The 52,181-nt window shown below is 35.4% G+C and overlaps 3 protein-coding genes across 6 annotated transcripts; 2 read left to right on the top strand and 1 right to left on the bottom strand.

Annotated features, from left to right (window-relative positions):
* The first annotated feature begins 3,837 nt into the window (after positions 1-3,837).
* On the top strand, positions 3,838-13,674 carry LOC115765579 (dedicator of cytokinesis protein 6). Of its 2 annotated transcripts, XM_030709227.1 has the most exons (14): positions 3,838-3,941; positions 4,079-4,163; positions 4,226-4,395; positions 4,449-6,016; positions 6,080-6,955; positions 7,010-7,602; positions 7,665-8,861; positions 9,313-10,044; positions 10,148-10,279; positions 10,336-10,516; positions 11,313-11,489; positions 13,031-13,403; positions 13,463-13,501; positions 13,596-13,674. In XM_030709227.1, the coding sequence occupies exons 1-14, from the start codon at positions 3,901-3,903 to the stop codon at positions 13,615-13,617; spliced, it is 6,186 nt and encodes a 2,061-aa protein (XP_030565087.1). In that variant the 5' UTR covers positions 3,838-3,900; the 3' UTR covers positions 13,618-13,674. The 2 variants fall into 2 exon arrangements, with proteins under 2 accessions (XP_030565087.1, XP_030565088.1); XM_030709228.1 differs by lacking the exon at positions 13,596-13,674 and having other exon boundaries at positions 13,463-13,545.
* Positions 13,675-14,034: 360 nt separating this feature from the next.
* On the bottom strand, positions 14,035-17,749 carry LOC115765581 (ATR-interacting protein mus304). The gene is made up of 4 exons (XM_030709229.1): positions 16,743-17,749; positions 15,159-16,692; positions 14,925-15,104; positions 14,035-14,292 (listed from the first exon to the last, which is right to left on the bottom strand). The coding sequence occupies exons 1-4, from the start codon at positions 17,325-17,327 to the stop codon at positions 14,054-14,056; spliced, it is 2,538 nt and encodes an 845-aa protein (XP_030565089.1). The 5' UTR covers positions 17,328-17,749; the 3' UTR covers positions 14,035-14,053.
* Positions 17,750-17,924: 175 nt separating this feature from the next.
* On the top strand, positions 17,925-28,683 carry LOC115765478 (protein lethal(2) giant larvae). 3 transcript variants are annotated; one of them, XM_030709060.1, is made up of 10 exons: positions 17,927-18,256; positions 19,230-19,363; positions 22,384-23,162; positions 23,218-24,403; positions 24,459-24,564; positions 24,620-25,262; positions 25,331-25,791; positions 26,159-26,267; positions 26,321-26,438; positions 28,423-28,683. In XM_030709060.1, the coding sequence occupies exons 2-10, from the start codon at positions 19,280-19,282 to the stop codon at positions 28,588-28,590; spliced, it is 3,654 nt and encodes a 1,217-aa protein (XP_030564920.1). In that variant the 5' UTR covers positions 17,927-18,256; positions 19,230-19,279; the 3' UTR covers positions 28,591-28,683. The 3 variants fall into 3 exon arrangements, with proteins under 3 accessions (XP_030564922.1, XP_030564921.1, XP_030564920.1); XM_030709061.1 differs by lacking the exon at positions 26,321-26,438 and having other exon boundaries at positions 17,926-18,256; positions 26,159-26,266; positions 28,423-28,549; XM_030709062.1 differs by lacking the exons at positions 26,159-26,267; positions 26,321-26,438; positions 28,423-28,683 and adding an exon at positions 25,988-26,149 and having other exon boundaries at positions 17,925-18,256.
* The last annotated feature ends 23,498 nt before the right edge of the window (positions 28,684-52,181 follow it).

The following is a 52,181-nucleotide window of genomic DNA, read 5'->3' as shown; positions in this document are numbered from 1 at the left end:
TGGTAATACAACAAAATATTCAATGATAAAGAACGCAATGTCTATGCTTACTGCTGTACAAACAAATAAAATCGGTCTATAATTTCGATCAAATACTTTTTTAAATTGACTACTTCCGATATTACAAAAGTAATTCAAATTGTATTGAGATTAGTATGGATATTTGGTGTAAAACGCTTTATACATTTCGGATTGGCCGGTAGTTTTTACCAAGCATCTATACAATCATGCACCTCTGCCCCTTCAGCGCAATCCTATCAATTTTTTCATTAGTAAAGTTATAATAAACCAGAAGCAACGGCCACATTTTTCCGGTTGACTTGTTACCTATACAAAAAAATTGCCCGTCGTCGCCAGGCTCAAATGAATAATGTTGAAAATGCAAGTAGTACCGAAATTGTTTGTAAAATATACAAAACCGTTTTAATGGGTACCGTGTTGGCTACGCATGCTCCCTACGCCCGTCCCGGTGCGATGCATTAAGTGTAAATATATTACAAGTGAAAGTATAGAAATGAAATAAAAAATAAAATTATCACTGCCATGTCCCTTTCTCGTGTAATGGAATAAGTATGTAACTTTTATATAAAGAACAGGGTATCTCAAAGTAGAATACCCGTTGAACAAGCATATACTCCTTTAAAAAATAGTTGGCGCCAGACGAGCAAAAATCTGCGGTAAGAAGAAAACTGCTGCACTTTGTATTCTTAATGAATTTGTATATACATAGACACATACATGAACAATGAACATATATAAGGTGTACGAAAGTTTGTGTAACAAACGATACACGACGATCCGAGCAACAGATTTTCAGAATGTCACCAAGTGGACTTTGTTCGCAGCCTATATTATTGGCAATGTAATTCTGGCGACTAACTGGGCGGCTTAGTTGTCTCTAAATGCAGTCACATCTGTCGTTTACGAGTTTGCATCAAATGAAAATTAAATCAATGGCCAAAAGCATCTATTATCTGGCACAAAAGTTCAATTGCAAGTTCATTTTTGTAAATCCAATTGCCATTTTGTATGAAAAATTCGTGAAGAATGTTTGATAACATGCTATGAAAAAAAAAAAACATTTTTAATAAAACTTTCGACTTATGCACATTATTAATTGGGTGAGGGCAATTATCAGTTCGACAGCTAAAGTAATAAGTATAGTAGGAATTCACAATGATTTGTACACAAGTATTTGTATACCCTGAGCCCATTTAAAATGATTATAAAGGGTATAAAGGATTTCTGCAAATGTATGTATGTAACAGCCATAAAGTATATATCTTATTGATCAGTATCAAAAACTGAGTCACCTAGCCTTGTCTGTCTGTAAGATTTGATATGCAGCTTTCTGAATTCAATATTATGGGAATTTCGACTAAGAATAATGCTGCCAGATTTATATTCTTAATTAAACAAAAGGCGCAACCTTGAACAAAAAGCCAAACTTCGTGAAATTTCGGATTCGTTTAGACCGAGTTATGGGGGTGTGCAATTTTAATCTATGTTTATATAGGATATTTAAGGGTTACATTTTTACATACATTTTCACCAACAATAATAGTGCCAGACTTAGATGGAAAATTTATTTAGATGTCGAGCACCAAAAAATTCTTAAACACTGAAAGAAAGGCTATTTTCGGTACGCCGAAGATTTAATACTCTTGCAGACCCAACCTTTTCATAATGCTCATAATGCTTTGCCCGTATCTAAGAACCACAGTTAAAATAGTTAAAGCCGATGTAAATAAAATAAGATAAATATAGGGAACGTAGTGAAACTTATAAATGCCGAGTTTGGTCAAGATATATTGATAAACAAAAAGTTTTCTGTAAAACAACTTAAGTTTCGACCGATCGTTCTTATGACAGCTATATGATATAGTGGTCCAATCCACCCAGTTACGACATATGCGTGAAAAAAGGAGGGACTTATGAAATGTTTTATGACGATAGCTTTAAAACTGAGAGACTAGTTCGCATAGAACGGACGGACAGAGAGACGTGGCTGTATCGAATCGGATGTTGGTTCTGTTCAAGAAGGAAAATTTACTTATTTTTGTTTAATGAATTCATTTAATATTTGTATTACTGCTAAAGCGACCACGCTCTTAGTGCGACCGACATTTGATGTTGATAGAAGAGGGTCACCGATTTTAAATTTTTTAGTTAAAAATTGTACTAATACAAATGGTCTGTTTTAAACAATTTCAATATTTCCGAAATTAACCAATTAGTGTTTTAGACTTGTAAAAATCGGATAACTAATATACTTAATTTCAAGCATTATATAATTCTTTTTCGACCTTATCTTCCTTGTGGCGGCGATCGTTTCCTCACCGATAAACACAAGTGATATGAACTCTTCAAAAATGAAGCCACATGGCAGTTTATTTTAATTTGCATGCGTTTCCGGCAAAACGGCTGTGGCTGGGCCATAAGTTTTCACTTTCACCCACAGCTGGCAGCTGCTGCGGAGATTTTTTTAAATATGGAACACACTGTACATATTTCCATTTCCTACAAGCTTCAACATGCTATGATCACCACATTAGAAGCTTGGGTGTCAGGGAGACAGTTCTGGTTTTGGTTTGTGGGTGTTGAAAAAATAATGGGGTGGGTCATATATATATACATATAAAAATATATACGTTGGATAGTGCATAGTAGAAAAGAACTGTCATCGTTTTGTCAGCAAGCTATTTCGTGAGTGAATGCATATGTACTTAAAAGTAAATTCAAATAGGTCTATTACCCCTAGTTAGCCGCAAGCCAATAATCATACAAAAGTTATTTGAACTAAAATTAAAATCTTAAACAGTGCAATCATACTGCCTCTTCGTATGTTCTTGTACGACTTTGAATTGTTTGTAGGCTCATATAATTTTTTAATAAATCTGTATACATATACTTCCAAGTAGAAAATTGAGACAATTTTAATGCATTCGTAAACAATTAAAATTACAAATTAATTGTGTCTTAATCTGTTTTTATGTGCTGTTGAAATATATGGTCGTCGCGCTTTGGTCGCGGCCGCCTTGCTGCACAGCATTTTTCTGCCTTTTCTCTCACGCTGATGAGTTCGTCGACAAATTATGACGAACTGTGGATAATAATTTCACTCGTATGCATATTCACACTGCCATGCAGACGACCAGCAGTGTCACCCTCACAATTGTTTATACGCTTTTTAACCCAGGGTTGTGCCTTATTGGCCGTTAACGCTGGAGCGCTTGGACTGCATCCATAAATTGTCATATCTTGAGTAAATGCAATCAGCCTTTATTATTATTTTACTTATTAAAAAGACTCTGATAATTGTAAACGAATTGCATAGAATAAATCAGTTGGATGGGCATTATTATTAATGACGCGCTCTGAACTCTTTAAATCTTCTTTGGTCAGTTAGGACACAAGCTAGTCGGCATGGGCATGTGACCGCAATCCCTTTAGTGTTGAATGATAAAATATTGAACAGATATTAAAAAATATATGTATATATTCTATTCATTTTTTTTACTATTACACTTCATTATTTAAAAATACTGAAATACGTAACAAGTTGATTAACTTGCTACCTTATACAAATCAAATGTTAAACTCAGACTATTGAATTAATATTTATTTTAAAGTGCTTTGAAATATCATGGAACAACATAACAAATACACAATAAAAAAACTGTTGAGATACTTAAGAATCAAAGTAGGTTGGGATTAATTTTGAAAAACTACCACACCACAGCCAGGCACAATATAATAATCAGCTAGCCACCACAATTTATCGGTCAGCTATCGGGTAGTGCACTCTCAGCACTACAGTTTCTTTCATTTTGCCCATTGTTTGATTTTCACTTTGGGAAGTAATATTTTAGTTATATTTGTATAAATTAGTGTGCAAAAATGTCGACAGCACAGAGGTCGTTTGTACAAAAAGTCTCAAAGTACGTAAAAAAAAGTAGTAGATTAAAGCTGAATTTGTAACAACCGCGCCCTCTTAATACATTAGTCGGCACAAAAATCATTCCATAGTTGTTGGTCCCTTTTATAGAAGCAATTTATATACCTGCTTTTTCAACAGGCAACCGGCGGCAGATGTGCGCAAAAACATTACTATGCATATGAAGTCTAAGCCCACCAACTGCAGCTCAGTGTGTTCATCTACGGTAATTTTGTTGCTCTTTTTATTCGATTGCATACAATTTACTTACAGTTAATTATCATTTAGCTCTCTCTCACTGAACCTCTTGATTATGAAGAATTCCTTATTCAAAACATTAATATTATTAACCGAGATCCATTAAAGCACATTTTGGATTTTCCTCAAGGAGATGTGTCAGTTAAAACAATTCCGAGAAAGATTCGCACTGTCGATCACATTATACCTAAAGGAAATATGTAAGCAATGCCCATTTAAGTGGTATTTTTGTTATTTAGAATCTATTTTGCAGCTCTGACTTACCAAAGCACGTGCAGGAAAGCATTCATTGTTACACGCGTCCTTGGAAAGTTGTAGAATATGCACAACGCCACTACTCAAGCTCGTGTTGTGCACGAGAGCGTATTGATCGCGAAACTATTAGCCCTTCGGCTTACCAGCAAGAGTTCGAGATTGATAAAGACTTTTCCTCCTTTGACGAATCATTCACCGATAAGAGCGAAAGCTGCACACCTAGTTCCAGACAATCTATAGCCAGCTTAGCTTCGGTTAGTTCTTGTACCGATACGCTAACTCCTCGCAGTTCTTGGGCAAGTTTTGATTTAAGGCGCTCTGTTAATGACCCTCTTATTCCAAATTTATTGGATAATGTACCGCCAGAACAAATTGATCAATTAAATGACACGCGGCGGCAGGAGGATCGTCAGGATGCATTCTTTTCCCTTTATCCGGATATTGAAACTGAAGAAGTTGTTGAGCGCAGGTTGCCCGCTGAAGTTCCAGTAGAACATATTGGTCATCGCATACAAGTTAAATGTCTGCAATTAAAGTTGGAGTTAGAAGTAGAGCCTATATTCGCATCAATGGCCATTTACGATGCAAAAGAGCGACTAAAAGTATCTGAAAATTTTTACTTTGATATGAATTCGGACAATCTGAAACTTATGTTATCAACCCATGTTCGGTGTGCCGATGTTAGCACGCAAAGTCGCTCCGCTATATTTGAAATTTCTTATCCAAGTAATGATTTATTTCTTGTTATACGACTGGAAAAAGTTCTACAGGGTGACATTAATAATTCTGTGGAGCCTTACCTTAAAGAGGACAAAGACAAGTACCGAGAAAAAGTAAAGTCAAATGCAATGGATTATTGTGAGCGCTTGGGAAAATATCGCATGCCTTTCGCTTGGACTGCTATATACCTAACAAACGTCTTTAATGGGGACAACTTTGAAAATAAGGACTCTTGCGTTGGTGAGAGAGACTCATCGAACAGCAGTGGCAGTGCTATTTTGGGTTCTGCCGCAAGCTCAAATAGCTTAGATCGTAAGTCTTCAACTAGTAGTTTTGATCAGCTGCGCCGAAAAGCTAACGATATGAGCGGTACGCTAACAAGGCGGGGCTCACTTGAACGCAAAGAAAAACGCCGCTCTTGGTCACCAGATGACTTCGCCAACGTTGTTGAAAGTTTTCGTCCAATTACTTTAACTGTGCCAAGTTTTTTCAAGCAAGAGGCAGATAAAATGAAAGATGAGGACTTATATAAAATTTTACCCGAGCTTAAAAGGCCAAGTACAGTCATAAAAAAATATAAATGTATTCCGGGATCCATAAAATTGGAAATATCACCTTGTGTTGAAGATGTTACGAATGCGTTAACTCCGGAATTGGCTAAAATCGAGCCACATAATGGCGACAAACCATACCCAGTTAAAGAAATATTGGAATTTCCCCCTCTACCCATTTATAATCCCCACTATATATATCGTAATCTACTATTTGTGTCTCCCAAAGAGTTAAATTTTTCGTCACGCGCCGGCTCGGCTCGTAACATTGCCATTCGTGTACAGTTGATGGCAGGTAAGAAAATGATATGAAATTAAAACAATCACATCATTTTTTTTTTTTTTAATAATTACATAGGAGAAACACAAAATGATGCAGTCAATGCCATCTTTGGTAAATCGTCGTGTCCGGAATTTACGACTGAAGCATTTACATGCGTCAATTACCATAACAAGTGTCCATCATTCTATGACGAGATTAAGATTGCTCTGCCCGCTTCCATCAAACAGCACCACCATTTATTGTTCACTATCTACCACGTTTCATGCCAAAAAAAGCCACATGATTTGCAACTATCAGTGGAAACTCCCATCGGCTACACTTGGTTACCACTTCTGGAGGATGGAAAACTAAAAGTTGGGGAATTCAATTTGCCTGTTATGGTGGAAACACCCCCGGAGAACTACTCATTTATCCCACCAAATGTTCATCTTCCTGGAATAAAATGGCTCGACAATCATCGCGCTGTATTTTCCATTAACGTGGATGCTGTGACTTCAGTTCACACTTTGGATGCACACCTAGATCGATTTTTTTTGATCTGCGAATACTTGGACACCCGAAACATTCCTTCCCATATTGGCGAGTGTAATATGGAAGCCGAGTTGAAAAGGTGCCTACTGGACATAGATCATGCCAGTCGTGAATCACTTGTTAGACATCTGCCTCTTGTGTTGGACAAGCTAATTGAATTATTGGTAACTACACATAAAGTAGGAGGCCAAATTATGTCTTTGGGTTCGACTGTGTTCGAGGTGCTTTGCTTAGTTTCAGCACAGCTTTCCATACTAAGCGACATTGACCAATATGGACGCCAGAGCTTGTTTTCCACTTATGTGCAGTTCCAATGCAAAATACCGCGCCCCCTCAATACTGAACACATCACTACCAATGAGTTCTTATCGAAGGAAACCTGTAGCATTTATGATAATGATTCAAACACTCATACTGCTGGTAAGTTACCAAAAATTATTATAAAGTACTCTTATTAAGTTTACTTTCTTATAGCTCTTGAAGTTGGCCCACATCCAAGTGTGGGACTAGAATCGAATGTCAGTCATGTACGTTTGCTACACGAAGAGCTCGTCTTGCAATACACACTGTCTAGTGGGAGAGTGGCAGATATTGCTATGAGTAATTCATGGTTTCTCTTTGAGCTTATTATCAAATCTATGATAGAACACTTAGATAATTCAGGTACCCTGAATGCTCCACGTAAACAGCGGTTTTCACACCAGTTTAACGAAGACGTAGCCTCGCTTGTCGCAGTTGTAACTAACAAAGTAAATGAATACCATAGCACGGACCCAAGATTAGCTCAGTCATTGAATGCAAGTTTAAGCTTTTTGATTTTCGATCTACTGAGCATTATGGATCGTGGATTTGTCTTTGGTTTAATTAAAATATACTCGAAGCTTATAACATCAAGAAATGCGATAGTACCTGATTTGATGAACTATAAACTCGACTTTCACCGAATTGTATGCAGTCACGAACACTTTGTAGCGTTAAATTTTCCTTTCGGTACTTCTTACACGACCATCTCAGCGCCTTGCAGCCCAACTCCCAGCACTACATCTAACACTAGTCAGACTTCATATGTACGTATTATAACTATTCAAATTTCGGTTTACATTTTACGACTTTACATTTCTTTGCTCAGGGATCCATTGAACGTGCGTTGCACGCCGACCTTAGTACTGAATTTCGTCAACAGCATTTTCTCATCGGCCTTGTGTTAAGCGATTTGGCCACTGTCATGGAAGTGCCTAATCCTCAAGTGCACGGAAAAGCAATTAACTGCATACGAAATCTTTTAAGTTCACATGACTCACGGTACGATGCGGAAGTACGCTCGCGAGTAGCTTCACTCTATATACCGCTGCTTTCGATAGTCATGGATACTTTTTCACAACTATATCAATATCTATCAGATGCTCAAGATCATGATCGCTTGCAGCAGATAGGTCAACTTGAAGATTATCAAGGACCTCACCAGACTATAGCCACGGCCACTATAAGCCCTGAAGTAGCATATGCTATCTCTGGTAGTCGTGTATACTCCTACATGGCGGAACAATCGAAAAACAAGGTTCCCTTGAACGCAGAGAATACGCGTCACTTGCTGGCTTGTTTCCTTTGGGTGCTGAAAAATTTGGAACGCACGGTACTCTATCGCTGGCTACTCGGCTTAAGCCCGCATCGTGTGCACCAAATGCTGCAAGTACTTAATACATGTTTAAAAGCTTTTGAATATTCGGGTCAAAAACGGATGCCTACCCTAAAACGGGCTAATACTCATAGCTTTCGTAAAACAGCGCCAACTGATGTTAAAGAAAAATTAGAAGAATGCATTAGAGGAACAAATTCGGCACGTTATGATTTGATTAATCGTCGCAAAGATCGAAATTCAACTGAAAAACTTCGCTGGCGTAAGGAGCACATGCCATACCGTTCGCAGTACAGTGAAACAGTTACCAAAAGCGAACCAGAGCTCGAATTAAGTCATTTTATTGAGGGTTCTCTTTCTACTGAAATTGCACTTATCATTCTAGATTCCTTAGAAATAGTAGTTCATGTGGCTACCAACCTACATCATAATCTTCTAGGGACAGTACTAAAAGTCCTCCTGCATAGTTTATCTCGCAATCAATCGACCCTGGCATTGCAAAATTTATTTGCTTCTCAACGTGCATTGATCTTTAAATTCCCAAATCTTCTGTTTGAAGAAGAAACCGATATATGCGCAGATTTATGCCTCTTACTGTTAAAGCATTGCGCATCACAATTACCAGGCATTCGTTCACAGGCAGCTGCATCGTTGTACCTGCTAATGAGACAAAACTTTGAAATCGGAAATGTAAGTATATAAATAATAATTAAATCAATTAATGTATAACTATTTGCCAAGGCTAAGTGACTAACTAACTGACTTGACTGATTGGTGATCAAAATACAGACCAATCCTAAAATTTGTACAGTAGTTACGTTTACGTTTAGACGGAGGTGTGGAAAATACAATCTGTCCGTTCGGCTTCAATACTCTACGTTAAAAATGTTAGAAAATAGGTAGAAAAAAGTATTGCTTTTTTTTTGTTTTATATCGGGATAATTCAGATTCCTTTTCAATGACCTATTTCAAATCACATTTTAAATGTGCTTAAATGGGATAAGTTTAATTCTCATATGGGCGAAAAATAAGTTAAGTATAGTAGTTGCTGAGACATAGAGAAACATACTTGGCCCAGACAAAGCGGTTAAATACCTGTTTATACTTATAAACATATATGTAACAACATCTCCCATTTTAGAACTTCGCACGCGTCAAAATGCAGGTAACTATGTCACTAAGCTCTCTTGTGGGGACTAGTGCATCTTTTAGCGAACAGTCGCTTCGTCGTGCGTTAAAAACAATTTTAGTCTACGCCGAGTCCGATGCAGACTTGCAAGAAACTTCTTTTCCAGAACAAGTGCAAGATTTACTGTTCAATCTGCATATGATCCTCTCTGATACTGTAAAAATGAAAGAATACCAGGAGGACCCAGAAATGTTACTTGACCTAATGAACCGCATAGCAAAAGGCTATCAAAACAATCCAGACTTACGGCTAACATGGCTAGAAAACATGGCTAAAAAGCACCGTGAACGCGCTAATCACACTGAGGCGGCTATGTGTTATATACATGGGGCTGCCCTAGTTTCAGAATATCTTAGTATGCTGGAATCCCAAACACATTTGCCTGTCGGTGCGGTAAGTTTTCAGCGCATTTCACCAAATACGTTTATGGAGTCTGCGGTATCGGATGATGTTCTTAGTCCAGGTGAAGACGGCATATGTCTGGGCAACCACTTTACTGAGACGGGATTAAAAGCATTGCTCGAAGAGGCTTCTAATTCTTTTCAAGTCGCAGGAATGTATGAAGCTATGAACGAAGTATATAAAATATTAATTCCAATCTGTGAGGCGAACCGTGAATTTCACAAGCTTGGCAAAATGCATGGTAAGCTGCAAGAAGCCTTTAATCGAATTGCACAGCTTCAGGTAAGTGCGAAATACAAATCTCTGCAAGTCTGATATACAAAATTTAAATCAGAACTAAATCGTCGATCAAATCATACACTGCTACATTTTTACTTTTTTATAGGGTAAAAGGGTGTTTGGAACATATTTTCGCGTTGGTTTCTATGGTGCCAAATTTGGAGATCTGGACCAGCAAGAATTTATTTACAAAGAACCCACATTAACGAAGTTGCCAGAAATATTTAGCCGACTTCAGGTACTCTGATATTGCTATGATGACATTTTATAAATTTTAATCATTTTCTCATTCAGAACTTCTATGCGGATAGATTTGGTCCTGAATCGGTGCATATTATTAAGGACTCAAATAATTTTGATACAAACACATTGGATCCAGAAAAGGCGTATATACAAATCACTTATGTCGAACCCTACTTCGAAACCTATGAAATGCGTCATCGCGAGACTTACTTTGAGCGAAATTTTAATATAAGTATGTCATTTTTATCTTTTTTTTTTTTTTTTTTTTTTTTTTTATTCTCTGCTGTCGGGAATAATAATTTACAAATCCAAAAACATACATGCTTGTTTTCGGACAAAGCAATCCGCTTTCTTGATTAAGAATCGTCCGTTTGTCTGTATCCGTAAGCAACTGTTAATTTTATGTTTGAAACTGTGTTTTTGTATGCAATATTGGTGAAGTGGGTATGTTTTCTTTTCGAATGTACGCAAAGGCAATATGGTAGACCAATTGTTGAGCAACATCAGCACCCTAGTTGATTAGACCATAATTGTCTGCTTACACTGATGTAAGTATTACATAAAAACAAACCCTACTACTTTCAAGCACATAAACTCCTTTTTTAATCTAGGTTTTACCTTCCCTACAACCCCCTCTCAATTCCCAATTTTACCAAAATTATAAAACGCAGTTTGAGATTTTTTGATTTGGAATATTCACAAACATCATCTTATACGACCTACAAACATAAAACCATAAGGTAACAAAAACAGAAGCTTCCAAACTGTGGGGCTCCCTAAAATAAAACATGCTCGCTTTGGGTGTATGAATGTATTTTACCAAGAATGTATACTGACGGAATTTATAATCATACCACTTAATTGCCGTTTTTCCCTTAGAATGTTTAAGATTTGGAACACTTTTCTCTAAAAGCGGAAAAGCTTATGGAAAATCATATGAGCAATGTAATCGATAATTAATATTACAAACAGTTAACCACTTCCCTTAGGTTAAATCTAATTGATCTATTTTATACTTTTTCCCTTAGAACGTTTTATATTTGCAACACCTTTCACTAAAAGCGGAAAAGCTCATGGAGAATTACATGAGCAATGTAAACGAAAAACAATATTAACAACAGCTAACCACTTCCCTTACGTCAAAACTCGTATCCAAGTAATCAGTAGAGCGCAATTTCAATTGGAGCCGATTGAAGTGGCAATAGGTAAGTAATTTTAAATAAGTTAACCTATATAGTAGAGTGGCTTCATCTTTTTGAAAAAAATATTTTTCATGGGCTTAAACAAAGAAATATATTTATATATATATATATAAATGAGTGTGTATATGTGTGGGTGTGTGTGCTAGTGTGTACATTTATGTATGTATGTATGTATGCATGCATGTTTGTTTTTAATACCTAACGCAGACCGAGCTTATTTGATGCAAATTTAAATAAAACGAATTGTTACAAAGTGCTCTCCTCCTCGATTCTCAAGAATTCAATTAGGCTCTGCAGCTTTTCATGCTTAGCTAGTAGTGTCGTATTTTTGGTGTTATTTTTTGGTGCTTTTTGTGTTGTTTTTCTTGCTGTTTTTTTTATATGTATGTATTTACAAATTTGTCGTTTATTTGTATGTGTGTACATATATGTATGTATGTACAAATATGCACACGCGTACATACATATAAACGACATATGTATTTTATGTGTATGTATGTCGTTTGCATGTATGTATGTCGTTTGCATGTATGTATGTCGTTTGCATGTATGTGTGTGCGTGTGTACATATATGCAGGTATGTGCGTGTACAACTTGGTCGCTTATATGTGAGTATGTCCGTGTGTATTTATATGTATGTATGTACAAATATGTACACACGACATAGATACATATAAACAACATATGTATGTATATCTGTATATTATGCATCTACATATGTGTGCATGTATGTGTGTGCGTGTGTACACATATGTATGTATGTGTGTACACATATGTATGTATGTGTCTACACATATGGTATGTATGTGTGTACACATATGGTATGTATGTGTGTACACATATGGTATGTATGTGTGTACACATATGGTATGTATGTGTGTACACATATGGTATGTATGTGTGTACACATATGGTATGTATGTATATTCATATTTATGTATGTATATATGTGTGCATGAATGTAAGTAGCCGGACATGTGTTCATACATGTACGCATGCATGCATGTTTGCATATGTACAAAACAAACATGCACACATGTATGTACAAACAGGCACACATTTATATATGCAAACTTAAGACCTACCCAAAAAAATCTTTCAATTGCATTTTTTACCGAGGAAGCTGGATTCTGCGAAAAGTGTGAAACACGTCGCAAATGATTTTTCGTATAGATCCTTGGCAATGAATTTAAACACGAAAAGTCACCCACAAAATCTTTGACTCCCATAAAAACGTTTTTAACGATTTTTCAACACATGCGAGTGGTATTTCCCCGTCTAAACGTGTACCTTCACATAAGGTAACTACAGTGAAAATTTTACCTTTCTAGCTTTTACGGTTCGGGTTGTGCATTGATCACCAATCAGTCAGTCATTTAGTAAGTCAGGACAATAAGTTGTATATATTGAGATATAGAATGTGCTTTAAGAACAATAAGAAATAAACCTTATTGAAAATATTTCAAATGGAATACGAAGCTCTCCACCAAGAAAAGGCTTAAATCAATTATTATTAATATTTCTTTTAATATATCTTATGGTAGAGGACATCCAAAAGAAAACACTGGAATTGGCTGCAGCTACCAATCAAGAGCCAGCCGACCCAAAAATATTGCAAATGGTTTTACAGGGCTGCATTGGTACTACTGTCAACCAAGGTCCAATGGAAATGGCTAGTGTATTTCTGTCAAACTTATCCGACGGCGCAACCATACCAACGAAGCACCAAAATAAATTACGATTGTGTTTTCGCGAATTTTCAAAACGGTGTGCGGATGCTTTAAAAAAGAATAGAAACCTGATATTATCGGATCAAAAGGATTATCAGCGGGAACTTGAACGTAACTATGAGCGCTTTGTGGAACGTCTAACGCCGCTTATCACACTAACTTCAGTACAAACACAAGGTGTTATAAAGTAAGTTGAAATTAAACTACAAAATTAAATCAAATTGAATTATGGTTTACTATTTGCAGAACCAATGCTTATCAAAATAAAAGCACACCATTAAAATGGTAATTTATACGCTCCAAATTAATTTATATTGATTACAGTGAAAATAGTTTTATCTTTAATAACCCAATTTTTACAAATTTTTTACATGCCTAGTGTATCGGATTATTTTAAGTAAGTTTTTATGCACACAATATCCAAAGCGCTTTAAATTCAACACAATTACATCTATACATAATATATTAATAATATAATATTTTATAAATACATTCTTCTGATATTTCGAAATTATTATCATATTATTCATTAAGAACATCCCCATAATCGTAATCATAATCACAATCCTACGCCATGAATACTACTGATAATCGTTTAAATATAAATATAACATAAATATACATAATAATTTATTTATTATATTGTCTCAAAAAATGTTACCAAATATTGGTATACTGAATCTATTTAGAAGGTTTTTTAAGAATTTTTATATGAAACGCGAATACAATCAATATGATTTTTTTTCGAATTTCGATATAGTTTTGATTGAACTAATTTTTATAAATAAAATTATAAGTATATACAAGTACATAAGTATAGGAAAAATTATAATTAACTTATTTTAAATTATAAGCTATTTTTTTCACGCCGTTGAAGAAGTCACTAGTATTATATGAGAAAAGAGTTTCAGAATATAATGGAACACTCGTATGAACATATTTTGGTACATTTTCATCTGCATTGCTCACAATTCGTGTCCACTCGGCCATGTCGTCATTTGGATTTGTATGGTTTGCTTCTTGGTGCAAAGGCTTTAACATGAACTGCAAGTCCTGCAATTGTTTCAAAAATCGTACTGAAAATATAAAAAGTTAAATGAAATATAGCACTTATACAAGTAGAAACTTGAATTATACTGCAAATATTATAAAAACGTAAATTATAAGATAGCAATCTCTATATATGTATTTAACTATTTGTCAAATTTATTTAAGAAGTGTGTCGCACTTTTTGCAAAATCCATCCCTCCGTGGTTAAAATAGGAATCAAAGAATTGGTAGGTGATGTTTCGGGTTCAATTTAATTTCTAAGAATCTTTATAAAAATTCACACTTTTATAAGAATCCACGAATTCTTGGTGCGATTCAAACAGTTTCGACCGATTTGCATCAACATAATTCCAAAGCACTTCATAAAAAAAGTGAATTATATCCCCTAGTATATTTATATCATTAGAGTGCTTAGAGATTTCCCAATATTAAAACTGATCCTTAAGTTTGTTTTGCTTATCAGTACAGAAAACTATTAATTTGAAGCGCATTATTTTAACAGTTCAATAATGTCATCATGATTATGAATTTATAATTAATAAGATGATGTCGTAGATTTTTGCACAGATAGATAAGAATTTACTGAACTGGTTTAAGGATTTTTGTTTAATTGGCTTATGAATGCAGAGTATTCTATTGTGTACTAAATTATACTTACAATGTACATCCTCGAAATTCAACAGCCGCGCCTGACTCTTCCACCATTTACACAATAAATATAGATAATGTTTTGTTGTTTCTTCAGAGTCTCGGAAAATGCAGGTGAGGTAATATTCACGAAAGATAAGTGTAAATAAATGCAATGAAATCTGTGAGATTTCTCCAACTTGTAAGATATCTGCATAAACGTTTACAATATATAGTGCACTTGGTACAGTTATTATTCACTAACCTGACTTTTTGTCTTGAAGCATCCACTGATACATCATTTGATAAACGATCGTAACAACGCTTAGACAAATTTTTACATAACATTCGCATTGAATTTCTTGTGGCACCTTATCCTGCATTGGAATTGACTTAGTCTTGGACAAGTTCGTTGGGTTATGCGCTGAACCATTAAAAGTTGCTGTAGTATTACTAATTGTTACATCAGAGTTCAATCCGACGACTTTAGAAAACATGTCCTCGTCTTCCTTTTCGTCATCAGTAAATGAGGGAAATAAAACCATTTTCAGTATGAATTCAGGTGTTGCTGTGAAGCATTGGTAAACAAAGCGCACATGATTCCCGCAAATCGAAAGCAAAAGCTTGAAGTGACTAGGTTGGAGTGGCAGATCGCTGCAAAAGCAAACCTCGAGCAGTCCTGCGTAGACCTGTATTAAACACGACTTGGGACCAAAACGGTAAAATGAACGAACGCGATCTGATACAAAGCAATTACTTGGACTATTAACACACATTCTTGCCATAAGTTGGTTGTTTCGTGCGCATAATAACATGCATGCACTAAGATCACGGAAAACCCATGGGCTTGGGCGGGTGAAAACCAATTGTTTTAGTAAATTAAAGAGTAATTCAAGTTGGAATCCATATGTATCTTCCTTTACTTGGTTAACATGGCTTAACAAACTGTGGAGAAACGCTGCAGTGGCTTCAAGAACACCAAAATGACCTAACACCTCAAATGAGTAACTTAAATTGGTAATCGCCTCAATTATTATCTGTAATACCCAGTATTTACCATACTGTTTTGTTAGCAATGTTTGCGGTATGCTGCTTTGTTTTTGGCAGATTATCGCCAACGTGCCAATATAGCGACGCATAAGGACTGCTTGTTCCATGTCGTATAAAGCGCTCGACTGAATCAATGACAAGCGCATAGTTGTACATTGATCTGATTGTAGATCAAAATGATGATAGGGATAAAGCATACAGTTTTGTGGTATCTCCAAGCTTTGGGTATAGGACCAAAACTCTGTTAAGACTCTACCCACAGACATAAATATGCGGCCTGTGATAGTTTCGACATATTGAGGCTCAGACTGCATTTGAGCGTAATCAAGAAGCAGTTGCTTCAACTCGACTTCAAAAAACGTACGTTGCTTTTTTTTACCGCGTGTTTCTTTCGTGTACTCGTAGATTTGTGCTTTAGTCTTCGTGGAACTTTGTTTTGCAAAAGGACTACCGATAGATAAATTTTCTATTCGAAGTGAACTCCTACATTCGTCAGCATCGGTGACTATCGACTCTGAATTTTCTTTGAATATGTTTCGTTCGCTATTTGTAGCATTCCTAATTTTAAGCTTGGAGAACTCTACATTTGTAATTTTCAATTCTGCGTCTTTGGCTATCATTTGCTTTAATGCTTTTCCAAATTTTTCGTTGTACTCCTTTTCTCCTTCAGCAGCCATTGTAAGCTTATCCATCTTGCTAGCTTGAAGCAGTTTACGTGCTTGTCGAAGTTCGTTACGGAGTAGACCCACCTTTGAATTATGTATTAGTTAAAGTTTAAAATTATATTATATTTACTCACCTCGCCATCCTTAGCGCTGGCTTGGTTGTTGCTCTCCGACAGGTCTTTCTGCAATTTTTCATTCTCCTTTTTAAGTAAATCAACACGTTCCATTAAAAATTTGAGTTGGCGCTCTTGTGCCAATTGACGTCTAGTTTCCGTTGCCAGATTTGAGGAACCGTCCGTCCATTTGCTTGCAGTACCAGTTTCAACCTCTGCTAAAACTGTTTTTTGCCCACGTCCAGCATCGGGTAAGAAAACAAAAGTTTCATCAGTCCCAAAAATTTCTTCCACATTCAAGCTCGAGGGGAGATCGATCCCTAGCAGCTCATTTGCAAATATTTCCTGGGTACTCGTACTGCCATGAGCTTCAGCCACAAAATCATTAAAGGCAACTTCGCTCTCTCTACTTCGCACACGATCAGTTTGCCTCTGCTTTTCCTCTGCTTGTTGGGTAGCTAACAAAACGTCATCGTCATCGTCACTCGCCCAGAATTCATATATTCTAGAAGTGTTCGCGCTGATCCGCCCGCGATTAACGCTTACGTCCAATTTAATCTTTTTAGCATGCCCAAACTTATCATTTGGGCCGAGCCGCTTAGCCATTTTTAAAGGTTTATAAAAATACAATCGTATATGATCGCTCTTGAATGAAGAAATTAAAAATTGCTTCTCACTGAACTAAGCAGTAAGTTTGTTTTGTTTTGGCCGACGAAATGATCATAATTAAAATAATGGTTTGTATTTATATCCACTGGGAGAGCAATGTTATAATAGTTTCTACGAATAAATGAAAATAGTTATCGGAAACTCAATTATTAGTGTTAACCAAAAAGCAACAAATGAACATCGGATTCAACAATATGAGCGAACTGATTTATCTTTCGAAATTATTGGACTTTAAGAACAAAAGAATGTGCCCACTAAATAAGCATCATTTATTCGACAATTTAAAATCTTCCAAATTAATTTTGATACCGAAAAAATATTTATAAAATTTGCTCAAATTTGCACATGATATTACTTTAAATCGATTCAGAAAGGTGTAAGAGTCTTAACAGTAGACTAACATTATCGATTAGATTAATTAATTCATTTGCGATAATGAATCGACATTCGACTTAATTTACAGTCAGCTGTCCAGCCCTGGTGGCATATCGATATTTTCGTTTCTTTTCGATGCCTACACAGTTGAATAGAGGATTCGGTATGAACGCGTCGACCACTATTTTTCGAAGCGCCGAAATAAAGTTAAGACAGTTCCAAACGCGTTAAATAAGTTTTAAATAATCCGCTTAAAATATAATTGAGTTTATTTAGGGTAACTGTGCCACAGAAAACATTTTTTAGGCCAGTTCGCAAGTGCACAGACTCGAATGTGACAAAAATATATGAAAACAGGAGCTATACGGCCGCCACCGCGCAACTGCAAATGTATTAGTGGTAGCGACTCTACAGGCGCAATTTAAAGTAAAGAAAAATAAATATATATTCCTGTACATAGCAGTGTTTATGCAAAATTGTGATTTAAAAAAGTACGTTTAATTATTTATTCACCAATATATCTATGACTCAGCCGAAGTAGCGTTCATAAGTATGTAGACATATGTGTTCTCTCGCAGAAGTACCTAATAATTTCCGTGAAATTTGCGTGTCTCTTGTATTCTAAAGAAAATGAAGAAAAAATTGTACTTCAATGTTCCTGTTTTTTTTTTAGATCGTGTAATACAATTTACTAAAATTCTGTAAGCATTTGATAGAACAATGGTATATTTTCAATAACTTTATAAACATTTTTTAAACAATTAATGCTAATTTATGTTCGGGCGTCGCCTAACAAACGGCAACAAAAACAAGAGTGCTTTTATTAGTGTATTTGAATGCGAGATGGCTTCTTGACACGCACACTATACAAACTGGCTAGTAATAAACTAATACTTTCATAAATATACGTATGTATAAGTTTATGTTATACAAAGAAGTTTTCTTTTATTCGTCTATTGTGCTCAGTAGGGAGTTCATTAACATTATTTATTGAATCGTTGTAAGAGTCATTCATTTACTCAGTTAAAGCCATATTAATACACTCTTGTCAAAAATACTCATGACGCTGGAAAAATGATCTCACCATAGGTTTTCTAATTTTGTGATATGCTTCTATGCAGTAGATTTTACAATTATTTTCTATGTACACAAATAGCTACAGACAGCTCCTTTACGCCTACATGAAATATCAGGCTTACGTTTTTAAACTGAGCACAACTTGTTTAACAAGTTAGGTAAGTCGAGGTCATGCTGCGATTTGAGGTACCATTTTCTTTTGCTATATATGTACTATTTACAACGTTTTTTCTATCTTCCCAGGCTTATAAGTTCTTTATGCAAAAATTAAAAAATTGCTATAAGTTTCATCAGTCATTAATTAATTTTTATTGATCCAATTATTTTAAATAAACTTTTCATTAGCTCTTAACATTATTTATATATATACATTTTTGCATTTTGCAGACTCGTAAATTGACAAACCTTAATCCACAAAAAAAAAAAAAAAAACAATTATGTTGAAGTTTATACGAGGAAAGGGTCAACAGCCAACAGCTGAACGACAGCGACTACAGAAGGAGCTCTTTGCATATCGTAAGGTATGTATTTACATATATATTTCTGTCTTAAGTAAAGCTGTAGGATATTCGCTAAATTCAAGAAGTGACTCCTTATGTGACGAAAATAGAAATGGATAAGTTGTACTATCTGCAACCGACATTTAAATCCGAAAATAAAATCCAGAATATCAACTTAATTTATATAATTTAGCAATTGAGATTTTATTATTTATCAAAGATACCGTCAATATTGATCTGCCTTACTTGCAGTTTTTAGTAAGATATGATATGAGAGCATACCGTAAGTATGAGTACATATTAGAAGAAATGTCAGCAATCACCGGCCATGTATTTCATGCGGAATTGGCTTTAATACATAGGTTATGAAATTGTTGCAAAGAAATTTGTAACGCATACACAGCCAGCTTCTTGACCTCGTAAAATAAATATATGATAATGTCGACTATACTCTTGACTAAACTATATCATTAAACTTCTATATAAACAATTTTTTTTTTTTTTTTAAAGCTTTTGATAAAACTCGACAATAACAAGTTTATTTATGCTCTTTTCTTCTAACATACGCGGAACGAGCTTATCCTTATATTCAAAATATATATATATATCTTATCCCATTTTCAAAACATCTATTAAAATCGGTTTGATATATAATTTTAAAAGAATTTGAGCAACAAACACCAAATCCGGTATATTTTCCTAAGCTGTCATATATTTCACACAGTTTATGACTTTCGAGCTTTTTAGATACAGCTTGAACATATATACTTATAAGTTTATATTATTTTATTTAACAGTTGGTAACGAGGAACTTAACTGTGCATTAAAAAAACGATAAGAAAACCGTACAGAAACTTGCCTTAAGAATATGCTGAAAAATGCACGTGCCGTTCAATGCCAACACCATCACCTAGTCGTAGCTGGTTGCGACGTTTAATTCAATGACATCACCAAGACTACGTCACCTTGTTGCGTTACAGTTTTGAAACAATATTTGAGCAGTAATAACATATACATTGCATATGGATTTGTAGTTCTATGTGTAAAACCGATATCGACAATTGGTCTCAATATGAGTAACCGACTAACAGATTCGAATTACTTGAAAATTATATCACATATCTTCCGTATTTCTAAATGAAAGATCATATTTCTTTATCGGTGCTTTTACCACTCTTAAATGAATCCCCATTTAATTATATAAGTTAAGAAAGAATGAAATATGACTTCAAAAGTTACGAAGCGCAGTGTTTTATATATTGATAATCAGCTAAAAGTATAAATTCTTTAAAATAACTTTTACTTCTTTATTGTTAACCCCATTAAACTTCCAGCCGTATTAGCATATTATGCTAGTATAATTATAAATTTTAGAATGAAACATAAATAATTTCAGAGCACTTTACAAGACTATATGTTACAATATATATTTTCAAGACTCAAATATTATCTTTTATCACCAAAACCAATACAAAAAGTTATACTCATCAGCCCAAAATAATAATTTTGTGTTCATAACGCAAGTCTGGCAAAAAAAAAAAAGCAAGCAGTCGGCATAGCCGGTACAAAGTAGATAAGATAAACTTAGTTTGTTTTATGTACAAACCGAACAAATGGGTTGGTCGAAAGAAATATTTATGTATTCTATATAAAGAGGGAAATATATCGGGTATAGTTTGTTGGTACTGATAGGCGTAGTATGTCTTGCTGATAAGATTTCAAAACACAGTCACCGCGATTGTGTAAAATGCTGCACCTGTAATGGGGTCGAAACTTTATTAAATTCTTTTACTCCATTATACCATGTAAAATTAAAATGAGTAAGAAATGCGGTATAATGTTTTGTTCACAGAAAGAATGGAGAATCTTCTATTCGAAAGTGGGTATATTTTTGATCAAGCAGACGCGGTGAGTCGAGTAGCCATGTCTATCTGTTAGAGCTAGAGTTCAAGACTTAAAAACCCATATGTCAGCTGCTTCATTTTAACAACGTCGATAAATTTGTATTTTCAAAAAAAGATTTTGAATACATTTGGGAATCTCTAAGAGTTGGAGACACAAATGCAGGGAAAATGTTTTCTTATAGAATGCGAGGATAACAAATATTAAACTTTTTTGTTTTCTTTCTCCGTTCTGATTGAATTTAAAAGAAAAACAAATTTTTATATATGTTGATATGTATATAGCCTTGCGCTTTTTACATACACACATTTTAAATCCACCCTGATGCCCTGTCCATTTTATTATGATTCAAGAATAACAAGTAAGAGGTTCTAGTCAGGAGCTCCCGACTAGGGAATACCCTGAACCCTCTTCTTCCAACATCAAATGCATATATATATATATTCCATTTTAGAAGCTATATGTCAAGAATGGTGACTCTAGCTCTTATTATTTACCGAAATTGCCCAAAAAACAGGATATCGATATCGATTTTTATCGATTGCTTGGAAACGGAGTAAGTTATCGATTATCGGAAACAAACTCGATCTGCGCAGGAACTAGGAGCACCTACATCACCGACAAAAGAAGAAGCACGGCCGCTGTCTAATTTGCTCAGCTTGCGGCGTTAAGCTTGTGTGCGCAAAGTATAGAAGTAACTTCGGGTGTATTTTACTGCAGCTCGAAACTGTGCATAGGGTATATTGCTAGCTTGAATTAATAGTTATCGTTATTATAATTCAACAGCTATCGTTACATTTTTTGGTTAAATATATACTCTTTAAATACTTAATACTAATGAAACAATTTGTAAGCTCAAAACTTATTTTGGTCAAGTTTATTTTCCTAGTCTGATTGTAAGTTACAATCCTATCAAGCTGAATCATTAAACCTTATACAACAATATAAAATGTCCTAAATTTGTAAATATAGAACACTCATTGGGAGTGTAAGTTGTCAAGGTCTTTTAAGTTGTTGTCCCTTCAATATTAAGCTGTGACCAAATAAAATATATATTTTAGAGAATTACCCCTTATCTAAAGTATTTCGTCTATTTGTCGATGTTTATTCATTTTGTTTAATACGTTATTCATTTGCAGACAGCACAACATGGTTTTCCACACAAGCCCTCTGCGTTGGCGTATGATCCAGTATCAAAGCTTATGGCTATTGGAACACAAACCGGTGCTATAAAAGTATTCGGTCAACCAGGCGTAGAGCTATATGCCCAACATACATTAGTCAATAACTCGACGTCTGAATTAAACGTTCAACTACTTGAATGGGTTTATGGGAGTGGTCGTCTTCTCTCGTTAACTGCAGCAAACCAACTAATATTGTGGGAGCCTGTTGGTATTACATTAGTGCCAATTAAAACACTTCCTTTTGATGGAAAATTGAAAAAAGTATCCTCATTATGCTGCTCGCTAAGAAAAGATCTTGTATGGATAGGGACCGAAGGTGGCAACATATATCAGTTCGATCTAAAATCTTTTACCATACGTGAACCCGTTATTTATCATGATGTGGTGTTAGAACAAGTGCCACCGACTTACAAGCTCAATCCAGGAGCTATTGAGTCAATATGCCAGCTGCCAAACGCACTTAATAAACTGCTTATTGCTTACAATCGTGGACTCTGTGTATTATGGGATATAGACACGTCGTCTGTAGAGCGTGCCTACATCGCACCCGGGCACGGTCAAAGTGTTGGACTGTATGTCAATAACACTGGCACAGAATTCACTTGGTATCACGCAGACGGCTCTTATGCTAGTTGGCTGATCGCAAGTGGGGAGCCACCTCAAAATGTAAACTATGTTCCCTATGGGCCAGATCCATGCAAAAGTATTAATCGGCTTTATAAGGGCAAGCGGAGGTAAGTTCTTGGTTTATTTAAAGTTGACTGTTTCAACAAACATTTTTCGTTTTAGTGTCAATGATGTAATCATTTTTTCTGGAGGAATGCCGCGTTCGGCCTACGGTGATCACAACTGTGTTTCGGTGCATTCCAGCGATGGCAAAAAAATCTGCCTTGATTTTACGTCCAAAGTAATTGATTTCTTTGTAACATACAAGGAAGAAAGCGAGGATTTGCAAGTGCTTGTTGTATTGCTTGAAGAAGAGTTTTGCGCCTATGATCTCACTGATGCAAAAGTTCCAGCTGTTAAAGCTCCTTATCTGCACTCGGTACATGCCTCAGCAGTCACATGTAATTACCTAGCCTCTCAAGTCACGCAGACAGTGTATAAGCATATTTTACGCGCTGGTGATGAACAGGATATAGAGTTCAGTAGTATTGATTGGCCCGTAACAGGTGGTGTGCTACCAGAAGGAGTCGCACAGTGCGATGAAAATGAGACAACAATGGAGTACGAAATACTTTTAACTGGTCATGAAGACGGTTCCGTTAAGTTCTGGGATTGCTCTGGAGTTCTCTTAAAACCGATATATAATTTTAAGACAGCAAATATTTTTGGTCATGAAAATCACGATGAAGCAGCTGCAATTGAATGCAATGAACTTGATGAGAGTGAACCACCTTTTCGAAAAGCCGGTCTATTTGATCCATATTCCGACGATCCTCGCTTAGCAGTAAAAAAAATTGCACTGTGTCCCAAAACAGGTCATTTAATTGTGGGTGGCACTGCTGGACAAATTGTCATAGCAGATTTTGACGGAGACTCCATAGAGCACGTTACGTTAAAGCTTAGTTCCATGAACTTGGTTAGCGATCGCGATGGTTTTGTGTGGAAAGGTCATGATCAACTAAACGTTCGTCCAAATTTATTAGAAGAAGATGCTTTGCCAATTAGTGAAAATGGCGTCAACATAACAGGGGTGTTACAAGTACTTCCACCAGCTAGCATTACGTGTCTAGCGTTAGAAGCTAACTGGGGATTAGTCTCCGGAGGTACTGCGCACGGCTTAGTGTTGTTTGACTTTAAAAACTTTGTGCCAGTTTTTCACCGCTGTACATTAAATCCAAACGATTTGACTGGTGCCGGCGAGCAGCTTTCTCGACGTAAATCGTTTAAGAAATCGCTTCGCGAATCATTCCGAAAACTGCGCAAAGGAAGATCAACTCGTAACAATCCCAACAATCAGGTTCCAACTACAGTAAGTCCCAATGTTTAAATTGTTACCAATAATTACATAATATCGTTTAATACAGTTGGAAGCGCGACCTGTTGAAAGACAAATAGAGGCGCGATGCACAGACGATGGTATGAGTTCTATGGTGCGATGCTTGCTCTTTGCTAAAACCTATATAACCAACGGTGTGTATAATAATATTTTTGAATGCTTTGAACGAGTCTTATCATTTCTCTGCAGTTAATATAACCTCCCCCACCTTGTGGTCTGCAACGAACGCCAGCACCGTTTCGGTGTTTCTTTTACATTTGCCACCCGCACAAACTGCAGCAACAACTGGCCCACCTGCTAGTGGTAATGCCACGCCGCAGTCTCCACGACGTATTTCTGCACAACTGGCCAAGGAAATTCAGCTAAAGCATCGTGCGCCTGTTATAGGCATTTCTATTTTTGACCAAAGTGGCTGTCCTGTTGACCAGCTTAATTATGGCGAAAATGGTACACCGCCGCATCGTGTCTTGATTGCTTCTGAAGAACAGTTTAAGGTTTTCTCACTACCACAATTAAAGCCTATAAACAAATATAAGCTTACGGCTCATGAAGGAGCCCGTATACGTCGCATCCATTTTGGCTCATTTAGCTGTCGCGTCTCACATGAGCTTTTGCAAAGTCTTACCGGAAGCAGCCCTACAAAATCTACGAGATCAAATGATGGTGGCGATGGAGCGGCAAATACAAGTCTAGCATCGGCAGCTTGCAATAGTGAAATTTATCATGAGATGGCATTGATTTGTTTGACCAACATGGGGGACATCATGGTTTTATCAGTGCCAGAGCTAAAGCGCCAATTAAATGCAGCTGCAGTGAGGCGTGAAGATATCAAGTTCGTATGATATATATATGAGCCTTAGTGTTACCGCTTTTACATATTTAATCATTCGTCTCTTGTAGTGGTATTTCATCGCTTTGCTTTACCAATAGCGGCGAGGCATTGTATATGATGTCGTCTTCAGAATTGCAACGGATTGCTTTGGCCACCTTCCGGGTCGTACAGCCAACTGGAATGGTTCCGGTAGAACCTTTCGAGAGCGAAGGCAACGTATCCACAATGCCCACAAATGATGACGATAATAGCGATAAAGAAGTCGATTCAAACGATGATAGTGTCGAAAACGGTATCAGTGCAACCATACCCCACCCACCAATTGCCAAGCAACGCGCCAAGCCGCTAGAGCTTAGCATTGAAAACAATATCTCTCCACTTACTAATGGTTTAAACAGCGGTAATTCACCTAATCGAGCCAATGAGACAATCACCAGCTCTATAGGTGATATAACTGTCGACTCTGTGCGTGATCACTTAAATTCCACTACCACAACGCTATGTTCAACAACTACAGAGGAAACTGTCGGTAAGTAAATACCTTCGTGTGAACCATTTATAATCTCCATATGTTCTTAATATTAATTACTCTCCATATTTTTCAATGTTCTGTACAACACCCCGTGCCTTACTCATATACTCTTTTTGTCATTATCCAATAATAATCCTTTTATTACGTTCATTTTTACTGCATATGTTACTTACTTATTTACCTTTGTTTCTAGGTTAACGGCAGTAAAATTCGCAAACATAGTAAACATTATTTAACGACTTTAGTTTTAATGGCACAAGACAATAAACTACCTTTTGCATGACCTTTGTAATATGATCCAAATTACATACTTTTACATTGTTATAAACGCATTGATTAACATTTTCTTAATATGATTTGATAGGTCGGCTGTCAGTGCTTAGCACGCAAACAAACCAAGCCACCGCCAGCGTTAATATAAAGGATATACCTAATATAAATATACCCAATTTATTCGATTTGGCGTCAAAAGGGTATGTAAATGACCGCGCTACCGTTGCAATTTTATCTTATTATATTTTTTCAGTAATACCACGGAAACGAGCACTAGCTCTGTTGTCATAAAGTCTGTCATAACGAGTATATCACATGAAAACACAAACGGGGAAAACGAAACTTTAAAGACTCAAACTACAGCGCATGAGGAAAGTCAATTTTAGACAGATTTATAAAAACACCCTCGTAAGACACTTTAAAAAACGTTAAAACAAAAAAACTTCACGTTCGAAGACAAAACATATATATACAAATTTGCATTATATTTTAATACAAATATTACTTACATAACACTAAAATATGACAGGGCGCAACTGGACAAGCTGTCGATTTTAATTGAACACATATATGTCGCATTTTAAAAAATGTAAAGAATTTTCATATCACTTCTCTATTAAATTTTGTTATTAAAATATGTTATCTATAAGCTAGTGAACAGACGAAACGCCTAAATTGTGTACACCTATTTAAAAAACATTAATATTTTTTTATATTAGAATGACAATATTTTCAATAGCTGAAAATCTTTAGTGCATAAGCGTATACCATAACCATATATATATATATTTATATATACGACACATAGTACAATACAAAACACATTTGCCTTATATTATGAAAATCTTTATTACGGATTTTATCAAAGTATTACAAATTTAAAAGTATAATTACAAATGCTTTTGTACGTTCCACCGATTCCCTGTCCCAATATATATGTACCCTTAAAAAATGTTGGCGGTTAGCAAAATAATTGTTGTTTTTTAATGTCTATAACAATGATATACATTAGCTTTTATAAATTTCAGTGCTTTTGCCACCATACATTTTTTAAATAACCGTTAGCTACATATGTAAAAAATTCAACACAAGTGTTGCATTTATTTTTAAATATACAATCAACTTAATCAATACCCAACTATCTAGGAAATCAAACAACAAGTATTTAATTGTAAATAGGCGAAACACTGAAAGATTCTCATTGTCGCTCTCAGTACAGTTTTCATAAAATATTTCGGATTGAGGAAGACAGTCTATAGTCGGATGCGTAGGTTTGCCTGCCTGTACATCAATGCGAGATTGCGCCACAATTTAACTCGTGCAATTGGCACGCATTTTGCTCAGCCTTTTTGTTTTATGTTCACGAATCTAGAACGCCTAAAGATGGTTCAATACTTAAAATTTAATTTAATGTTTTAAAATCGGTTTTGTGCACAATTTTAACATCTTTTTCATTCAACATACAAGAAAATAAAAAAAAAATTGTTCACATGCGGTTACGATAGTTCGTGCGATTGACGCCATCGATACACATTTTATAAAATAACATGGCTGTTATGCTGGTATTTTATGTTGGTTTTTATCGACTTTTTTACCATTGCTTAAAATACTGATTTTCCGGGCATGTTCCTTAAATTGAACTTAAAAATTCGTGGAATAGAATGCCTAACGATGGTTCATTTATTAAAATGTGATTTAATGTTTCAAAATCGGTTTTGCGTAGAATTTTTAATCCTTTTTGTTGAATATACAGGTAAATAAAAAATGTGTTTGTCCGCATGCGGCAACAATAGTTAATGTGAATTGACGCCATCGATATACATTTTATTAAATAACAGAGCTGTTATGATGCGAATGGTTAATCGATAAGACTGCAATAGAGTGAATACATAATAGACAGAAATAATGTAATGGTCAATGTAAAGGGAATATTATTATGGTATCACTTAATGTATTTTATTAGAACGTTATGCTGATATTTTATGTTGCACACTATCGATTCTTTTAACATTGCTTAAAATACTGATTTTCCGGGCATGTTCCATAAATTGAACTTTAAAATTCGTGGAATTTACTTGGACAAAGACATTGAATTATATGTATTTTGTCACTGTCCTATTTTATGTGCAGTATTATAAAATACAAAGAGATTAATGAATTTCCTGGTTGTGCAAGTTGAATTATAAAGATAATCGTGTGACGGGAGTGTGCTAACGAGCTTGAAAAAAATATTGCTTCAATAAAATTAAAAAAAAAATATATAGGCTTGCTGACTAAATAAATCTAAAATGGAACTAATGGGAAAAATTTACTGAAATTTTATATGTGCTTGTTTTTTTTCCTTTATATTGACAGAGCACATACAGATACCGTACATCCAGGTGGAAGCGAGTGGGTGAAAGGAATATGAGTGAACACACAGGAGGAATTGGTTCCCACTTGGCCATGGTGCAGCAACATATTTCAAGCATACCCGCTCCATATCCATATATAGGCAGCCAAGCTTTGTCCGGATTTATTTAGGATAGATGTTTACAAATTCCAGTCTACAAAATTTGAAGCTTAATATAATCACAAAATTTTTATATGGTATAGTTAAGGGTTTTATCCCGATATTATATAGCAAGTGTAATTATGTTTGTCTCATTTCATCTTTGTTATTGATTGTGATTAATTGAGCATAACACCTTTAGACTGAAAGCGACGACAGCATTACTACTATTTGGCATGCCATAAGCCGGCTGTTCTGATAACGTGCTGTGAGGGAGAGGAGGTGACGTAAAATGAATGAAAAACACATAGAATACCCTGTTGCTGCAGTGCAAGGTATGACAGAGTATTTTAACTGGTTACCATGCATAGTCGTTTGAGCAGCGTTTGACAGCGATGGATTTTTAATGTATAGAGTATGTTCATTTATGGGTAATGTTGTGTGCTTGTGCAACTGGATTAATGGCAGGGACATCACTTTGATGATGCAAAAGTTAAGTGGAAGTGCACGATTGTAATATAAACAAGTTGCCGTCAGCAAAGCAGGAACATACACGGTTGCGGTCTTGGCATTGTCTCCATTCCAGTATACAAGACGGGAGTATGTTCTTGGGAGTATATTACGTGTTGAAGAAATAGAAACAGGATTGAAGATTTCAGTATCTTTGGGGTACTGCTCTGGTGCAAGGGGTTTGTAAATAGGGATCGTTAGGATAGCTATGAAGGGTTCCCTAGACGGAAAATATATATTGAAAGTCTTTTGTAAAAAGCTTGCAGTACATTATGAAGATCATCTACATGATAAGCATAGTGAGTTAGAGTCGAGTCTGTTTGCTCAGAAGAAAGAGTTTGCCTACTTTGGACAAGTGTTTTAGTAGATAGTTGTCAATTCGATCGATGCCAGGAGACTTACGAACTTTTAGCTGCCCCATAGCATCTGATTCAGAAAGCGTAATATGGCGCAGGTGACAGTTTCGTGTGGGGGAGGATAGCTGATCAGTTCCATTGAGGAAGCGTTGTATTCGGTGATGGTGCGCAGTTGGTGCAAGCTCAAAGGGAGTAAAGCGTGCTTGGAGCTCATCAGCCTGGTCTTCGGCAGATTGGCACCAATGGCCATTTTGATTTCGGACATTGTGCTGAGCATGTGGTTGCCGTTTAAGATTTTTGGTGGCGCGCCATAAATTAAAAGCGCCTTTCTTCGAAGGATCAGCGTTGCTGAGCGTATGATCTATATATTGTTGGCGGTGGGAGCGAAGCAAAAGGGTTGGCTGACGACTAGTTAGCTGCCATTTTTGCGTGAGCGCATCCCGCGTTTGCGTAGTCTGCGTTTTTGACGAATTAAGTTCATTCATTTGGGTAGGCGGAAGACGAAACGGACTGTCCGCGCCATTATTGTTGCTGTTACTTCGAATAGGTAGGACAGCTGCTGGAGAGTTTGAAGCTCTCGCAGCATTGTTGAGGTTTTGTAAAAAAAGGCATAGCATATCAACAATGTCATTTGTAGAGGTGGTTTCTACATTTAGGTTTATGACGGAAACTAGGTGTTGATTAAAAACTGTCATCTTTTAGGTTTTGATATAGGGGATTTTGATTAGTGATGGCTAGTTCCATCCTAACTAGTAGCGGTAAGTGGTCGCTGTGTAATTCAGTTACACGAGTTATGGAAAGTTTATGTCTTGCTACTCCTGTGTAGACATAGAAATCAAGAACACTGGGGTGGGTGTTATTTGATGGAAAGTGAGTAGGCTCACCTGTTGTGAGAACATTGAATTGATAAAAACTAACTAATATTGGCAAGCGTTGAACCGCGAGCACATTGACGCTGGTTTCCCCACAGTCTATGTTTAGCATTCCAGTCACCTGCAATCAGGAAGTTTCCGCCTAGTTGACTAAATAGCCAGTTATAGTTGTCCTGATTTACAGGATGATTGGGGGCCAGTTGCAGGCGGCTCTGCAGAAATTTCCTGAGGTGGTATGGAGTTTCACCTTGGCACAGTGCAGATATGGCAGGGAGATGCAGGGCAATGTTTGGGAACGTATTCTGTTGGATATGAAAATGGCAGCTCCACCCACATACAGGTGGTTGTGGGGCGAGTTTGCCGAGATGACTACATAGCCTGGGGCTTCAATATGAAGTTTAAGTGAGTTTCGTTTATTAGCATTATGTCCGTGTTATGATAATTCATAAACTGGCTAAGTTCGCGTCTGAGTCCATTAGCATTCCATATACCGATATGAAGAGCAGTCATATTGTAATTTTACTAAGAGCTGCGTAATGAATGAGAAAGAAAGTGTGATGTAGATTCATTTGCTGGTGTGCTTGGCATGATTTTGCCAAGAGCGGATGAGGAAGGGAGGAGTTTGTTTAGTAAGTTATGCTTCTGTTATACCACTTGTGCCGTGACTGATTGATTGCCTTGTAATAAAGTTTTAGCTAAAGGTAAGATACTTTTAACGAGCATTAAGGTGGGGAGAAGACTCACTATGCTGTATTTTTAGGCTTGCTATAAAAGCAGAAGGTTTAATAGGGTCAAGAAACAATAAAAGCATACTTGGATCAGGAAGTGTAAGTAAAATTTGAGTGGAGCTAACAGATTTTACGTACAACATTCAGTTTTGATATGAGTTGAGTAATTTTCCAGGGTTTTAGTTTATGGGAGTTGTCTGATATAAAGGGAAAAAGAACAACCAAACTTCACAGTACTGCAGCGCTTTAGTTGAATTTTGGGAGCAACTGACAAGATATTGTATGTGGGCGTTGGCATATAAGGAAAATTTGAGATTATAGTTTCAATGCCTACTTTGAAAGTGGAGAAAATTTGAAAGAAAAGCTCATTTAAATCAGGGAGGCATAAGTATAACGGAAATGTTATAGATAATTATACTATAGACAACTCGGCCTTGTTTATACGGGTAGCATCTTAAATGAGCTTGGCTACGTTGAAACTCACTACGTTGAGATTCCATATTAAGGCCAAAACTGGACAGTCATTTAAAAGTTCAAAGCATTGAACTATTCAAGGGTGAAAAGATTATATAAGAAAGGAGAAGTTGTTTAACGGTCGATAATAGATACAAAAACTGAAAGCAAAAAGAGTAGATTTGGATACATACGTTATTAAAACAGAAAGGAACAGGCAAAACATATTTGAGTCATGATTTTTAGCTTAAATGCAGGTAGAAAATTAGTTAGAGCCAATGAATCAGAGGATTAGGGTCGATAAGTAAATTTTACTTGAAAGGAGCAAACAAAAATAAATAAACTTATTTTTCCAAATTTTGGGAGTCTGTTCGCATACAATCAATCCGGAGAAGGCAGCTGGACTTTGAATTGAGGAAAATTTGGAAGTTTTTATGTTGTTCAAGTTAGTGTTAAAATCGTGATGTAACCCCTTGCCATTTTGGTCGATTTGGGTCAAAATTTAGATTTACTATTTTTTGATGCCAGTCGATAGTACTGATCCTTACGAGTCCAAAATGGTATAAAATTTGAAAATCGGACACTATTTGGCCGAGATATTCAAAAAAATCGATAGTACTGATCCTTACGAGTCCAAAATGGTATAAAATTTGGAAATCGGACACTATTTGGCCGAGATATTCAAAAAAATCGTCAAAAAAGGTTTGATTTGTGAATTGAACCCGATTTTGATAAAAATCGTGATGTAACCCCTTGCCATTTTGGTCGATTTGGGTCAAAATTTAGATTTACTATTTTTTGATGCCAGTCGATAGTACTGATCCTTACGAGTCCAAAATGGTATAAAATTTGAAAATCGGACACTATTTGGCCGAGATATTCAAAAAAATCATCAAAAAAGGTTTGATTTTCGAACCGAACCCGATTTTGATAAAAATCGTGATGTAACCCCTTGCCATTTTGGTCGATTTGGGTCAAAATTTAGATTTACTATTTTTTGATGCCAGTCGATAGTACTGATCCTTACGATTCCAAAATGGTATAAAATTTGAAAATCGGACACTATTTGGCCGAGATATTCAAAAAAATCGATAGTACTGATCCTTACGAGTCCAAAATTGGAGTTATGTCGTTTTCAAACGTCATATCTTCCGCGGATATATGTCGTTTTTAGAGCGGCGGAGTTATGTCGCTTCAAAACGACATAATCTCGCCATGATCAGCGGCGGAGTTATGTCGTTTTCAAACGTCATAATTTCGCCAGAAAGTATACAAATTCAAAAAGGTATAATATTTAAAAATCAGACTTTATTTGCCCGAGATATTCAAAAAAAAAATCATCAAAAAAGGTTTGATTTTCGAACCGATGTAACCCCTTGCCATTTTGGTCGATTTGGGTCAAAATTTAGATTTTCTCTTTTTTGATGCCAGTCGATAGTACTGATCCTTACGAGTCCAAAATGGTATAAAATTTGGAAATCGGACACTATTTGGCCGAGATATTCAAAAAAATCGTCAAAAAAGGTTTGATTTGTGAACCGAACCCGATTTTGATAAAAATCGTGATGTAACCCCTTGCCATTTTGGTCGATTTGGGTCAAAATTTAGATTTACTATTTTTTGATGCCAGTCGATAGTACTGATCCTTACGATTCCAAAATGGTATAAAATTTGAAAATCGGACACTATTTGGCCGAGATATTCAAAAAAATCGATAGTACTGATCCTTACGAGTCCAAAATTGGAGTTATGTCGTTTTCAAACGTCATATCTTCCGCGGATATATGTCGTTTTTAGAGCGGCGGAGTTATGTCGCTTCAAAACGACATAATCTCGCCATGATCAGCGGCGGAGTTATGTCGTTTTCAAACGTCATAATTTCGCCAGAAAGTATACAAATTCAAAAAGGTATAATATTTAAAAATCAGACTTTATTTGCCCGAGATATTCAAAAAAAAAATCATCAAAAAAGGTTTGATTTTCGAACCGATGTAACCCCTTGCCATTTTGGTCGATTTGGGTCAAAATTTAGATTTTCTATTTTTTGATGCCAGTCGATAGTACTGATCCTTACGAGTCCAAAATGGTATAAAATTTGAAACTCGGACACTATTTGGCCGAGATATTCAAAAAAATCATCAAAAAAGGTTTGATTTGTGAATTGAACCCGATTTTGATAAAAATCGTGATGTAACCCCTTGCCATTTTGGTCGATTTGGGTCAAAATTTAGATTTACTATTTTTTGATGCCAGTCGATAGTACTGATCCTTACGAGTCCAAAATGGTATAAAATTTGAAAATCGGACACTATTTGGCCGAGATATTCAAAAAAATCATCAAAAAAGGTTTGATTTTCGAACCGAACCCGATTTTGATAAAAATCGTGATGTAACCCCTTGCCATTTTGGTCGATTTGGGTCAAAATTTAGATTTACTATTTTTTGATGCCAGTCGATAGTACTGATCCTTACGAGTCCAAAATGGTATAAAATTTGAAAATCGGACACTATTTGGCCGAGATATTCAAAAAAATCATCAAAAAAGGTTTGATTTGTGAACCGAACCCGATTTTGATAAAAATCGTGATGTAACCCCTTGCCATTTTGGTCGATTTGGGTCAAAATTTAGATTTACTATTTTTTGCTGCCAGTCGATAGTACTGATCCTTACGAGTCCAAAATGGTATAAAATTTGGAAATCGGACACTATTTGGCCGAGATATTCAAAAAAATCGTCAAAAAAGGTTTGATTTGTGAACCGAACCCGATTTTGATAAAAATCGTGATGTAACCCCTTGCCATTTTGGTCGATTTGGGTCAAAATTTAGATTTACTATTTTTTGATGCCAGTCGATAGTACTGATCCTTACGAGTCCAAAATGGTATAAAATTTGAAAATCGGACACTATTTGGCCGAGATATTCAAAAAAATCATCAAAAAAGGTTTGATTTGTGAACCGAACCCGATTTTGATAAAAATCGTGATGTAACCCCTTGCCATTTTGGTCGATTTGGGTCAAAATTTAGATTTACTATTTTTTGCTGCCAGTCGATAGTACTGATCCTTACGATTCCAAAATGGTATAAAATTTGAAAATCGGACACTATTTGGCCGAGATATTCAAAAAAATCGATAGTACTGATCCTTACGAGTCCAAAATTGGAGTTATGTCGTTTTCAAACGTCATATCTTCCGCGGATATATGTCGTTTTTAGAGCGGCGGAGTTATGTCGCTTCAAAACGACATAAATTTGAAAATCGGACACTATTTGGCCGAGATATTCAAAAAAATCGATAGTACTGATCCTTACGAGTCCAAAATTGGAGTTATGTCGTTTTCAAACGTCATATCTTCCGCGGATATATGTCGTTTTTAGAGCGGCGGAGTTATGTCGCTTCAAAACGACATAATCTCGCCATGATCAGCGGCGGAGTTATGTCGTTTTCAAACGTCATAATTTCGCCAGAAAGTATACAAATTCAAAAAGGTATAATATTTAAAAATCAGACTTTATTTGCCCGAGATATTCAAAAAAAAAATCATCAAAAAAGGTTTGATTTTCGAACCGATGTAACCCCTTGCCATTTTGGTCGATTTGGGTCAAAATTTAGATTTACTATTTTGTGATGCCAGTCGATAGTACTGATCCTTACGAGTCCAAAATGGTATAAAATTTGAAAATCGGACACTATTTGGCCGAGATATTCAAAAAAATCATCAAAAAAGGTTTGATTTTCGAACCGAACCCGATTTTGATAAAAATCGTGATGTAACCCCTTGCCATTTTGGTCGATTTGGGTCAAAATTTAGATTTATTATTTTTTTATGCCAGTCGATAGTACTGATCCTTACGAGTCCAAAATGGTATAAAATTTGAAAATCGGACACTATTTGGCCGAGATATTCAAAAAAATCATCAAAAAAGGTTTGATTTTCGAACCGAACCCGATTTTGATAAAAATCGTGATGTAACCCCTTGCCATTTTGGTCGATTTGGGTCAAAATTTAGATTTACTATTTTTTGATGCCAGTCGATAGTACTGATCCTTACGAGTCCAAAATGGTATAAAATTTGAAAATCGGACACTATTTGGCCGAGATATTCAAAAAAATCATCAAAAAAGGTTTGATTTGTGAACCGAACCCGATTTTGATAAAAATCGTGATGTAACCCCTTGCCATTTTGGTCGATTTGGGTCAAAATTTAGATTTACTATTTTTTGCTGCCAGTCGATAGTACTGATCCTTACGAGTCCAAAATGGTATAAAATTTGGAAATCGGACACTATTTGGCCGAGATATTCAAAAAAATCGTCAAAAAAGGTTTGATTTGTGAACCGAACCCGATTTTGATAAAAATCGTGATATAACCCCTTGCCATTTTGGTCGATTTGGGTCAAAATTTAGATTTACTATTTTTTGATGCCAGTCGATAGTACTGATCCTTACGAGTCCAAAATGGTATAAAATTTGAAAATCAGACTTTATTTGGCCGAGATATTCAAAAAAATCATCAAAAAAGGTTTGATTTTCGAACCGAACCCGATTTTGATAAAAATCGTGATGTAACCCCTTGCCATTTTGGTCGATTTGGGTCAAAATTTAGATTTACTATTTTTTGATGCCAGTCGATAGTACTGATCCGAACGAGTCCAAAATGGTATAAAATTTGAAAATCAGACGTTATTTACCCGAGATATTCAAAAAAATCATCAAAAAAGGTTTGATTTTCGAACCGAACCCGATTTTGATAAAAATCGTGATGTAACCCCTTGCCATTTTGGTCGATTTGGGTCAAAATTTAGATTTACTATTTTTTGATGCCAGTCGATAGTACTGATCCTTACGATTCCAAAATGGTATAAAATTTGAAAATCGGACACTATTTGGCCGAGATATTCAAAAAAATCGTCAAAAAAGGTTTGATTTTCGAACCGAACCCGATTTTGATAAAAATCGTGATGTAACCCCTTGCCATTTTGGTCGATTTGGGTCCAAATTTAGATTTACTATTTTTTGATGCCAGTCGATAGTACTGATCCTTACGATTCCAAAATTTGAAAATCGGACACTATTTGGCCGAGATATTCAAAAAAATCGATAGTACTGATCCTTACGAGTCCAAAATTGGAGTTATGTCGTTTTCAAACGTCATATCTTCCGCGGATATATGTCGTTTTTAGAGCGGCGGAGTTATGTCGCTTCAAAACGACATAAATTTGAAAATCGGACACTATTTGGCCGAGATATTCAAAAAAATCGATAGTACTGATCCTTACGAGTCCAAAATTGGAGTTATGTCGTTTTCAAACGTCATATCTTCCGCGGATATATGTCGTTTTTAGAGCGGCGGAGTTATGTCGCTTCAAAACGACATAATCTCGCCATGATCAGCGGCGGAGTTATGTCGTTTTCAAACGTCATAATTTCGCCAGAAAGTATACAAATTCAAAAAGGTATAATATTTAAAAATCAGACTTTATTTGCCCGAGATATTCAAAAAAAAAATCATCAAAAAAGGTTTGATTTTCGAACCGATGTAACCCCTTGCCATTTTGGTCGATTTGGGTCAAAATTTAGATTTACTATTTTGTGATGCCAGTCGATAGTACTGATCCTTACGAGTCCAAAATGGTATAAAATTTGAAAATCGGACACTATTTGGCCGAGATATTCAAAAAAATCATCAAAAAAGGTTTGATTTTCGAACCGAACCCGATTTTGATAAAAATCGTGATGTAACCCCTTGCCATTTTGGTCGATTTGGGTCAAAATTTAGATTTATTATTTTTTTATGCCAGTCGATAGTACTGATCCTTGCGAGTCCAAAATGGTATAAAATTTGAAAATCGGACACTATTTGGCCGAGATATTCAAAAAAATCATCAAAAAAGGTTTGATTTTCGAGCCGAACCCGATTTTGATAAAAATCGTGATGTAACCCCTTGCCATTTTGGTCGATTTGGGTCAAAATTTAGATTTACTATTTTTTGATGCCAGTCGATAGTACTGATCCTTACGAGTCCAAAATGGTATAAAATTTGAAAATCGGACACTATTTGGCCGAGATATTCAAAAAAATCATCAAAAAAGGTTTGATTTGTGAACCGAACCCGATTTTGATAAAAATCGTGATGTAACCCCTTGCCATTTTGGTCGATTTGGGTCAAAATTTAGATTTACTATTTTTTGCTGCCAGTCGATAGTACTGATCCTTACGAGTCCAAAATGGTATAAAATTTGGAAATCGGACACTATTTGGCCGAGATATTCAAAAAAATCGTCAAAAAAGGTTTGATTTGTGAACCGAACCCGATTTTGATAAAAATCGTGATATAACCCCTTGCCATTTTGGTCGATTTGGGTCAAAATTTAGATTTACTATTTTTTGATGCCAGTCGATAGTACTGATCCTTACGAGTCCAAAATGGTATAAAATTTGAAAATCGGACACTATTTGGCCGAGATATTCAAAAAAATCATCAAAAAAGGTTTGATTTTCGAACCGAACCCGATTTTGATAAAAATCGTGATGTAACCCCTTGCCATTTTGGTCGATTTGGGTCAAAATTTAGATTTACTATTTTTTGGCCGAGATATTCAAAAAAATCATCAAAAAAGGTTTGATTTGTGAACCGAACCCGATTTTGATAAAAATCGTGATGTAACCCCTTGCCATTTTGGTCGATTTGGGTCAAAATTTAGATTTACTATTTTTTGATGCCAGTCGATAGTACTGATCCTTACGAGTCCAAAATGGTATACAATTTGAAAATCAGACTTTATTTGGCCGAGATATTCAAAAAAAATCATCAAAAAAGGTTTGATTTTCGAACCGAACCCGATTTTGATAAAAATCGTGATGTAACCCCTTGCCATTTTGGTCGATTTGGGTCAAAATTTAGATTTACTATTTTTTGATGCCAGCCGATAGTACTGATCCTTACGAGTCCAAAATGGTATAAAATTTGAAAATCGGACACTATTTGGCCGAGATATTCAAAAAAATCATCAAAAAAGGTTTGATTTTCGAACCGAACCCGATTTTGATAAAAATCGTGATGTAACCCCTTGCCATTTTGGTCGATTTGGGTCAAAATTTAGATTTTCTATTTTTTGATGCCAGTCGATAGTACTGATCCTTACGAGTCCAAAATGGTATAAAATTTGAAAATCAGACTTTATTTGGCCGAGATATTCAAAAAAATCATCAAAAAAGGTTTGATTTGTGAACCGAACCCGATTTTGATAAAAATCGTGATGTAACCCCTTGCCATTTTGGTCGATTTGGGTCAAAATTTAGATTTACTATTTTTTGATGCCAGTCGATAGTACTGATCCTTACGAGTCCAAAATGGTATAAAATTTGAAAATCGGACACTATTTGGCCGAGATATTCAAAAAAATCATCAAAAAAGGTTTGATTTGTGAACCGAACCCGATTTTGATAAAAATCGTGATGTAACCCCTTGCCATTTTGGTCGATTTGGGTCAAAATTTAGATTTACTATTTTTTGATGCCAGCCGATAGTACTGATCCTTACGAGTCCAAAATGGTATAAAATTTGAAAATCGGACACTATTTGGCCGAGATATTCAAAAAAATCATCAAAAAAGGTTTGATTTTCGAACCGAACCCGATTTTGATAAAAATCGTGATGTAACCCCTTGCCATTTTGGTCGATTTGGGTCAAAATTTAGATTTACTATTTTTTGATGCCAGTCGATAGTACTGATCCTTACGAGTCCAAAATGGTATAAAATTTGAAAATCGGACACTATTTGGCCGAGATATTCAAAAAAATCATCAAAAAAGGTTTGATTTTCGAACCGAACCCGATTTTGATAAAAATCGTGATGTAACCCCTTGCCATTTTGGTCGATTTGGGTCAAAATTTAGATTTACTATTTTTTGATGCCAGTCGATAGTACTGATCCTTACGAGTCCAAAATGGTATAAAATTTGAAAATCAGACTTTATTTGGCCGAGATATTCAAAAAAATCATCAAAAAAGGTTTGATTTGTGAACCGAACCCGATTTTGATAAAAATCGTGATGTAACCCCTTGCCATTTTGGTCGATTTGGGTCAAAATTTAGATTTACTATTTTTTGATGCCAGTCGATAGTACTGATCCTTACGAGTCCAAAATGGTATAAAATTTGAAAATCGGACACTATTTGGCCGAGATATTCAAAAAAATCATCAAAAAAGGTTTGATTTGTGAACCGAACCCGATTTTGATTTTAAAAATCGTGATGTAACCCCTTGCCATTTTGGTCGATTTGGGTCAAAATTTAGATTTACTATTTTTTGATGCCAGCCGATAGTACTGATCCTTACGAGTCCAAAATGGTATAAAATTTGAAAATCGGACACTATTTGGCCGAGATATTCAAAAAAATCATCAAAAAAGGTTTGATTTGTGAACCGAACCCGATTTTGATAAAAATCGTGATGTAACCCCTTGCCATTTTGGTCGATTTGGGTCAAAATTTAGATTTACTATTTTTTGATGCCAGCCGATAGTACTGATCCTTACGAGTCCAAAATGGTATAAAATTTGAAAATCGGACACTATTTGGCCGAGATATTCAAAAAAATCATCAAAAAAGGTTTGATTTTCGAACCGAACCCGATTTTGATAAAAATCGTGATGTAACCCCTTGCCATTTTGGTCGATTTGGGTCAAAATTTAGATTTACTATTTTTTGATGCCAGTCGATAGTACTGATCCTTACGAGTCCAAAATGGTATAAAATTTGAAAATCGGACACTATTTGGCCGAGATATTCAAAAAAATCATCAAAAAAGGTTTGATTTTCGAACCGAACCCGATTTTGATAAAAATCGTGATGTAACCCCTTGCCATTTTGGTCGATTTGGGTCAAAATTTAGATTTACTATTTTTTGATGCCAGTCGATAGTACTGATCCTTACGAGTCCAAAATGGTATAAAATTTGAAAATCAGACTTTATTTGGCCGAGATATTCAAAAAAATCATCAAAAAAGGTTTGATTTGTGAACCGAACCCGATTTTGATAAAAATCGTGATGTAACCCCTTGCCATTTTGGTCGATTTGGGTCAAAATTTAGATTTACTATTTTTTGATGCCAGTCGATAGTACTGATCCTTACGAGTCCAAAATGGTATAAAATTTGAAAATCGGACACTATTTGGCCGAGATATTCAAAAAAATCATCAAAAAAGGTTTGATTTGTGAACCGAACCCGATTTTGATAAAAATCGTGATGTAACCCCTTGCCATTTTGGTCGATTTGGGTCAAAATTTGGATTTACTATTTTTTGATGCCAGCCGATAGTACTGATCCTTACGAGTCCAAAATGGTATAAAATTTGAAAATCGGACACTATTTGGCCGAGATATTCAAAAAAATCATCAAAAAAGGTTTGATTTTCGAACCGAACCCGATTTTGATAAAAATCGTGATGTAACCCCTTGCCATTTTGGTCGATTTGGGTCAAAATTTAGATTTACTATTTTTTGATGCCAGTCGATAGTACTGATCCTTACGAGTCCAAAATGGTATAAAATTTGAAAATCGGACACTATTTGGCCGAGATATTCAAAAAAATCATCAAAAAAGGTTTGATTTGTGAACCGAACCCGATTTTGATTTTAAAAATCGTGATGTAACCCCTTGCCATTTTGGTCGATTTGGGTCAAAATTTAGATTTACTATTTTTTGATGCCAGCCGATAGTACTGATCCTTACGAGTCCAAAATGGTATAAAATTTGAAAATCGGACACTATTTGGCCGAGATATTCAAAAAAATCATCAAAAAAGGTTTGATTTGTGAACCGAACCCGATTTTGATAAAAATCGTGATGTAACCCCTTGCCATTTTGGTCGATTTGGGTCAAAATTTAGATTTACTATTTTTTGATGCCAGCCGATAGTACTGATCCTTACGAGTCCAAAATGGTATAAAATTTGAAAATCGGACACTATTTGGCCGAGATATTCAAAAAAATCATCAAAAAAGGTTTGATTTTCGAACCGAACCCGATTTTGATAAAAATCGTGATGTAACCCCTTGCCATTTTGGTCGATTTGGGTCAAAATTTAGATTTACTATTTTTTGATGCCAGTCGATAGTACTGATCCTTACGAGTCCAAAATGGTATAAAATTTGAAAATCGGACACTATTTGGCCGAGATATTCAAAAAAATCATCAAAAAAGGTTTGATTTGTGAACCGAACCCGATTTTGATAAAAATCGTGATGTAACCCCTTGCCATTTTGGTCGATTTGGGTCAAAATTTAGATTTACTATTTTTTGATGCCAGTCGATAGTACTGATCCTTACGATTCCAAAATGGTATAAAATTTGAAAATCGGACACTATTTGGCCGAGATATTCAAAAAAATCGATAGTACTGATCCTTACGAGTCCAAAATTGGAGTTATGTCGTTTTCAAACGTAATATCTTCCGCGGATATATGTCGTTTTTAGAGCGGCGGAGTTATGTCGCTTCAAAACGACATAATCTCGCCATGATCAGCGGCGGAGTTATGTCGTTTTCAAACGTCATAATTTCGCCAGAAAGTATACAAATTCAAAAAGGTATAATATTTAAAAATCAGACTTTATTTGCCCGAGATATTCAAAAAAAAAATCATCAAAAAAGGTTTGATTTTCGAACCGATGTAACCCCTTGCCATTTTGGTCGATTTGGGTCAAAATTTAGATTTTCTATTTTTTGATGCCAGTCGATAGTACTGATCCTTACGAGTCCAAAATGGTATAAAATTTGAAAATCGGACACTATTTGGCCGAGATATTCAAAAAAATCATCAAAAAAGGTTTGATTTGTGAACCGAACCCGATTTTGATAAAAATCGTGATGTAACCCCTTGCCATTTTGGTCGATTTGGGTCAAAATTTAGATTTACTATTTTTTGATGCCAGTCGATAGTACTGATCCTTACGAGTCCAAAATGGTATAAAATTTGAAAATCAGACTTTATTTGGCCGAGATATTCAAAAAAATCATCAAAAAAGGTTTGATTTTCGAACCGAACCCGATTTTGATAAAAATCGTGATGTAACCCCTTGCCATTTTGGTCGATTTGGGTCAAAATTTAGATTTACTATTTTTTGATGCCAGTCGATAGTACTGATCCGAACGAGTCCAAAATGGTATAAAATTTGAAAATCAGACGTTATTTACCCGAGATATTCAAAAAAATCATCAAAAAAGGTTTGATTTTCGAACCGAACCCGATTTTGATAAAAATCGTGATGTAACCCCTTGCCATTTTGGTCGATTTGGGTCAAAATTTAGATTTACTATTTTTTGATGCCAGTCGATAGTACTGATCCTTACGATTCCAAAATTTGAAAATCGGACACTATTTGGCCGAGATATTCAAAAAAATCGATAGTACTGATCCTTACGAGTCCAAAATTGGAGTTATGTCGTTTTCAAACGTCATATCTTCCGCGGATATATGTCGTTTTTAGAGCGGCGGAGTTATGTCGCTTCAAAACGACATAATCTCGCCATGATCAGCGGCGGAGTTATGTCGTTTTCAAACGTCATAATTTCGCCAGAAAGTATACAAATTCAAAAAGGTATAATATTTAAAAATCAGACTTTATTTGCCCGAGATATTCAAAAAAAAAATCATCAAAAAAGGTTTGATTTTCGAACCGATGTAACCCCTTGCCATTTTGGTCGATTTGGGTCAAAATTTAGATTTTCTATTTTTTTATGCCAGTCGATAGTACTGATCCTTACGAGTCCAAAATGGTATAAAATTTAAAGTCGGACACTATTTGGCCGAGATATTCAAAAAAATCATCAAAAAAGGTTTGATTTGTGAACCGAACCCGATTTTGATAAAAATCGTGATGTAACCCCTTGCCATTTTGGTCGATTTGGGTCAAAATTTAGATTTACTATTTTGTGATGCCAGTCGATAGTACTGATCCTTACGAGTCCAAAATGGTATAAAATTTGAAAATCGGACACTATTTGGCCGAGATATTCAAAAAAATCATCAAAAAAGGTTTGATTTTCGAACCGAACCCGATTTTGATAAAAATCGTGATGTAACCCCTTGCCATTTTGGTCGATTTGGGTCAAAATTTAGATTTACTATTTTTTTATGCCAGTCGATAGTACTGATCCTTACGAGTCCAAAATGGTATAAAATTTGAAAATCGGACACTATTTGGCCGAGATATTCAAAAAAATCATCAAAAAAGGTTTGATTTTCGAACCGAACCCGATTTTGATAAAAATCGTGATGTAACCCCTTGCCATTTTGGTCGATTTGGGTCAAAATTTAGATTTACTATTTTTTGATGCCAGTCGATAGTACTGATCCTTACGAGTCCAAAATGGTATAAAATTTGAAAATCGGACACTATTTGGCCGAGATATTAAAAAAAATCATCAAAAAAGGTTTGATTTTCGAACCGAACCCGATTTTGATAAAAATCGTGATGTAACCCCTTGCCATTTTGGTCGATTTGGGTCAAAATTTAGATTTACTATTTTTTGCTGCCAGTCGATAGTACTGATCCTTACGAGTCCAAAATGGTATAAAATTTGGAAATCGGACACTATTTGGCCGAGATATTCAAAAAAATCGTCAAAAAAGGTTTGATTTGTGAACCGAACCCGATTTTGATAAAAATCGTGATATAACCCCTTGCCATTTTGGTCGATTTGGGTCAAAATTTAGATTTACTATTTTTTGATGCCAGCCGATAGTACTGATCCTTACGAGTCCAAAATGGTATAAAATTTGAAAATCGGACACTATTTGGCCGAGATATTCAAAAAAATCATCAAAAAAGGTTTGATTTGTGAACCGAACCCGATTTTGATAAAAATCGTGATGTAACCCCTTGCCATTTTGGTCGATTTGGGTCAAAATTTAGATTTACTATTTTTTGATGCCAGCCGATAGTACTGATCCTTACGAGTCCAAAATGGTATAAAATTTGAAAATCGGACACTATTTGGCCGAGATATTCAAAAAAATCATCAAAAAAGGTTTGATTTTCGAACCGAACCCGATTTTGATAAAAATCGTGATGTAACCCCTTGCCATTTTGGTCGATTTGGGTCAAAATTTAGATTTACTATTTTTTGATGCCAGTCGATAGTACTGATCCTTACGATTCCAAAATTTGAAAATCGGACACTATTTGGCCGAGATATTCAAAAAAATCGATAGTACTGATCCTTACGAGTCCAAAATTGGAGTTATGTCGTTTTCAAACGTCATATCTTCCGCGGATATATGTCGTTTTTAGAGCGGCGGAGTTATGTCGCTTCAAAACGACATAAATTTGAAAATCGGACACTATTTGGCCGAGATATTCAAAAAAATCGATAGTACTGATCCTTACGAGTCCAAAATTGGAGTTATGTCGTTTTCAAACGTCATATCTTCCGCGGATATATGTCGTTTTTAGAGCGGCGGAGTTATGTCGCTTCAAAACGACATAATCTCGCCATGATCAGCGGCGGAGTTATGTCGTTTTCAAACGTCATAATTTCGCCAGAAAGTATACAAATTCAAAAAGGTATAATATTTAAAAATCAGACTTTATTTGCCCGAGATATTCAAAAAAAAAATCATCAAAAAAGGTTTGATTTTCGAACCGATGTAACCCCTTGCCATTTTGGTCGATTTGGGTCAAAATTTAGATTTTCTATTTTTTTATGCCAGTCGATAGTACTGATCCTTACGAGTCCAAAATGGTATAAAATTTAAAGTCGGACACTATTTGGCCGAGATATTCAAAAAAATCATCAAAAAAGGTTTGATTTGTGAACCGAACCCGATTTTGATAAAAATCGTGATGTAACCCCTTGCCATTTTGGTCGATTTGGGTCAAAATTTAGATTTACTATTTTGTGATGCCAGTCGATAGTACTGATCCTTACGAGTCCAAAATGGTATAAAATTTGAAAATCGGACACTATTTGGCCGAGATATTCAAAAAAATCATCAAAAAAGGTTTGATTTTCGAACCGAACCCGATTTTGATAAAAATCGTGATGTAACCCCTTGCCATTTTGGTCGATTTGGGTCAAAATTTAGATTTACTATTTTTTGATGCCAGTCGATAGTACTGATCCTTACGAGTCCAAAATGGTATAAAATTTGAAAATCGGACACTATTTGGCCGAGATATTCAAAAAAATCATCAAAAAAGGTTTGATTTTCGAACCGAACCCGATTTTGATAAAAATCGTGATGTAACCCCTTGCCATTTTGGTCGATTTGGGTCAAAATTTAGATTTACTATTTTTTGATGCCAGTCGATAGTACTGATCCTTACGAGTCCAAAATGGTATAAAATTTGAAAATCGGACACTATTTGGCCGAGATATTAAAAAAAATCATCAAAAAAGGTTTGATTTTCGAACCGAACCCGATTTTGATAAAAATCGTGATGTAACCCCTTGCCATTTTGGTCGATTTGGGTCAAAATTTAGATTTACTATTTTTTGCTGCCAGTCGATAGTACTGATCCTTACGAGTCCAAAATGGTATAAAATTTGGAAATCGGACACTATTTGGCCGAGATATTCAAAAAAATCGTCAAAAAAGGTTTGATTTGTGAACCGAACCCGATTTTGATAAAAATCGTGATATAACCCCTTGCCATTTTGGTCGATTTGGGTCAAAATTTAGATTTACTATTTTTTGATGCCAGCCGATAGTACTGATCCTTACGAGTCCAAAATGGTATAAAATTTGAAAATCGGACACTATTTGGCCGAGATATTCAAAAAAATCATCAAAAAAGGTTTGATTTGTGAACCGAACCCGATTTTGATAAAAATCGTGATGTAACCCCTTGCCATTTTGGTCGATTTGGGTCAAAATTTAGATTTACTATTTTTTGATGCCAGCCGATAGTACTGATCCTTACGAGTCCAAAATGGTATAAAATTTGAAAATCGGACACTATTTGGCCGAGATATTCAAAAAAATCATCAAAAAAGGTTTGATTTTCAAACCGAACCCGATTTTGATAAAAATCGTGATGTAACCCCTTGCCATTTTGGTCGATTTGGGTCAAAATTTAGATTTACTATTTTTTGATGCCAGTCGATAGTACTGATCCTTACGAGTCCAAAATGGTATAAAATTTGAAAATCGGACACTATTTGGCCGAGATATTCAAAAAAATCATCAAAAAAGGTTTGATTTTCGAACCGAACCCGATTTTGATAAAAATCGTGATGTAACCCCTTGCCATTTTGGTCGATTTGGGTCAAAATTTAGATTTACTATTTTTTGATGCCAGTCGATAGTACTGATCCTTACGAGTCCAAAATGGTATAAAATTTGAAAATCAGACTTTATTTGGCCGAGATATTCAAAAAAATCATCAAAAAAGGTTTGATTTGTGAACCGAACCCGATTTTGATAAAAATCGTGATGTAACCCCTTGCCATTTTGGTCGATTTGGGTCAAAATTTAGATTTACTATTTTTTGATGCCAGTCGATAGTACTGATCCTTACGAGTCCAAAATGGTATAAAATTTGAAAATCGGACACTATTTGGCCGAGATATTCAAAAAAATCATCAAAAAAGGTTTGATTTGTGAACCGAACCCGATTTTGATTTTAAAAATCGTGATGTAACCCCTTGCCATTTTGGTCGATTTGGGTCAAAATTTAGATTTACTATTTTTTGATGCCAGCCGATAGTACTGATCCTTACGAGTCCAAAATGGTATAAAATTTGAAAATCGGACACTATTTGGCCGAGATATTCAAAAAAATCATCAAAAAAGGTTTGATTTGTGAACCGAACCCGATTTTGATAAAAATCGTGATGTAACCCCTTGCCATTTTGGTCGATTTGGGTCAAAATTTAGATTTACTATTTTTTGATGCCAGCCGATAGTACTGATCCTTACGAGTCCAAAATGGTATAAAATTTGAAAATCGGACACTATTTGGCCGAGATATTCAAAAAAATCGATAGTACTGATCCTTACGAGTCCAAAATTGGAGTTATGTCGTTTTCAAACGTCATATCTTCCGCGGATATATGTCGTTTTTAGAGCGGCGGAGTTATGTCGCTTCAAAACGACATAAATTTGAAAATCGGACACTATTTGGCCGAGATATTCAAAAAAATCGATAGTACTGATCCTTACGAGTCCAAAATTGGAGTTATGTCGTTTTCAAACGTCATATCTTCCGCGGATATATGTCGTTTTTAGAGCGGCGGAGTTATGTCGCTTCAAAACGACATAATCTCGCCATGATCAGCGGCGGAGTTATGTCGTTTTCAAACGTCATAATTTCGCCAGAAAGTATACAAATTCAAAAAGGTATAATATTTAAAAATCAGACTTTATTTGCCCGAGATATTCAAAAAAAAAATCATCAAAAAAGGTTTGATTTTCGAACCGATGTAACCCCTTGCCATTTTGGTCGATTTGGGTCAAAATTTAGATTTTCTATTTTTTTATGCCAGTCGATAGTACTGATCCTTACGAGTCCAAAATGGTATAAAATTTAAAGTCGGACACTATTTGGCCGAGATATTCAAAAAAATCATCAAAAAAGGTTTGATTTGTGAACCGAACCCGATTTTGATAAAAATCGTGATGTAACCCCTTGCCATTTTGGTCGATTTGGGTCAAAATTTAGATTTACTATTTTGTGATGCCAGTCGATAGTACTGATCCTTACGAGTCCAAAATGGTATAAAATTTGAAAATCGGACACTATTTGGCCGAGATATTCAAAAAAATCATCAAAAAAGGTTTGATTTTCGAACCGAACCCGATTTTGATAAAAATCGTGATGTAACCCCTTGCCATTTTGGTCGATTTGGGTCAAAATTTAGATTTACTATTTTTTGATGCCAGTCGATAGTACTGATCCTTACGAGTCCAAAATGGTATAAAATTTGAAAATCGGACACTATTTGGCCGAGATATTCAAAAAAATCATCAAAAAAGGTTTGATTTTCGAACCGAACCCGATTTTGATAAAAATCGTGATGTAACCCCTTGCCATTTTGGTCGATTTGGGTCAAAATTTAGATTTACTATTTTTTGATGCCAGTCGATAGTACTGATCCTTACGAGTCCAAAATGGTATAAAATTTGAAAATCGGACACTATTTGGCCGAGATATTAAAAAAAATCATCAAAAAAGGTTTGATTTTCGAACCGAACCCGATTTTGATAAAAATCGTGATGTAACCCCTTGCCATTTTGGTCGATTTGGGTCAAAATTTAGATTTACTATTTTTTGCTGCCAGTCGATAGTACTGATCCTTACGAGTCCAAAATGGTATAAAATTTGGAAATCGGACACTATTTGGCCGAGATATTCAAAAAAATCGTCAAAAAAGGTTTGATTTGTGAACCGAACCCGATTTTGATAAAAATCGTGATATAACCCCTTGCCATTTTGGTCGATTTGGGTCAAAATTTAGATTTACTATTTTTTGATGCCAGCCGATAGTACTGATCCTTACGAGTCCAAAATGGTATAAAATTTGAAAATCGGACACTATTTGGCCGAGATATTCAAAAAAATCATCAAAAAAGGTTTGATTTGTGAACCGAACCCGATTTTGATAAAAATCGTGATGTAACCCCTTGCCATTTTGGTCGATTTGGGTCAAAATTTAGATTTACTATTTTTTGATGCCAGCCGATAGTACTGATCCTTACGAGTCCAAAATGGTATAAAATTTGAAAATCGGACACTATTTGGCCGAGATATTCAAAAAAATCATCAAAAAAGGTTTGATTTTCGAACCGAACCCGATTTTGATAAAAATCGTGATGTAACCCCTTGCCATTTTGGTCGATTTGGGTCAAAATTTAGATTTACTATTTTTTGATGCCAGTCGATAGTACTGATCCTTACGAGTCCAAAATGGTATAAAATTTGAAAATCGGACACTATTTGGCCGAGATATTCAAAAAAATCATCAAAAAAGGTTTGATTTTCGAACCGAACCCGATTTTGATAAAAATCGTGATGTAACCCCTTGCCATTTTGGTCGATTTGGGTCAAAATTTAGATTTACTATTTTTTGATGCCAGTCGATAGTACTGATCCTTACGAGTCCAAAATGGTATAAAATTTGAAAATCAGACTTTATTTGGCCGAGATATTCAAAAAAATCATCAAAAAAGGTTTGATTTGTGAACCGAACCCGATTTTGATAAAAATCGTGATGTAACCCCTTGCCATTTTGGTCGATTTGGGTCAAAATTTAGATTTACTATTTTTTGATGCCAGTCGATAGTACTGATCCTTACGAGTCCAAAATGGTATAAAATTTGAAAATCGGACACTATTTGGCCGAGATATTCAAAAAAATCATCAAAAAAGGTTTGATTTGTGAACCGAACCCGATTTTGATTTTAAAAATCGTGATGTAACCCCTTGCCATTTTGGTCGATTTGGGTCAAAATTTAGATTTACTATTTTTTGATGCCAGCCGATAGTACTGATCCTTACGAGTCCAAAATGGTATAAAATTTGAAAATCGGACACTATTTGGCCGAGATATTCAAAAAAATCATCAAAAAAGGTTTGATTTGTGAACCGAACCCGATTTTGATAAAAATCGTGATGTAACCCCTTGCCATTTTGGTCGATTTGGGTCAAAATTTGGATTTACTATTTTTTGATGCCAGCCGATAGTACTGATCCTTACGAGTCCAAAATGGTATAAAATTTGAAAATCGGACACTATTTGGCCGAGATATTCAAAAAAATCATCAAAAAAGGTTTGATTTTCGAACCGAACCCGATTTTGATAAAAATCGTGATGTAACCCCTTGCCATTTTGGTCGATTTGGGTCAAAATTTAGATTTACTATTTTTTGATGCCAGTCGATAGTACTGATCCTTACGAGTCCAAAATGGTATAAAATTTGAAAATCGGACACTATTTGGCCGAGATATTCAAAAAAATCATCAAAAAAGGTTTGATTTGTGAACCGAACCCGATTTTGATTTAAAAATCGTGATGTAACCCCTTGCCATTTTGGTCGATTTGGGTCAAAATTTAGATTTACTATTTTTTGATGCCAGCCGATAGTACTGATCCTTACGAGTCCAAAATGGTATAAAATTTGAAAATCGGACACTATTTGGCCGAGATATTCAAAAAAATCATCAAAAAAGGTTTGATTTGTGAACCGAACCCGATTTTGATAAAAATCGTGATGTAACCCCTTGCCATTTTGGTCGATTTGGGTCAAAATTTAGATTTACTATTTTTTGATGCCAGTCGATAGTACTGATCCTTACGAGTCCAAAATGGTATAAAATTTGAAAATCGGACACTATTTGGCCGAGATATTCAAAAAAATCATCAAAAAAGGTTTGATTTTCGAACCGAACCCGATTTTGATAAAAATCGTGATGTAACCCCTTGCCATTTTGGTCGATTTGGGTCAAAATTTAGATTTACTATTTTTTGATGCCAGTCGATAGTACTGATCCTTACGAGTCCAAAATGGTATAAAATTTGAAAATCGGACACTATTTGGCCGAGATATTCAAAAAAATCATCAAAAAAGGTTTGATTTTCGAACCGAACCCGATTTTGATAAAAATCGTGATGTAACCCCTTGCCATTTTGGTCGATTTGGGTCAAAATTTAGATTTACTATTTTTTGATGCCAGTCGATAGTACTGATCCTTACGATTCCAAAATGGTATAAAATTTGAAAATCGGACACTATTTGGCCGAGATATTCAAAAAAATCGATAGTACTGATCCTTACGAGTCCAAAATTGGAGTTATGTCGTTTTCAAACGTCATATCTTCCGCGGATATATGTCGTTTTTAGAGCGGCGGAGTTATGTCGCTTCAAAACGACATAATCTCGCCATGATCAGCGGCGGAGTTATGTCGTTTTCAAACGTCATAATTTCGCCAGAAAGTATACAAATTCAAAAAGGTATAATATTTAAAAATCAGACTTTATTTGCCCGAGATATTCAAAAAAAAAATCATCAAAAAAGGTTTGATTTTCGAACCGATGTAACCCCTTGCCATTTTGGTCGATTTGGGTCAAAATTTAGATTTTCTATTTTTTGATGCCAGTCGATAGTACTGATCCTTACGAGTCCAAAATGGTATAAAATTTGAAACTCGGACACTATTTGGCCGAGATATTCAAAAAAATCATCAAAAAAGGTTTGATTTGTGAACCGAACCCGATTTTGATAAAATCGTGATGTAACCCCTTGCCATTTTGGTCGATTTGGGTCAAAATTTAGATTTACTATTTTTTGATGCCAGTCGATAGTACTGATCCTTACGAGTCCAAAATGGTATAAAATTTGAAAATCAGACTTATTTGGCCGAGATATTCAAAAAAATCATCAAAAAAGGTTTGATTTTCGAACCGAACCCGATTTTGATAAAAATCGTGATGTAACCCCTTGCCATTTTGGTCGATTTGGGTCAAAATTTAGATTTACTATTTTTTGATGCCAGTCGATAGTACTGATCCGAACGAGTCCAAAATGGTATAAAATTTGAAAATCAGACGTTATTTACCCGAGATATTCAAAAAAATCATCAAAAAAGGTTTGATTTTCGAACCGAACCCGATTTTGATAAAAATCGTGATGTAACCCCTTGCCATTTTGGTCGATTTGGGTCAAAATTTAGATTTACTATTTTTTGATGCCA

The sequence above is a fragment of the Drosophila novamexicana genome, unplaced genomic scaffold, assembly GCF_003285875.2.
Source record: "Drosophila novamexicana strain 15010-1031.04,08,12 unplaced genomic scaffold, DnovRS2.1 tig00000974-arrow-arrow-pilon, whole genome shotgun sequence".
Classification (NCBI taxonomy): domain Eukaryota; kingdom Metazoa; phylum Arthropoda; class Insecta; order Diptera; family Drosophilidae; genus Drosophila; species Drosophila novamexicana.
The sequence above is the reverse complement of the archived record's forward strand: the minus strand, read 5'-3'. Positions and strand labels throughout refer to the sequence as shown.

What these genes read in the sequence shown, in the direction of transcription:
- LOC115765579 (XM_030709227.1), top strand. Translation starts at nt 3,901, where the DNA reads ATGTCGACAGCACAGAGGTCGTTTGTACAAAAAGTCTCAAA. An exon ending in TTCAAACACTCATACTGCTG is followed by an intron (nt 6,956 to 7,009) that starts GTAAGTTACCAA and finishes ACTTTCTTATAG; the next exon opens with CTCTTGAAGTTGGCCCACAT. An exon ending in ACACTAGTCAGACTTCATAT is followed by an intron (nt 7,603 to 7,664) that starts GTACGTATTATA and finishes TTCTTTGCTCAG; the next exon opens with GGATCCATTGAACGTGCGTT.
- LOC115765581 (XM_030709229.1), bottom strand. Translation starts at nt 17,327, where the DNA reads ATGGCTAAGCGGCTCGGCCCAAATGATAAGTTTGGGCATGCTAAAAAG. An exon ending in GCTTCAAGACAAAAAGTCAG is followed by an intron (nt 15,105 to 15,158) that starts GTTAGTGAATAA and finishes ACGTTTATGCAG; the next exon opens with ATATCTTACAAGTTGGAGAA. An exon ending in GAATTTCGAGGATGTACATT is followed by an intron (nt 14,293 to 14,924) that starts GTAAGTATAATT and finishes TTATATTTTCAG; the next exon opens with TACGATTTTTGAAACAATTG.
- LOC115765478 (XM_030709060.1), top strand. Translation starts at nt 19,280, where the DNA reads ATGTTGAAGTTTATACGAGGAAAGGGTCAACAGCCAACAGCTGAACGA. An exon ending in AGCTCTTTGCATATCGTAAG is followed by an intron (nt 19,364 to 22,383) that starts GTATGTATTTAC and finishes ATTCATTTGCAG; the next exon opens with ACAGCACAACATGGTTTTCC. An exon ending in ACAATCAGGTTCCAACTACA is followed by an intron (nt 24,404 to 24,458) that starts GTAAGTCCCAAT and finishes CGTTTAATACAG; the next exon opens with TTGGAAGCGCGACCTGTTGA.